Raw genomic sequence first — 54,502 nt, forward strand, 5'->3', positions numbered from 1 at the left:
TTCCAGTTCAATTCATGTTACTGCTAGGATGATCCAAATTCAGAATATGACCATGAGTGGCAACAGGATGGATTGGTCATTTCCTAAGAATGGGAACATCAATCTAACTATCTACTTTGGCCTTCAAAGTGAAGTCAACTCTGCCATTTTGGAACCAATGTCAAACTTCCTATCAAGCAAGATCATGTCAACAATGTCAAGGAGCTGGTTCTACCTTATATTCTTTTGGGGCCTCATTCTATCTTTGAGTTACAAAGCTGGTACTTGCTTCTGTACCCATTGAGACTTCATACAAGCGAATGCTGGCGATGACACAAATCATCCTGTTGTAATTCCAAGGATAGAGCATGGTGGGTAATAACCTCTTATATAGTGTGATACTGAAGTGTCTTTTGTTTCTGTTATAGTTTCTGAATGAATAGTTAATGTTTCTATATGTATATCACTTCGTTCATGTACCAACTGCAAACTGCTTTCCGTCGGTTAGAAGTAAGGTGGTGTTGCAATGATTTCCATGAGGTTCATGGATAATCCATATGCATCGTGGAAGCACGTTGTGGAAGCCAACCAACTTGCACACCGTTTGAGATTTGATTCCTGAACAGTACAATGTAGAAATTTGTGTGGGAAATATTATTTGAATTTTGTGAGCCTTTAAATTTTTTATTCTAGTTATTCATCGAGGCAAAAAGATCCAAAACAAAGTGGATCGGGTCGAATAATTCGTGGCGGTTTAGACAGATTATCAGGTAAGCAATCCATATTTGACTCAATTAAATTGCGGATTTATGGCGGTTTAGATTGAATTATCCATGATGGATAATCCGTCATTTTCATCCCTAATATAATTTTTTTTAACGGTTGATATACAATTTATTTTATGATAAAATAATTGAAGTTATTTTTAAAATTATAATTTGATAATTGTTAAATATTTAATAAATAATCACAATATTATAATTTTTATTTTTTGGATTATGAATTTAGGAGCTTTTGTTTTGATCACGAGAAAATTGAGGATTTTGGCTGAGTTTGAATATAGGCATAGGATAGATTCTAATAGTTTAAGAGTTGGAAGTGTGGGTTAGGCTTAGATCAATAGAGTTTATGTTAATTGAATTATTGCCTATTAAATATGGGCATATGAAATTATTAATGAATTTAAATATTAGGTGTTAGTGAATAGATAGATATTAATCAGATAAAATGTTAAATTTGCTAACAGATTCATTTAGAAGTGGATAATAAATGTTTAAACCATATTCGATTTATTTAGTGTGTGAATTGTGGTCCATCCCTTCACCAGACCCCCGCATACGCGGGAGCTTTGTGCATCGGGCTACCTTTTTTTTTTTCCCTTTTTTTTTTTTTTTTGGGTCATGTGTCATGGCACGTTTCCAATGTAATGGACCGGATTCCTTTTCAATGTGTATGGCATTTTGATGAGTTTTTCTCGGATTTGGTTTTAATTTATTTAAAAATATTTGAGAAAATTTTGGGGAGAACTTTATTTTTCCATTTGATGCTTCCTAAAAAATGCTAGTCCATCCAATGTTTTTTTTTTAAAAAGACGTTGGATGGTCGAACGTCTTTTAATCTGGGAGAGCTCATCGCCCACTGACATGTGACGGTCAAAAAATGCTACTTGGAGTAGCATTTTTTGCTTTGCTATTTCACGTTTTCCTCCTTCCTCTTTCTCTGCGAATCGCAAAGCAAACCGAGAACAAAAGGAGGATTGCAGAGGGGAGGACGATCTGACGAACTCAGACCTTACAATTCGAATGTTGTGAGAGGAGGTAGAATCCAAACGTTGGGAAGGTATTATATAAAGAAGAGAGATGAGGTGTGGCCCCCACGGCATGGCACGGTGGAAAAACATCAACAAGTAAGAAAGAGTATCGAGAGTTCAATTCCAAGTGGATACACTCACGGAACCAGCGGTACCTGTGAATGGTAAGAGTATACTCTGTAAGCCAGTGGAGACTGTGGATGGTGAGAGTTCGCTCTGTGAGCTAGTGGGGACCGTGAATGGTGAGTTCTCTGTGAGCCAACGGGGACCATGGATGGTAATGGAGATGAGTCTCGGGAGTCGGGTTGGCCGAACGTCCAACTGATGCACAAAAGCTGTGTCCTCATCCGAACTTTACCCAGATCATCGAGACTTGGGGGCGAAGGACGCTGATCCGTAAGTTTGGTACCGCACCTGGAGGTCCGAAGGGCTCGTTGGTGGTTGGAGTTCCTATGTAAATAAAAAAAAAAAAGAGATGAGGTGTGGTTTCCTATATTTAAACATTGTTCTTGTTACAAAATTGTTTTATACGTTGAATTTGGTTGTATTGAACTAAATTTGGTGATTTGAAGGATCTTTTGGGAACCCCCAATTTGAGGTTAGGGTTTTTTTCATGTCTAAAATTGTTCATATTAATTTTATTTGAATAAATGATGAATGCATATGATATTGTGTGTTTGATAGCATTTTGTATCATACAATGACAACTCATGGCAATGTAGCATCTATTAGGTCTTCATTTAAAAATTTACAATTATGTTCAAACTTGGATCAAATATATTCAAAGATGAAATTGTTCATATTAATTTTGTTTGAATAAATGATGAATGCATATGATATTGTGTGTTTGATAGCATGGAATTGTATTATATGATTTGTATTTTTTTTTATCTTTTATTTATGTTAGAACACTAAAAGTTTGCCATGTATGCATTTGCTAAATTTATTTTGTTTCCAAATTTTTCATAAGCATGCATTTTATTATTTCCTAAAGTTCCATTGTAAAATTCCATCATTTACTATAAATTTCTACCGTTCCTTTAAATCAAAATCAAAATTTTCATCAAAATTTCCACAAATTGAGACCATCAAAATTTCCCCCTCCTGCCCCTCTAGCTGACACTTTTAGACCTTCACATCCTCAATCTTATAACATCCTTGCTACCCACAAATGAATAAACCACCTCTGTACGCAATCCACTCCAATAAGAAGTTGTTGCTCTACCTGGGTTCTTCCACCCTTAGCCTCTTCTACAGAAATCTCTCTCACCAACTTGATGGAGACGAGTTAGTGTCAGACCCAACTAACCTGTTGCTTTTATCCCATTCTTTTCTGTAAGAGACGTCTTCCCAACCTTTTATCTTTTAGAATTTGAACTTACTTTAAACAGGAGAATGCTTAGCTTCCCTTACCCCTTAGCCTCCCTTTTATAGGCTTATTTTAAGGGTGTTTAATGCTCACAGTGAGCTGGGGTCCCAGACCAATTACCAAGTAGCTATTTTTCCCCATTATACCCCTCCATCCTTGGACCTAAGTAGTTTTTAGATCTCAAGAATGTTTTTCTTAATTTTTCTCTAATTTTGAGGCCACCCTATATTTGGCTTATGCTTACATTGGGCAGATGCTCACAATAGGCTTATACAATTTTCTGTTTCTCGTAGGTCTTTACGATTTCTTGAGGGCTGGTCTAAATGGTAGGAAACTCAAGCAATGTTTTTGGTGACTGTACTCTTGTACAATTTGGGGGGAGGGTGGGGGGGGGGGGGGAATTATCACAGGAGTAGATAGTGTTGGTTATAGTACTATGTCTGTTCGAGCAATTCGAATTGGCAAAAGGGCAAATTACAAATTGTATGCAAAGATATACAAATAATTGCATATTGATTCAAACCAGTATGCATTATGGGTGACCGCAAGATAACCTATGCGGGGTTAAATGATGCAGTCCTCTTTGAGGTTGTTTTTATAATAGATGACTATGGTCTGTGCATTTCATTGGGCGCACACAGCTCCTACACGAATATTTTCACTGTGGAGTTATTATGTGGAGACCATTTCTCAAATGTCAAATGTGGAAGTTGGTGTCGCCAAGGATGGGCAGACGTTGATGCCTAGGGAACAAGTGGCTGAAGTGGAAGAAGACACCCAACCAACATCTCATTATGAAATGGCTGCGTGTGGTATGGATTTTTTTTTTTTTTTTTTAAGAGGGGTGCAACACAAGGACTTCCCAGGAGGTCACCCATCCTAGTACTACTCTCGCCCAAGCACGCTTAACTTCGGAGTTCTGATGGGATTCGGTGCATTAGTGCTGGTATGATCACACCCCTGCTTGTGGTATAGATAAGCAGTACATGAGTGCAGAGTTTGGTTGGGATGATTTGACTGTTGTGGATTTAAATGAAGGTTCGGGATCGTCGTTTCACCCGCCGACGTATGAAATGCCTGTTTATCACACGGATGAACAGTATCGGAGCGTTGAAGTTCCCGCTGATTTGTACACCATTGCAAACATTGTGTTAGACAAGGGGATGAACATTATGAATGATATTCATTTAGAAGACGAGGAAAACTACGAGCAGGAAACTGTTGAAGGGTTAAATGAGTTCACGGATTACGAAAATGTTGCTATCCAGGATGATGTGAATCCGTCCCCTCGTGAAACGAATGATGACATCTACACTGCATGGTTAAAATTGATGTAGAGGCTGCAGATGTGTCACGCCAAGAGGAGCTCCTTGTACAAGTGACTTGTTGGGATGAGTCGTCCGAGCTGTGTAAGGGGATGATCTTTGGGTCCAAGGATTAATTGATAGCTATAGTGTGGATTCATCACGCTCAAACGCACCATGACTTCTAAGACACAGTTATGGGTTGCTAAGTGTAAGGAGGAGTCTGAGTGCATATGGAGATTGCGTACAATATTTCGGAAGAAACACATTTTATTCGAAATCACTTAATATGGTGGTCCGCACATGTGTTTGAATCAACTGCTATCGCAGGACCATAACCAAATTACATTGTTCCTAATTTGTGGGGAGATAGTGAATATGATTAGGGGAGATGCATCTACATCAATTGATACGTTGAAAGAATTCATAGATCGTCATTTCGACTATTCTATCTCGTATAAAAAGGTGTGGTTGGGCCAACAGAAAGTCATTGCTCAAGTCTTCAGCAATTGGGAGATCTCATATTAAGCCTTGCCGAAGTGGATGGAAGCGATGTGCACGTACAATCTTGGTACTGTAGTAAAGCAGAGGTGGATTTCTATTCCATAATACGAAAATTTTGCAACGTTAGTATTTGTATTTTGGTCATTTGCAGCATCCATTGAAGGTTTTTGTTATTGCCCACCTATTATATGTATAGACGGGACACACATGTATGGGAAGTATAAAGGTAAACTCTTTATTGCTACGTCTCTGGATGCAAACAAACAAATCTTTCCCTTTGCATTCACCCTTGTCTAAGAGGAAAATTTCGACACATGAAATTGGTTTTTGTAAACTCCTTATTGCTACGTCTCTGGATGCAAACAGATAAATCTTTCCCCTTGCATTCGCCCTTGTCCAAAAGGAAAGCTTTGACACATGGAATTGATTTCTATGTTGTCTTTGTTCCATTACCGGTGGGGACGATATTTGCTTGATATCAGATAGACATGCAGGCATCCTGGCTGCCATGCAACGAAATCGTGATTGGCAACCACCGCGTGCCCATCACTGATTTTGCCTTCGGCGTATGGTAAGCAACTTCAATGCTAAAGTCGAAAATGTCAATCTAAAGCGTATGATAGAGCGAGCAGGGAAATTTTGAAAAGTGGATGAAAATGATAATTGCCGAAGGTGGAGAACTAGCAAAGTCACTTTTTTACCAGATCCCTCCTCATATGTGGACTTAGTTCCACGACGGTGAATGAAGGTATGAGAACATGACCACTAACCTTGTCGAGTGTTTCAACGTCGTCTTGAAAGAAGCTCATAGTCTCCTAATAACGGTCCTTGTGCAACTAATATTTTATCGTGTTGCACATTATTTTAGTAGTCGATGGGAGGCTGCTCGTATGGAAATTGCTGGAGGAAATGCATTTACTCCACACATACTATTAGCCATGGAAATAGGGAAACTTAGGGCTACTGGACATCGAGTCACGACGTTTAACAGGTCTGCTGGTACATTAAGCATAACAATGGCGCAATAAGGGTCACATAATGGAAACAATGTTCAAACTTTGAGCATCAATGGACGCCAATGTTCATGTCGGAAGTGGCAAGATTTACACTTTCCCTGCTCCCACTTGTTAGCTACATGTGCTAAGACACGGCTGAATGCTGTTAGGTTTGTTGACCCATGTTACAGCATTGTCGAACACTCTGCGACATACGCAGCCATGAGGATGGATGAAGGGCACATGTACCTCAACCTCACCTGCTTAAACGAGGAGGTCCAGCTACTCCAGTACGAGGAGGACATGCTCTGTGTGTGGATAGTGGTTCATGGAGCCGCTCTGGTGAATCTTTTGTAGAGCCACCCGTTGTACAGAGTGAGGACATGTTTGGCCCGTCCACACCATATGCATATTCGACGGGAGTTGATATTGCTGAGTTGTCTAGTAGTAGACCGTATGCTAGAGATGTTCCTTCATCCTCTCGGCCTTCAAGTTTGAGTACCCCGTATGACTCTCTTACCACCCCATCCACATCATTCTTGTTGGACGACAGTCTAGATGCTAAGGACGTGGATGCACTGGTCATACCACCTCGTTCCCGTCCAACATCATTATATGAGTCATCTCCCCATCCGCTTCATATGGATAATGATGCAGTACCTCAAGGCGGAGATGGTAGACCTATAGGACGATGACGGGGCAGGAGACAACCAGCAAGGAGAGGGCGGATGCAGATGGTGCCCACCCCGACAATGGAGACCACCTGCATGTGGCACTTGAGTTGTCATTGTTGTATATGTACTTTACGACCTATATTGTGTTGTACATAAGTTTGATTCTTATGTTTTCATGTGTATGACCTCATTGCATTATTTCTGTATAATTGGGAATGTTTATTTGTTGTTCCCTAATATGTATATGTAATTGTAAAATACTACTTGCATAGTCTCAAATGTATACAATTGTGTATAAAAGTTGTGAAAATACTGTTATCGATTGCTAATGAAAATTGTTTTCTTTGAACAGGTGCAAGCATGGATGGGTATACTTGATTTTAAGAGGAGACTACTAAAATTTTTACAGTATTTCGATGTAGTGTGAATTTTGACAGTTGTGTATGAAAGTTGTGAAAATACTGTTATTGATTGTCGATGAATTTTTTTTTCTTTGAACAGGTGCAAGCATGGATGGGTATACTCAATTTTAAGAGGAGACTCAACTGAAATTTTTTGTAGTAATTTGATGTAGTGTGAATGTAGACATCTATGTATGAAAGTTGTGAAAATACTGTTATTGATACCGATGAAAATTGTTTTGAACAGGTGCAAGCAAGGATGGGTATACTCGATTTTAAGAGGATACTCTGTCGAAATTTTTACAGTAATTCAATGCAGTGTGAGTGTATATAGTTATGTATGAAAGTTGTGAAAATACTGTTATCGATTGGCGATGAAATTTATTTTCTTTAAACAAGTGCAAGCATGGATGGGTATATTCGATTTTAAGGGGAGACTCTGTCGAAATTTTTACAGTAATTCGATGTAGTGTGAATGTATACAGTTATGTATGAAAGTTGTGAAAATACTTTTATCAATTGCCGATGACTATTATATATAATATTTTCTTTTGTTTCCTTTTAAGCCTTGATGAAGTGATGTGATATTCCTAGACTAAATTTGATGTCATGAACGTGTTGGATTTCATGAAAATAAAATGTTCTTTCAAAGTAGGTATATGATGCTTGGTTTTGATTTTCATGATGATGTATGTGTGAAATACGATGCTAATGAAATGATATATGGAAACACTAATCTTAAACTAAACTATATACAAGTGACAATTCTATGCAAATGCAAATATCAGACTTGATGTAAATGATTTACTTAATGCAGATGAGGTTAAGCTTAACTATTATTCTTGATCTAGACCTCATGTAATGGATGAACTAGGTGTAAAGTGGAAATGCAATTTCTTTTTTTTATAAAAGGGCTTTTCAAGGACTTCATAAGAAAATCATGCTCATTGAAGTTTGTTGTCCCAAATTGAACTGTGAAGGCACTTTAGCCTCGGATTTTGGAATTGGATGATTTATTTTATTTTCTTGACATTTAGGGCTCTGATTTGCAAAATGAATGCCTACTTCTTCTTCTTTTTTCTTTTTGATTACATAGGAACTTCAGCCACCAACGAGCCCTTCGGACCTCTTGGTGCAGCACCAAACCTGCAGATCAGCGTCCTCCGCCCCCAAGTCTCGCTGATCAAGGTAAAGTCCGGATGCGGACACAACTTTTGTGTATTAGTTGAACATTCGGCTAACCTGACTCTCGGAACACATCTTCATTACCATCCTACTTGATGCAATGTATGTATGCTAACGTTTGAGGATCGAACGAAAATTGTAAGTAATATGAGTTTCCTAGATCAAAAGACAAAGGAGGTGACCTAGTAGCATAATCCAAACATGAGGTGCTTCTCCTATGAGTCTCTTTTCATAAAGAAGACAATTGACTGATTTTTCATTTGGCTTTTTCAAAGTTTTCTTTTATGAATCGATGAGCATTATGGACTTTCAAAGAAGTTGAAATATGTATTATGCAAAACTGAACACTATGCTGCAATTGACTTGACCTCTGAAATCTTGACTTTACTCGGTCCATTGATGAACAACCTAGTCCAAACTACCCCAAGGTACATGGTTGTGTTGAGCGTGTTTAAGTCACATGTCTCTCTAATGACATTGCTTCAATTTTCTACCCTAGTATAAGAGTTGAGCTACAACAGTTTAAATCTATCATCTCATGATGACTTGATATTGGGAACTCAAAACTCCTTTTGCCCTAATGTATATCTTCTTAGTTTATTGTTATAAAAGGATCTATGTAGTTAGACCATTGCATCAAAACCTTCATTTTGTTATTTTGGCAAGACTTGTGCTCATGCAATAAAGACATCTTCTTACTTCTTCAATAAACCCAACGAACCAAAGAGAACATGATTGTCTTCAATATTTCAAATGAACACTTCCCATCATAACTAATTGAACACTTCGAAATAACTAATTCTTGTTGACTCTTGGCTGCCTAACTCTTTATTGAAATCACAAAAAAATTGTAACTAGTATTAAATATTCATTTTTGAAGATTATTTATAAGTAAATAGTTTGGCAGCTCGCCTTTTTCTCTAAGACACCACCACCACCAACAATAATAAAAAACAATCATGTTTTAAATCTTAGTAAGTGGTGTCTGGGGTCGGTTACATGAATTTTTTTCTACTACTGCAACAAGTAGTTTATTTTTGTTGATTTAAGATTGTTAAGTTGTTACATTTTTCATTGTGTGTATGCAATTTGGATTTTTTTTTTTAATAAATGTTGGTGGACTTTTCTCTATCATTATTTTCTTCCCTATTTTGGTAGTTTGAAATGGCAAAATTATTTGTGCAAAGTTTTTTCACTAGATTATATCCTACATAAGTTCATGACAATGTTTCCTGAATGTTATCCACTATAAACTAAAATTGCACTTTTAGAATGTAAAAATATAATGGAATTAACAAGTCATGACTCCTTTTTTCAAGTTTTAGAACACACTCGATGATAAAAAGATTTAGAAGTTAAAAGTTAAAGCTGTTTAAATACTCCAAATATTTTAACATTGAAATTTTTTCAAATTCCAAATAATCCCTAATACCTAAAAAAAAAATTCAATTATTGAATGTTGCATGGGCCATGCAAAAATTGCTAGTCCAAACAACATTTTTTACTTAAAAGACGCTGCCCCAAGTAGCGTCTTTTGTTTAAAAAATGCTAGATGGTCTAACATTTTTTAGGATGCATCAAATGGGGAAATAAAGTTCCCCCCAAACTTTTCTTAAATATTTTTAAGGTTAACAAGACAGCAAATTGCCTGCAAAATACAAATACAATATTCAAATTTGTATTCTTAATCAAGTAAACAATTAAGTTGGCAATTGTCCAAACAATGGGAACAAGGAATTTGCATCTCCAAAAGAAAGAATGAGGTTACAGTATATTCAAATTTATATTCTTAACCAAGCAAAACAATTAAGTTGACAAGCAACAAAGCAAGCTACACCGCAAAATGCTATATAACCTCAAATCTGGAATGCCTTAAAATTTGACACATCCATTTCCATATGCAAAATTATATATTCAGTGATACTCTGCGAACTTATTCCCACAAAACAGTAGTAATTAGTATTTGGGCAAAGTAGCATATTTCTGACATGATTTTTCCAGCGTCCCCGTCAGGCTGCTCATTGGAAGTTGGCAGAAGAATTTTTGAAAGAGGAGCTGTCCTGTTACATTTCTCCGGGAAGCATCGTGTCCCCAGGCAGATCACAGACGGCTACACCCTAAAAAAGAGTGCAGTATATTTAGATAGATAAATGGTATTATCAACAGTAAGGAAGCAATGATGTGCTATAATACTTGCCTCCCCTGTAAGGTGGGCAACACATCTCTTCTCTGCTAACAATTCGGCTTCAGTCTGCAAAATAGTAGTGTGAGCCGCATTGAATGAGAATTCAGTGTGTGTGTGAATGCAGGCTGTCCTTGGGGAATGTTGAGGAAGGAATAGGTTTCTATTCCCTTCCTCCTTTTTCATTCAGTTCCATATTGTGGCCAGAAACTCGTTTAGGCTACAAAAAGAAAGCCTACCTTGGTCAGTCGCTTGAGAAGGAAATCATCAAATATGACATCCTTGGCAAGCTCATAATCACCATCTCCCTGAAGAGCATACACATTTTGAGAAGCAATATTATATTAATTTCAGCAGAACAAACACTACCAAAAGGAAAATAATTGACAGGGAACAACTTACTTTTGATCTACATGGCATGCTAAAAACAATACCCTCTGCTATGCCATAAGGATTTCCATTGGTATAAACCTACAATGCATTAAAAAAAGGTAAGATTCAAGACTAGAGATTGTGATGGCCAATCTCTGTGCAACTGCTGCCACCTAAATAAATGCAACGTGATAAGCTGATGATATATTATGGAGCATGACACCTCTTCCTTATAGGAAAAGTAAACAAGAATACACCTCACACACCACAATGAGGCTATTACGTTAGTATTGAGAAATCTCCAGTGTATTCTTAGTACATTGCTTCCTCTTCATGGAAGACTGCATTTCAAATCTTTCTTCCATTTACTGATATGTAGAAAATTAATGGATCTTCAGCAACATTATCGTCTAAGATCTAATCTTGCATTTGCATAAGACTTAATGAAAAAAAGTCAATTACATTGAATAACCCAAAATCAATCATTTCCCTTGAGCAAATTGTAGGATTTATGCATACATGTGTCAAGCAACAGAACTTACTCCAGTCGAAAACCAATCACCCTTGGGCGTGGGAGTTATTAAAGACCTCATAGCATCCACAACTGATACAGAAGTTGATGCAGCTGAAGATCTTCCCCATTTCTTAATTAGATCTCCACCTCTCTGCATATTAATTTTTCCCAATTATTGTCCAAAAAGTTAGGGCCCACCGTAGTTTAAAAACATTCCATATAAACAGATGCCCAAACATGTCTGATGGGAGTGTGCGTGTGTGAAGATGTGATTAGATTAGATCTTACCTTCTGGATCTTCTCTGTGAACTCCTCCTCTAACCACTTGGTGTCCTTGATGACGTCTTTGACAGGTAAGCCATCAATTCTTGCATTCAAGAAGTCTGGAACCTGGTGGAATTTACATGCAGAAACCCTTTAAACGAGAAGCAAAGAAATACTTTACATTCACTCTTACTAGAGTATCTGCCTAATGACCTGAGTCGTTGAGTGGTTTCCCCAGATAGTCATATTTGAAACCTTATCATAGAAGACTCCTGCCTTGAGGGCCAGCTGCCAAAAATCAAGCCAATGTGTGCATTAGCTGTTGCACTAGCACTAGCCCTTTTGGTTATGATAACAATAATTTCATATCATTGGCACAGGTAATGTCATAAGCAATTTTTACCTGGCATTTTGCTCTATTCTCATCTAACCTTGTCAAAGCATGAAAATTTTTTGCTGGTATATTTGGAGCATTTTTTAGACATATTAATGCACTGCATGGAAGAGTGAATAGAATCACAAACCACTGGCACAATTGGGAAATACATAACATATGCATCAAGTTAAAGAAAAAATTATATTCATTACTTGGTGTTACAGGGGTTGCCCACTACTATTACTTTGACATTGCGGGATGCCACAGCATTAAGAGCTTTTCCCTGTGAAGTTTTAAAACCAAACTCACTGTAAGAAAAGTGCCATTGCTGCCAATTGTTGCTGTTAACATAAGTTATAAATAGTAAAATGCAAATTCAATATAGCACCTGCTCTGCAAATATCTGCCCGTTAATGTCTAACAGATCAGCTCGCTCCATCCCAGGCCCTCGAGGCTTTGCTCCAATTAGAAGAGCCCATTCTGCATCCTGGAATACCTCGTAAGGATTGATGCCAATGCTCACTTCCCTCAACAATGGAAACAAGGAATCCTCGAGTTCCATAGCAACTCCTGCATGCATTGATGTCATTTTAAGATGCCTCGGCATGTCAATCATCACTCTGGAGGACTATGGGTTCTCTCATCAAACATCAAGAACCAATTAGTTCACTTAAAAATCTAGAATAGCAAGGTTGAAACTTTATTTCCAACCTCCATATATTTTTCTGGATATTGGAATATATTTTATGATCTATTCTAGCATAAAATTCTATTCATTTGAATTTGCCAACTTAATCTAACTGCTCTTGGAGTTGATGTCATGCAACATGTATATGACCTAGATTCACTAATTTCAACCATGGATTTTCTCAAGAATACATCATTATTTATTTATTGATGTTCATGTGAGTGGAAAATCTACTGAAAAAATGGTTGTGGATGTGCCTGCCTATATGAGGTTTGTGTGTGTGGCGTGTGTGGGAAATAATTATGATGGCGATAGAAAAATGGACAATCCTTATGAACATTTTACTGTACATAGTGATGCTAGTAAAGGCTTTAATCTAACATCTCCTGGGGTTGATGTATGCAACATGTAAATGACCTAGATTCACTAATTCAACTTTAGATGTTCAGTTATACCTTTTCCATTGAAAAATTTATTGATGTTCTCAAGAATACATCATCATGTGCTTATTGATATCCATGAGTGTGCAAAATCCACTAAATATGGATGTGAACGTGCCTGCATATGAGGTTGTCGTTGTGATATGTATATATGAGATAAAATTAGGGTGGTGATACAGAAATGGACAATCCATTATGAACATTTTACCATACATACAGTGCCAGTAAAGGCTTTCAAATTAGATTTTTTTTTTTTAAAAAAAAAAAAATTATTTCAGCTGGATGAATAACAGATTAAAAAGATCTACTAAATGGAACTATCTACGATAGGTTTTGCCACTGTAAATATCTGAAGTATTTCACTGGGGCAATTCGAGTCTTGTGCCTTCGTTTTCTTTCTTTTCATTTGATCCCTTCTCACTTTGATCCTAAGGCACAAGGAAATGGAGGGTCGGTCGTTAACAAGCAAGCATTCCCGACTGCTGAATACTAAAACAAGGATAGCACCACCTGCTAGGATGATGAATCATAACAGAAACAACTGCTTGTGCCATGTTATTTACAACCACATTCATCAATTTGTTCAATAAATTACCTTCCAATTTGTACTGTAGGACACATTAGGTGCATTTACATTACATTAGGTTCATGGAATAGAATAAGTTTGGAATGAAATAGCCATTATATAACGATATAATAGTCTACAAGGACAAAAAAAAAAAAGGGTAGATGATCATGTAAAACTTGATATTATTCCAACAAATATGGAATAGACAAGAAATGGTTATTCCCAAATCTCGGCATAGGGATGTCTATTCCAATGCTATTCTATGTTGGTTGGAATACCACCAACTCCCCTATATCCCTGTACAATAGCTATTCAATTCCCTCCCTATTCCATTCCATGAACTAAATGTAACATTAGCATTCAAGTGTATGTCAGTATAATCTACAATGCAAGCACAGTGGTCTTTCTTTTCCTTTCCTTCTCAGCATTATTTTCTAAATACAACATTCTTGGCATGCCTATGTAGGACTGTTGTTTGCATAACAATCCATGTTTCAAAATTCAGAAACTGTTTGCAGTTTGGGTAGGTCAGTGTGTTAATGGTGCCGCAGGAACGAGAACCATGCTACGTGTTGAATGGCACAAGAAAAAGTAAATCTGGTAAATAATACACTCCTAGAATTGGGAGCCATGCCTTCAAGAGCTTGGAATGACCTTTCAGATCCCAATAACTTCAATGCAATAGGCTGATCTGGCCCAAAAACTTCACCAGATGCAAGCTGGCATAAGACAACAGATCAATCAGGCTCATATTCTCAAAAATCTAGTGAGATAATAGACAAGGACCTGTACAATTGCGTATTGGTAGTAAGCTCAAACAAATGTACGCAACAGTAACAATGCTACTTTATTTGCAAAAGCAGTTTCTTACAAGAGGCTAAAAGAAGGGCATAGTCATACATTTTGACAAATATATTATTAATCTTGTTCAGACTACTATGCTGTCTTCCATGTCTCATGGGAAAATTATTCTGTTTCATTTCCTTAGAACTTGAAACTGCAGCTCTATGAAATAATTGAATTGAATGAATCTCCATGAAACATTCAACCATGCCATCAGTAAATAAAACCGTTTATGACAGTCAATTTTGGCAATTGACTAACTTTTATTAAAATGTATTAAAATTAAACAATCATCATTGCCTCCTTCCATTCTAGAAAATGCTTCCATGTGTAAGAAGGACGTGATTACTCCCCTGACGCATGCCTGTGTTGTTGAAGAGGATATTCTTAAGGGTAAAAGACACTTACATTCCCCAAGGTTTTAGAAATCCCAAGGACTTCCCCTGAGGTTTCAAAAATTACATAGACCTCCTCTGAGGTTTGCCAGAAAGACACTGAAGTCCCTTTATATTTGGCAAAAAGGTAAGTTTTTTTAGGGGTATAAGTGTTCCAAAAATAAAATATCAGGGAAAGTCTGTAGGATCTTTGAAATCTTAGGGGAGGTCTGTGGGAATTTTTAAACCCCGAGGAGCTCCAAGTCTTTTTGTCAAACCTCAAGGGAGGCCATGTCTTTTGCCCAATTCTTAGAATCAGTTTTAGTGCAGTAGGCTGACTAGTAGAACTGAAACCTACTGTGTTTGACAACTTTGCTATCCCTATAGGCAATAGAATTGCTTTGCAGTTCATTAGGAAATCAACAGTAAATTGAGAGAGGGGTTTCTTTGAACTTCTTTTTTCAGAGGGTTGGATCCATAAAACCATACAGATAAGAAGCAAGAGATTGAACCATGGGCTACAACAATTCCTTACTTTGAATAGAAGATGATTAGATATCATTCCAGCAGCACCTGACACTGCAATATTAATTAATTTCTTCCAGGATTTTGTCTCCTCTTCCTGTGAACACATTAAAGCAAAAATTCTTTAGGCAAAGACAGGTTAAAAATCAGCCAAATGACCTAAACAACAACAATCGAACAAGACATTCTGAACTGCAAAAAAAAAAAATAGACACACGGAGAACAACGCTAATACCCCCCCCCCCCCACTTTCTCTGATCACGGACAACAATAAATTAGCCTGTTAATTCAGGCACCACATTTACCCAAACCAATATCGCTCTAAGGTAAAGTGTGCCTGAAAGCCCTAAGGCTGCCCTAGGACATTATTTGCGCTAAGTGGGAATTTGGGATTTAAATTAAACCAAGAAATTTCCAAGGCACTTATCCTGGCTGTCCCCACGACTGGGCTAGCCCCCTCAGGTAGTATGAGTCAGTGACAGGTTATCGCTGCCTTTTGCTATTACCGACGAATATTGATAATGACAAGGGAAAAATGTTTACACTAGTTAGTGTGAAACAAATCATTCTTAATTTGAAAACATGTTTCACATGCCATCCACAAACCACTCACACATTTCATAAAATGTGACCCAAAACCTAGGATAATTGTTAGAAGATATGGAAAATCATTCCTAGGGAGTAGGGCCTCACCTAGTAGCTTAAAATTTTAATGAATCTTCGACATGATTTCACAGCCTTGTAGAGCAACAGGTTTAGAACTCAATCCTACCCCTTCTAATTAAAAATTAAATTTTCATAATAAGGTATTGTAGGATTGTCCTTTCTCCACTCTTCAAGCCCAGTGGACTTCCATGCGTTGAGGCATGTTAGAAGCCATTGAAAGCTATTCCTAGTCTCACCTAAAACCTTAAACCTTTAAATAAATTGGTCATTATCACATATTAACTCCTTACCTAAATTTCTGAAATTTCTAGTCTCACAAGTTTTACTCGCTATTTTCTTCGAATTACAAGTTAGTCAAACCAAAAATAATCCAATGAAAAAAAAAAAAAATCTTGAACTGATCAATGCTAACATTAATCAATAAAAAACCAACATAAATCAAAATCTTCTAATTGTTAGTACCGGAGGAGCCCATGGGTGGGCTTGATACACCTGGGTGAACACCAACTTGACCCAAAAAACTTAAGTCTATTGGGTCTTGGACCCAACCATATATATAAGCACCCATCATCCACTCAAATTTTCCAATGTGAGACAAACTCACAAGTGGAATTCTCAACAATCTCCCCCTCTTCCAAATCGGCGGCCCCACGTACCCAACATCCCGGGGAGAATGTTGAATCATGTCTCGGATACCAGTGTTGGGCGGTCAAGGAACTTCTCAACCCCATGAGCTAGGGTGAAACTTTCCCTCACACTTAATAACAGACCACCAGCCCCTTCCACAACCGATGTGGGATAACCACAACACTAATAAGCGATTGAATTACATTATTTCTTAATTGTTAAATGTTAATGCAAAGATGCTTCAAATTCTAATGAACAATTAAGGGAATAAAAATTTTAATCATTGTTTGTTGCAGCTTAAACCTGTTAGATGTGGACAAGGAATGGTTTTAATATCTCTCAAACACATTCTGCACATGAAAGCCCATTGGGTTGAAGAGTGCATAAAGCACAATCCCACCATATCTTCTCCTATAATTATAATTTTAATAGAAGAATGAAGACAGTTTTAACTCTAATATTTTGTTTGGTTGGCGGAATAACTATTCCTATAATAAGATGAAATGCAATACAAATTTGATAATAAATATTTTCACTGCTAATAGTTATTCTTTGTCAATTCCTTATTATTCCATTGAACATGTAATAAAGAATCGGCATTCTCGTGTGAAATTTGGGAATAGAGTCATAAAAATTTGTCTATTTTACGTACTTTCTAATAATAATATGTATTTTTTGTAAAATTAATCAAATCCTTTTATTGCATCTTAAGAATAGGCATTCTGTAAACCTAAATCTTTTAGTTGTACATGCTCTGATTATAGCATATCAAAGAACCCATTCACCTAAAAAACTTAAACTTTTTCAGCAAGGGCAGGAATATGTGCGAGTGAGTGTGTGGAGTTGAAATCAAGAAAATTCAGAGATTCATCAAGAAGATCAATCAATTCTACAAGATCGTACTGCTTTGAGATCGTAAGTGACGCAGAACACGCCGAAGCAATCGGCCTTGGCCTTGGGATCTTCGGTGGGCAAAGTCGCCGGAGCTTGAACTTGACTGTGAATTAAACAAAAAATTCAAAAACCCAGAACATTGGATTTAAGAAAGAGCAAGGAGAAGAGTAGAAAGTGAGGAGTAGAGGATTTGAAGCTTACTTGGACACAACAGAGCAGCAAATTCTTGCGCTTCGCGCTCGAGGGAGGGGCCGAAAGGCATGGGGGCGGCGGTAGCTGAGACAAGTGGATAGAAATGAGAGCTGAGAACAATGAAGACCCGTTTGGGCGTGCGAAGCCCCAAGCTCTGCAACAGACATGGTAGCTATGGCAGAAAGGGGAAAAAAAAAAAAAAGACAAGTAGAGAGACAGAGGAGTGTAGTTTGGAGGGAGAAGCGAAGGGGAGGAAGGAAAGTTTGAGGAAGAGGAGGATAGTTTGAAATATTAGTATGAGGTCATGCTCATGACACTTGTCAACATACTAAGATAGTGTGATTCAAAGCACACATCCATGTGCGACTGGGATTCCACAAGCCGGATTTGCATTTGGGAACCTTTATCCTCCTTCGATTTGGCCAACTTAGATCAATCTAGAGGCATATGGTCAAAGTGGCAAGGACCTGTTCCATCAGGCCCCTTGCAACAGTAACTCTAACCTTTGATTTAGTGCATCTTCATCACTAGCAAAGCTAATCATTTTTTCATTTTCTTGGTTTTGAAAAGAAAGCTAGTATTTTTAATTTTCGCCCAACATTTGACATGTTTCTTAAATTTAGTTGATTAGGTATACTTTATTTAATTTGAAAAAACATAGTGCTAGTCTAAGCAACCTACATAATCAACTTTAAAATGTCCACCCACCTCAAGATTCGAGGCGATCTCTTTAATATCTTACAAATATTTTATCACTACTTTCTAAGGCTGCCTATAACTAATGCGGGACCTCTATCATGCATTTTTAATCATCATCATCCTTCTAAGGATATTAGATCTTTTAAAAATATTTTAAGAGAAAGAAGCTGATTAAAATAGTTGTAGTGTCAAATCTCATGATTTTTTGGAATTTAAACAATATATTTTTGTCTGCAAGAAAGCGAAGGTAATACAATTCGGAGAACTTAAGGGCTTCTTTACCAGTGGATTTTTTTTTTTTTTTCAAAAATTACAAAAAAAAAAAAAAAAATCCTACTTTTTTATTTTTTAAGTTTTCAAACATTTGCGCAAGAAAGTTAGAAAGTGATTTTTTGTTGTTTTTAAGCTTTTTCTATACAAATGTTAAAAAATTTTAAAATAAAATAACAATTATGAAATTTTTTAAAAATAAAAATATTTTATATAACTAGATAGGCCCTAAAACTGTTTTATAGGGATGCGTGTGTTTTGGTGGTTAAAATTTATAGGATAGGAATAGACAGATAATTTTGATTATCATTTATAAAGGCAAGACAATTGCAAGCTAATCATTCAAATAATCTAAACATTCTAATTGCAATATTTGATTTGCCTTCCCCATTTCTTTTACGTGTGAAAGAAAAAAAAAATTAAAATGGAAAAAGAAAAAACCATCAAAAATGGGAAAAAATCCAAAACTTTCTGTCTTCAATTCTAGATTTTTTTTTCTTTTTCTATTTAATTTTTATAAAAATAGAAGCTCGCTAGTGCTAGGCTCGAGAGTGTTTTGTTCCTTGAGCGGTATGTTTTCGGCTTTCACCAACTATGTTGGTCACATTTTCTCTTCCCCTACCATCCCTAGTTATTATTCATGCATTCTTCATTGTTCATGTCAACCCCCTTTCTCAATTTTGGGGGTTAATTTCTTGGGGTTTGTCAAATCTATTGTGCAAGGATTTAACATATAAACAATTAAGAAATTTTCAAATGAATAAATGGTACTGAAGTGCTATAACTGCGTCCGTCTCCAGCCGTCACAAAGTTCTTCATGCTGTTTCCTGAATCAATTTTGCTAAAACATACATGGCATAAATCTGACTTGATCACTCCTTTATGATTGCCATGAAGCCATTGGATAAGTAATGCATCAACTTGAAAAAGTACAAAAAAAAAAAAAAAAGTGGTCTTTTACACGTGCAGATCATGTGAAATAAAAATGAGGGCATGCACATGGCCTTGGTCAGCAGATGCCTCGGAAAATACATACTCAGGCAGCAAAATAATGAATCAGCATGGCTGCAGCTATGAAGCACGGGCACAGCAGGAGTGTCCAACACTACATGGCACCAAGTGCAACATCTCAATAGCACAATTAAATCCCAGCAAGAAACAAAAAAATCATAGTATAAAAGATATGAAAATCAACAAACAATTACCCGCACACCTGTCTGTAATGGTACCACAATAAAAAGCCTGGCAACTCAACTTGTACAGAGATAATTCTTGTACCTCATTTTCTTTTACATCCTTGAAAAAGTTTTTCGATGGTCAAAATTCAACAATTACAAAACGTACGTCACCCCCCCCCCCCCCCCCCCCCCCCCCCCCACCCCAGTAAGTGCAAACACTACAAACATAACAAAGGCCCTTGCCTCGGCTGCTACATCTTCTTGAACTCACAGTAGCATCCCCGTTAAAAGCAAGATAGCTATGGCTGCCCACAACACTTTAATTTTGAGGAACTAACTTTGCCAGTTTCATGGGTCACTTGTTCCCCCAGATATCCACCGCCAAACGCCACCAGAACTTTGCCTCTGGACAGCTGCTAGCTCCAGATTCTTTTCAAGTGCAGATTTCTGACTCCGAAGTGTTTGAACCTCATTCTCTATGGATGGCAATGATTCCAGCAATTTCTGTACTTCTGCGATTTGTGCCTGGATGTCACCATAATCATAACATTCAGCTGTTTCATACCAGGAAAAATGGTTTAACTGTAACTTTAACATATTGATGAACAAAAAAAAAGAAGGCCGCATCTTGCAGCAAGGCAAAGAGACTTGGGCTGTAAAGAGTGAGTCTATGAATGCATGGTTTGAATCTAAATAATGACAAGCTCATGAAAAAGCAATGATGGGTTTGAACACATCCAGATCACCATAATCGCTGGGACCAGCACTAAATAGTGGCCTTTCTATCGATGAACAAAAATGGGTTGATAGACATTTGGCAGCCAACACACTAGGTATAGAATTTTAACCAAATCCCAACTGAAAGGAAGACAAGATTAAAGCAAAATCAAAATAATAATAAAATAAAAATAGCAATAGGGAAACCTCCAGTTTAGAGCATCTTGATCTCTCAGCTACAAGTTGCCCTTGGACTGAATGAAGTTCCTGAAGGATATTGGTAAAATGGATGACAACTTTAGTACAGGCAAGCAGACAAAAACCTCTAAAACTAATTGATCAGAATGAGCTCTAGCCAAAAAAAAAAAAGAAAAAAAAAATCTTGAGGACCATACCTTCGACAACTCAGAAAATGTAACGTTGGTCTCATCAATCTTTCCCTTGAGCACGGAATTTTCTGCCCTGGCTTCAGCAACTGCTGATTCCAATTCCTTGTTTTCTTTGTTCACCAAACAGATTTCAGCTGACAAATCCTGTCGAGATTGAGCACTGTTGTTTTCAATTCCACTAACATTGGAATCTTCCTTTGAGATGAAATCCAACTGAGCATGCTTGGTTAAAGCATATGCAGCAGTAACAGATGCTGCAGCAGCGGAATCTTCCTTCGAGATGAAATCCAACTGAGCATGTTTGGTTAAAGCATATGCAGCAGTAACAGATGCTGCAGCAGCCGCTGCTGCTGGAGATTGAAAGATCCTGGGACGTGACGAGTCTCTCAGTTTGGGTCTCATAACAAATACCTAGAATTTAAGGGCAGGGCATGGGCCATTGGAGAGAATAAATAAAATGATAAACAAACCAAGCATCATAAAAAGGATGATAATCTGTACAATAAAAATAAACATCAGGTACTGCAAAGCATGAGAATCCAACATCCAATACAACAACATTTCAATGATACACAAATAAAACAAGTTATATAAAGATGATCTTACCTGTAGCTTATCAGGAATATAAAGAATCTGACAGTAGGAAGCATTTAAAAAAAAGTGTTGCATGATGATTTGAGCAACTAAGAAAAAAATATATATTATGCTCCTTTTTTGCAATAATTTCCCACTTCTTATCCCTCCATGCCAAGTTATCAAAAGTCTGACTTATGTAACATTTTCCTCAAGTGATAAAAGGAAGAAACAACAATAAATTATAATTTGTAGTTTTTAAAGATAGGAGTACCACTTATACAAAGAAAATCATAAGGATAGGTCTAGTCCAGCTCACTCCAGTCCTCAAGACAGCATTACATCAACAAAGAAACAGATGACCAGACTCCAGACAATTTGGCCAGAACAGTCGTGCCTTTGAAAACAGTGTTATTTGGCATGAGAATATTTCTGAGTGACTCAAAAGATGCAGTGAGAAATTTATTGCAAGGCTTTTCATAGCTGCATTAACTAACTTTGTTCATCAATATTTACATAAACTGGCATTTTTCAAGTAACAATTTTGCCCGGTTTATTGTTTTGTAAACCTTCACAAATAAATATTTCCACTGCAGAATCCATACTGAAGGAGCAACTCAAAATTTGCTCTCCATCTCCCCCTTTTCACTGCTAACAAAATTAGCCACTACAATGGCAATGCAAGAGCACCACCTTACTAACGTCAGAAAGCCATGCAACCAAGAGAAACTATTCAGCTGTCTTGACCACAGGATTTTCATGGGTTCGGTTGGAATGAATTTATAGGAGATGGGGTACAAGCTTCCCCTTTTGGGTAATCAAAGGAAAAAGAGAGAACACACACACACACACACAAAAACCACAATTTTGAAGCTACTCTCCAGCAGGCTACAAGCTCCATTGACATTTGTCAATAACGAATGCAAATTTGATATTGTTATAAAAAAAAAAAAATTTTAACAGATTTCCAAATTCATCTCATTAGAGGTGACAAAAATAAGAATGACTCCATGGTAAATTCAGTCAATGCAGCCTGGAGGTGTAGCTAGTGGTTTAACAACCTTATAAAAACCAAGGATGTTTAAAACGCGATTAGTTTGGACAACGTACACAGCCAAGTGTCATCAGTAGATGCCATCCATATCAGCTCTCTTATACAGATTTCCAAGAATATGCTTCCTCAGTCTCCTGCAGTCTCTCAGCTCCTCATCGTGTACTATCAATTTAGATGTTTCAAGTTAAGCAGGAAATATTGTCCTTCTGTATTGATAGTTTGACACTATTAGCTCCAATAGGGGCAAAACCACAGTATAGTGTTGATTCTTATTCTTTTGCTCGAAAACAGACAACAACCCTTCCTCAGACATATTATTTTTCTTACAAATAAGAATTTATCCTTTATTGCTCAACATTAAGAGAACTAGGATAAGTGTCACAGATCTGGAGATCCTAGGGGCCAAAAGAACCACCCTTGCCAAGATCAGCCCAAAGCGTCAAGGAGTCATGCCCATGCAGTAGCAAGACTACACCAAGTCCGACTGTACTCATCCTCATTTGAGGAAACACTCAAATGTCTAACCCAGTAGTCAAGTCTCACGGCTCAACAGCCCTTGAACCAACTAAGGTGTCACAGAGGAACCCAAATTCGAATGGCAAGGGAAATAAACTTATATTCCACTAGTCTTGAGGGTAACTCTCATCCCCATAGCACAAAAGGGGTCTTGGATGACACCGTTCAACCGAATAGCAGACAGCCAAGAAGGGCAAACACCCAAACCTCCGAGCTAAGGGCATCACACGATCTCATTTTCAAATTGATCGTCCATGGCCATAGGGCTCCCAATTCCACACACACAAAGGGTCCTTGGGCACCCCTCAAGGATGTCATAGTTCACCCCTGAGTGCTCCTCAGGATGCTTACTTAGTAGTCAATAAGATATCGGGGGAGGTAGGCCACTCACCTGGTGTTCTTCTAAAATCATATCTTCAAAGTATTACCATTCACATACGAGTAATTACAAAGGATCTAATGATCATACATCTTAGGTTCAAGAACATCACCATCGTTACTATCTAGACCAACCACAACGTCATCATGACATACCGAAACCATCCTTGTGACAACCGCATAGTCGCATCTAGGTTAACTGAACTTCCCTCCAAATTGAAATCATATACCAAAACCATGTGTCAGGGTTGCAAAGCTCTAAGACCCTACCATCTTACCCCACTCCAACTTATCAACATATTCGTTAATGAACATACACAAACTAATTTTTGGTAACACTTGCAGGAACCCAACGTAGGAGGCTTCTAGTCAACCACAACCTAAAACTCTTCATGGTAGTCAAACTTGTCTCAAATCCCCCTGTAGACTTGATCCCAATCTAATCCGAAGACGCTCATGGAACACATCTCTGAACATAGGGTCTTCAACCCAAACTCATATCCAAAACCGAATGTAGATTCCTCTGACAACCACACTCATATCTTATATACAACCCATGGCTACTCGCATCCAAGAACATAGCTAAACCGTAAATTTACCGCCTACCAGTCTTCCAATAATTCTAAAGATGGCAACACCCTTCTTAGAACTCAAGCTCACAAATCCTCGAGATGGATACGTATTTACAACCTTATCTCTCAAACCCAAACTCTTAGTGCAAAAGAGCATTCACCCACTAATTCAAGAAGGTAAACCACTTCCTGAAGCCGAAGTTGTTCTAAAACCAATTGAAACTTATCTCGATTCAGTCCAAGGACTAACCACCACAAGAATCCATTCCAATCAAGATTGTCCTCATAATCCAATTCTAATGCTTTGTGTTATACCATCTCTTGAGGATTAAAACAACCTCAAGGTTCCATACTATTGAGTAATTGGGTAAAATGGAAGAACTAAACTCAATGATAGGTCTCTCCCTCTATTTATAATATATGTAAGTACAATAGGAATGACCATAATACCCTTACTAACTCACATTTATTATTAACAAAACTCTTAACACATTATAATAATAATGCTAAAAGACTAAATAACCATTCCCACTCCCCCTCAAGCTAGAGCATTTATATCATATGAAGCTTGTTACAAATGAATTTCACACGAGCACCTCCTAAGGCTTTAGTGAATAATCAGCAAGTTGAAACTCAGACTTCACATGAGTGATTGTAATGAGCTTTTGTACAAGTTTCTCTCGAATAAGTGGCAATCAACTTCAATGTGCTTTGTCCGCTCATGGAAGATAGAGTTGGAGGCAATAAGAATAGTAGCTCGATTATCACACATCAACTCCATAAGCTGAGAATGTGGAAAACCTAGTTCTTTCAACTTTTTCTTAAGCCAAACAAGGTCACATGTAGTGTGCACCATAACCCTATAGTCTGACTCATCATTCAACCTGGCAACCACAATTTGTTTCTTACTTTTCCAAGACACCAAATTACTACCGACAAAGATACAATACCTAATTGTGGATCTTTGATCGGATGATGATCCACCCCAATCTGCATCTGTATACCCTTGAATATGAGCGTGACCCTGATCTTGATATAAGAGACCTCTCCCTAGTGCACATTTTGAGATATCTCAAAATGTGAATTAGTGCATCCTAGTGACTTGTTTTTGAGGAATCGAGAAACTAACTCACAACACTTGTTGCGAAGGATATATCTAGTCAAGTGACTGTGAGATAATTCAACTTTCCAACAAGTCTCCGGTACCAACCTGGGTTAGGCAACAAATCACCCATATCTAGCACCTTACTATTGGGATCCATGGGTGTGTCAACAGGTTTGGATCCCAATAGCCTCGTCTCATCTAAAAGATCAAGAACATACTTCCTCTGTGACAAGATAGTTTCGGTACGAGATCTCGATACTTCTATACCCAATAAGTACTTCAATGGTCCCCCAGTCTTTGGTCTGAAACTTACTTTGTAGAAAAATATTTAGGTCCTAGATGTCACAATCATCATCACCAATGATCACAATGTCATCCACATATACAATAAGCAAAATACCGTCCAATGGAGTACGACAATAAAATACAGAGTGATCTACTGCATATCGATGAAGGCCAAACTCAAGTACAACAACATTTTTTTTTTATATAAGTAATAAGTTTATTGATATAAAAAATGAACACCAAATACACAAGGAGTGCACATGGGGTAAACAAATCAAAAACAAAAATTACAAGAATCTAGTAAATCAGTACTACAACACTAGAACAACCAAACCATGCTCTTGGAGATAGTTTTAATCCATACAATGACTTCTTGAGCTGACATACTAAGCCTGACTCCCCCTGAGCAACAAACCCAAGGGGTTGCTCCATATATAGCTCCTCATGAAGATCACCATGCAGGAAAGCATTCTTCACATCTAACTGATGTAGAGGCCAATGACAAGTGGTGGCTAAAGAAATGAACAAATGTACTAAGGCAAGTTTAGGAACCCGGGAGAATGTGTCTGAATAATCCAAACCATACACTTGAGTATACCCCTTAGCAACAAGGCAAACCTTTAGACAATCCACAGAACCATCAGGATTGACTTTCACATTGTACACCCAGCGACAACCAACCACAGACTTATTAGGAGGAAGAGGTACCAAATCCCAAGTATCATCATCATGTAGTGCAAACATCTCTTCAACCATTGTCGTCTTCCACCCAGAATGGGATAGGGCTTCAAAAATAGATCTTGGAAGAGCAACAGAAGACGAAGTACTAACAAAAATCATAACAAACAAAATTAGAGATTGGATGTTGGGTACAAGTGTGTTTACCTTTTCGAACAACTATTGGAGGATCAACATCACGAGAAATAAGTTCATCCAACGAGGGAACTAGAGGCACAATACTAGAAGCTAGAGGAGGCACTTCCCCCTTGAGTTGTGTGCATACCTGCAAATTGGGATGATTCAAGCAACGAGAGGAACTCAAACTAGATGAAGATGCAGGAGGATTGGGCATAGATACTAGGTTTGGATCTGGAAGGCAAGGTAGAGGAAGGGACTCATCAAGATCAACAAAACTCAATGAATCAGAGTAGTATGGTGTAGACTCAAAAAATGTGATATCAACAAAGACAAAGAATCGATGTAAACTAGGACTATAATATTGATATCCCTTTTGAGTATTGGAATAGCCTAGAAAAATACATTTGATAGCAACGAGGATCCAACTTATCCATTCCTGAAGATAACTTATGGACAAAGGACACACAACCCAATATATGAGGAGGAAGGAACAAAGGAGCCTTAAGAAAGATCACTGAATATGAAATTTTACCACCAAGGACATAGGATGGCATTTTATTGATGAGGGAGCAAGATATGAGCACAACATCACTCCAAAAGACTTTGGGGACATTCATTTGATACAATAGAGTATAAGTGACTTCAAGAATATGTCTGTTTTTCCACTCTATAACTCCATTTTTGTTGTGGAGTGTGGGCACAAAAGGACTGATGGATCATACTAGAGTTAGTAATATAAGGACTGAATTGGGTACTAAAGTACTCCTTAGCATTATCACTACGAAGTGTCTTGACTAGCATGTCAAATTGAGTCTTTATTTGGGAACAGAAAGCACAAAAGATATCAAAAACTCGAAACGATCTTTCATTAAATATAACCAAGTCATCCTAGAGTAGTCATCAACAAATGTAACAAAGTACTGAAACCCCAACTTTGATGTCGCACAACTAGGACCCCAAATATCAGAATGGACAAGCATGAAAGGACTAACCACCAATTTGTCGACCCGGGGAGCAAAAGGAACATGATGATGCTTGCCCAATAGACAGGACTCACACTCAAGATTAGACAAAAAACTCAATGTAGGAACTAGCTGTTTCAACTTGTCCAAGGACGGATGACCAAGACGACAATGGATTTGAAGTGGTGTAGCTGCAATTGGGCAGGCAATAGGTGGAGAAGGCAACTCAAAGTAGTAAAGTCTACGAGCCTCACGTCCTGTGCCAATTGTCTTTCTCGTCAGGTCCTAGATGACCACAAAATTAGGAAGGAATGTGATAGAACAATTTAGTGACTTTGTCAGCTTACTAACTGACATAAAATTGAAAAGAGATTTAGGAATATATGAAGCAGAAGAAAGAGAGATAGAAGGATTGGGATTTACTATTCCTATCCCCTTAATAGAAATAGTCAACTCATCAGCAAGGGTAACTTGAGGGAGATTTTTAGGATATTGGAGATCAGAAAAGAAGTTAGTTGCACCAATTATATGGTCAGTGACCGTAGAATCTATAATCCAAGGACTAGTAGGAAGGATACCAAATGACATGCAAACTGTAGGATTACCTTTCTAGGCAAAGAAGTAGTGTGATACGATGCTTGTTGAGACAATTGATACTGTAGAAACCTGGAATACTCCTCTTCTAATATAGTCATAGTACGCAGTTCACTCAAACAAGTGACTAACGAAGGAAATATACTTTTGCAATGTGCAAACGCCATCCCAACATTCACATACTCAGACCAATGATCATTAGATTACTTGCTGGAACAATTGGAACAACCACAAACAAGGTGACCCCGATGAACAAGCCACAAATAAATCAGTACAAGGTTGCCATAGCACCAAGAAACTCACACACAGCCCCAAGAAAACAACACTCAGCACTGGAACAATTAGAGGGGTGAACCCCCAACGAACAAATCACCAACCTCACATGCAGCCCCAAGAAAGCAACACTGCCACAGCCTCACAAAGAAAAAAAAAACTCTAAACTGCCACTGCCCCAAGAAGGTCACCAATGACCACTACTAACACCAATAACAACTAATGAATTATCATGAGTGCATTGCCACAACAAAGATTGGATCTTGCAGCACAAACACATGCCCAATAGCTTGATATTTCAGTATATGGAAGGAAATAGAATAGTGAATCAAAAACACAAAATCCCACTGTTTCAGACCCAATAAACTCATTAACAATTGATAAAATGCTTCACTAAAGCATCAAAAAACCATTCCTTGGGTGCCGCACTGCCACGGACGAGGTGAACAACTCACCGACGTATATAGCACTGCCACAGCCTTACAACTGAATATATGAAGGCTGCCACAACTCCAAAAAAAGTCACAAAGAAGCCTTCACAAGCCTTGAACAAACATTAACGGAATACCGCAAGTGCATGGTCGAAAGAGGTTGAATTTTTTAGCAAAAAACTGACCTAACAGCTTGATAATATAGTCTAGAGAAGGAATCAGAGCATGGCAGAGGAAAAAAAGAAACAGGTGGCCCGAATTCACTCACGCGCCGGCGCGTCACAAGCCGAGCTTGTTTAGGGCATTATGCTTGCCTGTGACTGCTTGTCACGTGCTTTTGGGATGGGTCTAATCATGTAAATACTAGCGTAGGGTTATTTTTCAGAGATAGTTTTTCACTAGGCTAAAAAGGGGAGTTTGACTCCTCGGTCATATTGATGTTTCCTAGTGTCAGAGTGAGAATAGCATTGAAAGCTCTTTAGGGGAGGGTGAATATTCATCAACTTGTAAAACTCACTAACTATTGTCAACATGTTTAGCCTACTTGCCTCCCTCTCTAGACACACATTGTTAACAGAGGTGTTAATAATGAATTACGTTAATTCAACGTTTACTGCTGAAGTGTCATTGCTTTTATAAGTTGCTTATTGCTTCCACTTATATTTGTTTGAATGACAACGTAAGTGTTCTATTGGTGGATTGTGGTAAACGCTAGGTTGGCTAGTTAAACAAGAGGGCTTTAGCTAGCGCCACAAAGTCCTTTCACAAATTTATGAAATATTCGGATCGTGACACTTGGTATTAGAGCTCGGTTAGTTGCTACATGAATTCATTTGCCCTCGTCGTGGGATTGGTAAAGCTTTGGTAAGTGAACATGCTGATCGATTCCCAAAAAATTAATGTGCTAGAAGCACAAACTGAGTCGTTAGCCAACAAAGTGGGTCCAATTGAGGGAACGTGTTGAATAATTGGACGAATCGCAAAGAGATCAACAAAGTTCGATAATGGAGTTGTTGAACGCTGCACGACCTAGTAAGTTAACACTGCGAAGAAAGGGTAATGGTTTACGCCAAGTGCCCAAGAGGAGTAGGCAGGGTGTCACGCCAAGCACCAAAAGGTAGGGCATGGTGAACGATGCATGCTCTTGTAAGTTAATCTTAAGGAGAAAGGGTGCTGGTTTACATCAAGCGCTTAAGAGGTTAGGCAAGGTGCCATACCAAGCACTCAAGAGGGATAGGCAGGGTGTCAGGCCAAACGCCAAAGGGTAGGCAGGGTGAACACCGCACGCTCTGGTAGGTTAATCATACAGAAAAATGGAATAGAATTCCTGAGGGAGACTGAGGCAATGTCAATGCCTTTTGCTAGTTCCTTATGTCTGATGGGAGCTCACCCTCACATGGTGCAAGTCATTGCAAGGAAAGGAGACGATGAGAAGTTCCTTTCAGCCATGCAACTCAAAAAGGGATTGAGAAGGGGTGAACAGATGTATCTCACCAAGGTGGTGGTAAAGGAAGAAGTAGGCCGAGAGCTGGTGGTGCCTACGACCATCCAAATTGTGTTGGATGGATAGAAAGAGAAGTGCTCTTTCGCTTAGAAGAGCATTAAATTTCTTGGTCATGTGATTGAACAAGGTCATATCAGGATGGATATGGAGAAGGTAAGAGCTATTCAAGAATGGAAGATTACAACAACAATTAAGGAGTTGCATTCCATTCTTGGCCTTGTTAACTATTGCAGGAAGTTCGTAAAGGGGTACTCAAGGAGAACTGCTCTTTTGACAAAACTACTGAAGAAGGGTCAGGGGTGGAACTGGACAGAGAAGTGTCAGGGAGCCTTTGATGACTTGAAAGATGCCATGATGAGAGATCCAATACTTGCTCTTTTGGACGTCATGAAACCCTTTGAGGTACAAAGAGATGCATCGGACTACGCCCTTGCAAGGGCCTTGGTATAGGAGGGACATCCTGTTGTGTACGAGTCGTAAGCTTAGTGAAGCGGAACGGAAGTACACAACTTAGGAGAAGGAGATGCCAGCGGTGATACGTTGTCTCCAAGTGTGGCGAAAATACTTACTTGAGTAAAGGCTTGTGGTGAAAACGGATAACTTAGGCGTTAGCCGCTTCTTCACATAGCCGAAGTTGACACCCAAGCAAGGCCAGTGGCAAGAATTATTGATAGAATTTGATTTCTCATTTGAGCACAAGGCGGGGAGCTTGAACCGAGTTGTTGATGCACTGAGTAGGAAGGCCAAGCTGGCAGCCTTTTAGATGGTAACACACTTAACAGTGAATACCATTGCCACGACGATGTGAGAGCGCATCAAAGAGAATTTAGCCAAAGATCCATTTGGGCAGAACCTCATGAAGCTGACAGAAGAGGGGAAAGCACATCAGTTCTAGATGGAAGACGGATTGTTGATGACCCATGGTAGACGGCTCTTTGTGCCACGAGCTAAAGATCGGAGGAAGTCACTGCTGAGAGAGTGTCATGATACCATGTGGGTCGAACATCCAGCATGGCAGCGCATTTTGGCATTATTGCAACAAAGGTATCATTGGCCGCACATGTGTAACAATGTGGTTGATTATACCCAGACTTGTTTCACCTGCCAACAAGATAAGGTGGAGCAAAAGAAGAATGCAGGGCTGTTGAAGCCCCTACCAGTACCATCCAGACTGTGGGAAAGTGTCTCACTAGACTTCATCACCAACCTGTTCAGAGTGCGGGATGCAGGGTCTATATTTGTTATAAACAGGTTTTCGAAGTACTGTACATTTATACCCGCACCGAAGTATTGTTTAGAAGAGGAGACCGAACAACTATTCTTTAAGAATATTGTGAAGTATTGGGGTGTTCCCCAAGTTATTGTCAGTGACCGAGACTCAAGATTCACTGGCAATATCTGAACAAAACTTTTCAGAATTCTTGGTTCATAGATTGACATCTCTTCGAGCTATCATCCACTGATAGACGGATAGACAAAGTGATACAATGGGCTACTCGAGTACTTGCACCATTTCGTCAACGCCAACCAGAAGAATTAGTTGCAACTACTTGATGTGGCTTATTTTTGTTTCAATATCCAAAAAAGTTGAACAACCAAAAAGAGTCCTTTTGAACTTGTTACGGGCCAACAATCGCTATTACCTCACATAGTGGACGAACCGTAAAGAGGAAAGAGTCCCAGAGCATACATCTTTACCAAAGAATGAATACAAAATGCAGAGATTGCCCAAACTTACCTAGAGAAAGCTTCTAAGCAGATGAAGAAGTGGACAGATCATGGGAGAAAACCGCAGCACTTCAATGTAGGCAACTTGGCGTTTGTTAAGCTCATTCCTGAACAGATCAAGTCACCACGGTGACGAGATAGGAGACTACTTTATAAATATGATGGAAGAGTCCCCATCTTGGCCAAAGTCGAGAAGGCCTCTTACAGATTTCACCTTCAGACTTGGATGAAAGTGCATCCAGTGTTTCACGTCAGCTATCTCAAGCCATTCAAGCCAACACCGAAGATCCAAGCAAAAGTCAGTAAACCAGAGTAGAATTGAGGACAATGCAACCTGACAAACAAGAAGTTGAAGATATCCTTGCAAACAGAGAGTTCACACCCTCAAGGAAAAAGCAGCAGGAAATCTTAGTGAAGTGGAAAGGTCTTGGCGACGAAGAAATCAGCTAGGCTTTTGTGGAAGATATGCTACCGTTCGTGGACAAAGTTGAAGTGTACAAGGACATCAACTGCATAAGTGGGGGAGCGTCACAGGCCAAGCTTGTTGAAGGCATTATGCTTGCCTGTGACTGCTTGTCTCATGCATTTGGAATGGGTTTCCATCATGTAAATACTAGTATAGGGTCATTTTTCAGAGATAATTTTTCCTTAGGCTAAAAAGGGGAGTATGACTCCTTGGTCCTATTGATGTTTCCTAGTGCCAGAGTGAGAATAACATAGAAAGCTCTTTAGGGGAGGGTGAGTGTTCATCAACTTGTAAAACTCACTAGCTATTGTCAATGTGTTTAACCTACTTGCCTCCCTCTCTAGACACAGGTGTTAATAATGAATTACGTTGCTTTCATAAGTTGCTTATTGCTTCCGCTTATATTTGTTTGAATGACAACGAAAGTGTTCTATTGGTGAATTGTGGTAAACGCTAGGCTGGCTAGTTGTGGTCCTTTCACAAAGGTATGAAAAATTCGACCAATGACACATGGGGTCAGCCCTATTGGCATTTGGCTAATGCGTGGGGGCTCCTCCGGCAATGGGATTTTGTGGGATGAGTAGTCCGGGCTCCTATGTATAGGTGTATGGTTGGTTTTGTGAAATAATATGGGATGGAGGTGAATCTAGGAAGGACAGCCATGGGAATGGTGTTTTCCAACAACGACTAAGGAGAGTGGGGTTTAGTTAAAAATCATGCTCTGATACCATGTTGAGTAATTGGGTAAAATGGAAGACCTAAACTCAATGATAGGTCTCTCCCTCTATTTATAATATATGTAAGTACAATAGGAATGACCATAATACCCTTACTAACTCACACTTATTACTAACAAAACCCTAACACATAATAATAATAATAATAATGCTAAAACACTAAATAACCATTAACACATACCAACCTTACAATTCAAAGGGTAGATCCATCTCTAAGGTCCTCCAAGTCTGACCAACAATCCGCTTTGTAGTTAACCAACCAAATAACAACCAAAGCTCAAGAGATCGCCCCTAAGCGCTCCTCAAGGTGCTAACTTAGTACCCAATAGAATACTGTGGGAGTTAGGTCGTTCACCTGGTGTTCCCCCAAAATCATGTCTTGAAGTATTCCCATTCACATACAAGTAACTACCAAAGATCTAATGATCACACGTCTTAGGTTGGAAAACACCACTATCAATACTGTTCGGACCAACCACAACATCACATTGACGTACCGAAACCATCCCCATGACAATCGCATAGTCGCATTCAAGTTAACTAACCTTCCCTCTAAATCGAATCATATACCAAAACCATGTGTAAGGGTCGCAAAACTCTAAGACCTTGATAGTAAGCAAAATAATACTATCACAAAAACCTTGATTCTCAAAGCCACTTTATTTCCTTCTAAATGTGTATATAAGAATTCAAGGTAGACGATCAGGAATGCTTGTGGAAGGGTTTACACCATATTGAAGAAACCCCAGCACACATAGGCACATAAATCATTAGCTCAGAATTTAGAAGTAATACCAAGTTTAAAGATCTGATTTTTCCTTGATTTAGCACGGCTGACTTCTCAAACATTTCAGTTGTTTAGAGATTCTTTTGAGACTAATTAGTATACATAATGCTGTCATTTCTTCAAATCCACAAGAACATATGCTATGTGCTTTTCTATGTGATTTCGCAAAGGACATAAACTAATCCTATGAAGCTAAAAATGACTTTTTTCCCTTTTTCGATAAGAATGAAGCTAGAAATGAATTGTCCACCATCTTTACAATTTTTTAGCAAAAATATATAATCTTTAATTGAGAATAGTGCATGTGTGCTAAAGAGCGATCTTCGCTTTCCGCCATGGGATTATAATAAATCCAATTTCCTGTCTAATACAAAAAAAAAAGATTAGCATGGGAAAACCATCTTAAGGTAACCTTTGACATCTTATTTGGATTAACGTTCACAATCCAACTACAACCCTTCTCACCACTTTCCTTGTGCAAAGAGATGGAATGTTTTTAATCACACCAAAGTAAACAAAACAGAAACTACATTTCTTTCTCGGTGAATGGTATCTAAATAGAATTAAATTTTTTTTCTAATTCTGCTTAATTAGCTAAGCAGAAATAAATTTAATCACTTGGAAAATGTTTGATTCCAAGAGCTCATACTGTATTGCAAGGCTCGCTAGCTTCACAGCATTGTATACGTCCGTTGGTGAGATGACTAGGTGACTCAAAATTTCCTTTAATTAATCCCACATTGGCTTGGAGAACATGTTTTGAGGTTTAAAGTGATTTCACTCTTCACAGGGTATCTAATGTACTCAAATTTGTTTTCTTTTTTTTTTATGTTTTTTAAACAAATTTTGTAGCAACAGTTTGTTGAAGATTTTTTTTTTTTTTTAAAAAAAATTGTTTAGGAAGCACCAATACCAACTCAAGATTTGGATACAACACAATACTAACATGGCAGTATGACAATTTTGAAAAAAATTAATACAAAATATATACTTAGGTATATTTTTCCTTTCACATAAAAAATATTGTGGTAATTTTTAATTTCAAATGAAATATAAGCACCATTCATGCAAAATTATCAATTACACATTTTACAAATTACACTTATAAAATCGTCAACTACATTCATATCATACAATAATCAACTACATTACATCATTGACAATTGTTCCAACAACAACAACACCAAACTAAAATTTTTAAAATAAAATAAGGGCAGCCCGGTGCACAAAGCTCCCACGTATGCAGGGTCCAGGGAAGGGGTGGACCACAATAGTAAAATAAAATAAATAAAATGAAAAAAACAGCTTAGGGACATAGCTGACGGTGGCAATGGGCATTGCTAAGAAGTTAAAAGAAAAACACAGAATCACAGATTAACTGAAACTGGCAAACTGGCGATAGCATTAGAGAGAGGAGGAATTCTGCAGGGTGGAAGGACCAGAAGTGCTCTTTAAAGCTGGCGCAGTGGTGCTAGGGGTCCAAAGTCCAACCACTCCAATGTCAAAGAATCTCTTAACTCTTGATCTCTCAACTTCTCAATTTTTTTTTTCCCTTCATATTTTGTTGTCAGAATTAAAGGAGGCAACAAAATGTGGTGTTTAGGTATAAGAAGTGTCCCAGTGGTGTCCTTGCTGTGTGGGGAAGTGTCTCAACCATGTCCAAAAATAAAAATAAATTAATTATTTCTTACACATGTCAGACACATCAAGCTTCTGAAAGTGTCGATGTTTCCCAGGTTTTGGTTGTGCAAATTTCAATTTGTGAGTAGGGATGCTCAAAATACCCATCTAATCCAACCTAACCCAACCCAAGAAATGCCTTCAAAGAACACGTAAGTCGGTTGGCGGGTTCAATTTATATAAAACTTAAATATATGGATCCAGTAAAGGAAAAAGCGTGCAACCCACCCACCTGACCTGTACCAGACGTTAATAATAATAATAATAATAATAAAGAGACGCAAATATACCGGTTAGCTAGTTGATACTAATTTTTTAATGAGAAATCCAACTTATATTTAGCTTGAATGACACTTTCATACTAGTGTTTTCAAGGTTCGTATCTTATTTTATTTTTGCAAAACTTCAACCTCGTACTCATTTTCTTGTGTTATTTTTTTTGTTTTTTTCTTCTTCAGAAAACTAGACTTTAAACCTGGCATAACTCACCGAATAACCATACAAAACTGTTTCCTTAATGATTCGACTTAGGATTGGATTTCCATCAAACCAATGAGGTTGCGTCCATTCGAATTTTGGGCCCAAGCTAACCCTGGAATGCTTGGAATGCACCCATTCGCAAGAGACAGATGGTTTAGTTGCTGAAAATTTTATCTTTATTCTTCAATTTGGCTGTTAATTCTTTTTTGAATTTGTTCAGTATCTGATTTAAATTCGAAATTCTAACTGTTAGCACCCACACAGCTATAAACTTTCATTAATTGTGATTCACTGTGCTCAAATAAAATTTCTCCTAGATTCTGTATAAGTGTATATTACAATTGACAACCAATAAACCAATGCCTGTAAGAAAAGAATTAAACAGCCTGCTAAACAAAAATCATGTGCAAGATAATGAGATAAACATTGTAGCATCCACTGATTTCGCTCCATCACCATTTCTACATGCTTTCAGGTTAAGATCACGGTTCATCCTGTCTTAAACATACCCTACGGCCATCCTAATTGAACATAAATGACTTAGTAAAAATTCCTTTCCATTCCACATTCATGTCCAACATATAAAGGGAGAATGAAATATAGCCACAAACTAGACAAAAAGAAAAATAAAAAACAAACAACAAAAAAAAAAAAAACAATAACAATGAGACAAAAGACAATGCAATAAACAACAGAATAAATCAGTTTCAATAAATTATTCAAATGCAACAGAAATTAAAAACTAGAAGGAAAATATAGAAAGACAGTAAAGAGTACACACTTCGTTATTATATTTCCCATTGTAGCCACCAAAGGCAACCAAATGCTTCTCTCCGTCTATGCATGCTGAGCAAACAGTGAGTCCCTGTTTTTAAAAATATGTTATGTACATATTCATATATCTAGTATGCATCTAGACATTGATGTCTAATGACAGTGCAGTAAATCAGAAAAATAATTAAAATAAAGATCCAGAATAAAGATCACGGTATAAAAAATCAATAGTGACCACTCCAACGCCTACACAGCCAACAAAAATTTTGAGCTCGAAATAATGTAAAAAAGAAATACAAGTTATGCTTTGCAAGAACAAGAATCAAACTTAGTGATTAGCAGCTTTCTGACCATTTGTGCAAAGATGCAGAAGAGTTGTCAAGAGTCCTTAATTTTCTATCTGTCCACAAAGATTCCTGATCTTAAAGCAACTGCCACTGCAGCCAAGCTGTGTTTAAAAGAAAAACTGCCCATATCTAAATTGGTAAAAGCAATTTTCTAAATAAGTCGATCATAGGAGGAAATGGATTACAAGACTACTAAACAGTCAAACCCATGTATCTGCAAGGTCTTAAATTTCTATTGCATGGGAAAGAAATTGATAATTGATGCATAATGAATATGACAGGATGAATAATTCAAAAGGTTGAAATACAATAGATTTTTTTTGGGGGGGAGGGGGGGAGAGAGGGACAGAGAGAGAAGAACAAGAACTAACAAGACAACTTTCCAGCATTCACTGATAATCTGGCTTTAAATTTAAAGTTCTGAATTATCAAAATTCTTCATGGTGGTTTGAAAGCCCATTCTACGATAAGAGTAAAAAATTTTCAGTCCTATAAGCAAAAGCTGAGAGAAATTCAAAAACTCTTACTTGATGCCAGTTATATTACATATTTGTGCTGTTGAAAGCACCTAAAAACAATTTCTCAAACTGAAACAATCTAGAATGTCATCAATGTTGGTATCTCTAGAAAATTACGCAAAAAAAAAAAAAAAAAGGAAAAAAAAATCTCAAAAGAGGCACAAAATGATGACCTCACTTGATAGCGGATCCCTCTCCTTCACACTCGTCAACACTGACCAGACAAGCTTAGACATATTTAATACAATGGTTTCTGGGGTGCCTGCAAACAAGAATCCACTAATATTCCCATGAAAGAAATCACTGTGTGAAGAAAATGCATAAACAGATCATATGGCAAAATAAAATCTACTCAAATTTCTACACACCATGATTATTGTCTCCACCGCCGACAATATACCAGTTTCCATCAATAGTGACACCAGCATGACCTGCCCTGGGGCTCACCAGATCACCCTGAAGTTGTGGTTGAGACCATTCCATCTGCAATCCATTGGTATCTCAACATGCTAGATAGAGTGATGAAATCAAAAAAATAAATAAATAAATAAAAGAACTGCTCCAGTAATCTCACCACTAAGATGATATGGCTTGCTATATTTCATTCCAGTATGATTACAAGAAAATTGTTCATAATTTCATTTGCCATAGCCAACGAGTAAATGACAAAAAAAATTGCAGCACATTAACTAGTCATGACTGCAGAGATAGTTAAACACCTAAACTCCCCCAAATAATAGATAATTGACCTATGAAAAAAAAAAAAAAACTGCTTTTGGGAGAAATACAGTGAGCTTCCTGAATTGGACCCTGCAATGGAATAAATAAAAAAAATTGGCTGGGAGAAATGAACTGGAAAACAGATTTAGGAACTCTAACCAAGAGTCACTGCAGAAAACATCGAAGTTAAAAATAAACAAAAGCAAAGAAGAAGACAGTGCGACAAATGGGATGGATGACAAGCTCCTGGGAAGGCCCCAATAAGAAATTCTTTTTCAAAGAAACTGCATGCAAATGGTGGTAAAGTCTGCAATATCACATCATCACCAAACATCTGACATCAATCACCTTGTCAGAAATCCAAAAGAAATGCCACCATAAATAGAGTGCCAGCAAGATACAAGAAATGCCTCACATGAAAAAAAAGAAAAAAATCAAGAATCAAATAACACCTTGTTTTTGGTCATAATACAGATTTGAAATTAAGAGATGTCAAAACAATGTCAATGAATAAACCAAAGATAAGAACATCAAAAAATCAAGAATCGAGTAACACCATATTTAACAGGATCGGTCATAATATAGATTTGAAATTAATAGATGTCAGAAACAACATCAATGAATAAGCCAAAGATGAGAACATCAAAGAGCAGCTACCTTGTAGAATTAAAATTCTAGTGTTAATTGAAACCATAATCCCAGGAACCTCAGCTCACAAACTCTATCAAAAGCCATAACCATGATTTTTTCAGAATAATCGGCCTTGAAAACAGAAGCAGGACTTTGAATTAAAGTTCCAAACAAATAAGCCGATTAACCAGAATCAAATTCCATGGATGCTCGCATGATGTTCATTAGAATATGCATTTAATTTTTTTTTTAAAAACCTCCAAAAAATAAGCAAATTATCCTGAATCTAATTTAAGTATACAATTAAATCACATTAACAGCAAGCCTTGACCCAATGATAAAGAGTGTTACACATTTACACCCAAACCCTCAAGGCCACATCATCAGGTTGCAGAACAGCATCTCCAAATAAGAATCTAAGGTACTATACATCACGCCCTCCCCATACCTCTGATGTAGAGTACTAACTAGCATTAGGACTGTAAGAGGACGGTCTAGAGAATTTTAAATCACAATCAGTGTACATCAAGGTTCTACTTTTAGCCCTTATCTTTTTGCTTTAGTGATTGATGAATTCACTATGAATGTCCAAAGGGAGATCCCTTGGTATATGTTGTTTGCAGATGATATTGTCTTGATTTCTGAAAGTAGAGGCGGAGTGGAATCTAGGTTAGAACTTTGGAGAAGCCTTAAGAGTATAAAGGTTTTAGAATAAGTAGAAATAAGACAGAATATATGAAATGTAATTTCAATAATGTAGGGAGGGATATTGGAGATAAGATTGACCTTGATAATCAATAAATTAATAGCACTTGTACATTTCGATACCTTGGATCTATTATGCAAGCGGAAGGAGAAATTTAAGATAATGTAATACATAGTTAAAGCAGGTTGGATAAAATGAAGGAGTGCCTCAGATGTGCTGTGTGAAAATAGAATACCATTAAAATTAAAAGAAAAGTTCTATAAACGGCTATACGACCAGATATGCTCTATGGATCAGAATGTTGGGCAACTAACATTAAAAGATAGACTAAAGAATGAACATATCCGCAATAAACTAGGCATAGTACTGGACAAAGACAAGATAAGGGAGGGGTGGCTTAGATGGTCTGAGCATTTAAAACATATGTTAAGCAGCACACCTTTGAGGAAGAGTGAGTTTATATTTTCTAATATTAAAAAGAGCAGGGGTAGACCTAAATAACCTGAAAAAAGATAGTGACAAAGGAATTAATCGTTCTTAAGCTAGCAAAGGAAAATGCCTTTGATTGGGTGAATTGGCAGAAAAAGCTCCATGTAGCCAACCCCACTTAATGGGACTTAAGGCTTGCTGTTGTTGTTGTTGTTGTTACAGTGGGAACCTTGTGGCATTACATTTTTTTAACAATTATGATCATCATTTAAAATATATTTTAATCTCAAGACTATAGACCCTTAAATTTTAATTAATAATCAATAATTCACTCTTTCTTATTTCAATGGAAAGCAACTCACCCCTCACCATACAAACAAAAAATAAATGAGCATTCAACCTATACCCCAAATTTATTGCAATTTCAAAAAAATTTCCCAAAACAGTACACACTTACCATCTGCAAGTCCAGTACATGAAGATCGTTGAAAAATATTGAATGAGAACAACCGCCAAAAATTAGAAGGTACCGTTCTGCATGCACTGCAGTTGTATGATCAAACCTGGGAGCTGGAGGTGTCTGCCTATCAAAACACAATAATGTGAGGCAGAAATTTTCCAACAAAAAAACATAAACAGTTGCCCGTAATAATAATATAGATATTTACGTTGTCTCCACCAAATCCCAAATCATTGTCTCCAGATCAAGGACATGGACATCATTCAATAGTCGCCTGCTCCTATCTTCTCCACCAAACATGATCAGTTTAGACCCAACTAGAGTTACAGAATGTCCCCCACGAGCTATCTGGAAAGAACCCAACAAGTATATGAAAGTAAAGCAAAAGACAGTAATAGTAATAATCCCTGAAAATATGAAAGTAAAGATGAGTATACTGAGGTAATCAGTTTTCCTCCTACAAGATTGGATACCAACTAAAAAATTTGCGGAAAAAAGGAAATAAATAAATTGGAGCAGCACTAAATCCAAAACTCTATCTATCCAACAAGCATGGTACCGGAATTTTTCCTGAGGTCTCCATAACACCGCAGTTGTGTGTTTCTAGATCAATGAACCAAACTGCAAAAAATACATTTACATGCAGTAAGGTTCAAAAGAAGATCAGAAAAAGTACCAAAAATGCTTCACAGAACCAAACCTTTTACATTATTAGAAGGTTCTTTTGAATGCCCACCAACAAGTAATAGCTTATTTCCCCAAATAATCTGCCAAAAAATATACATAACAATTTATTAAGTGGCCACTGGAAACATGTCAAGCCAATTTACCAATAAGAAATTTTCAAAAGAATGTACATTAATACAGTACCATATCATGACCTGAGATAGCTGAAATATCTTCCTGTAAAACACCATCTATGCTTTCCTCAGAATTTAGTTTTATGTTCAGTTTTAGAGTAGACCATGCCATGCTTCTAAGATCAAAGACCTACAAAAGTAGTCCAACACTGTAGGAATGGAAGGAAAGGACTTCAACATGCAAAATTGAATGGAGATGTCCAATACCTGAATGTCAGCCAGGTGCCGACCATTACGACTCCCACCAACAATGTATAATTTTTCATCCACCACAGCTGCAGCATGCTGCAGTACAAGAATAAAGTGAAACAGTTAGCTACTAAATAAATAGTAGAGAAAAGTGGAGAATACTAGTGAGGAAATGGTTTTGCTAGTTCATACACCAAAGTTAATTTCTAGAAAGAACATAACCTTACACCAAAGTTAATTTCTAGAAAGAACATAACCTTGTACCGCGCTGATGGTTGTGGACCAGAAACAGGTAGTGCCACCCAATGGTCGTATGCTAATTCAGAATACCAGTTATATACTTCTTTCTTAATTTCTTCTGTCCCCATAACAGCTGTCAATGAGTCACTAAAGTTGGTCAATTTTAAAGGTGTGGCAATTATCTCTAATAAGAGAATAACGTAATGCACAAAAATAACTAATCAGAAGAAGGAAAACAAAGCAAAATAAATTCTACAGTTGAAATTATTAGATTCGGGTTTCAATTGACTTTCCAACAAATTTCATCTCTTCAAATGAAAATGATGAAAATCTTTAAGAACAGTGTCCTTGGTTATTGAAGGATTTTTGTTTTTGAAAACAAGGAAAACAATATTCCTTGCTCGACATCTCTTCATGTCAGTTTCATTTTCTTTTCTGTTTACAATATATAACTGCTCCTAAAAGAAATAACAGAGCCCTAAAACACTAGCAGAAGAAAACATAATGCATAACAGAACATGGTCTAGCTACACAGAAAGAAAAGCACACAAAAGGATTGAATTATTGAAATATACTTTATGGCATATGTACACGTGTGTGCAAGAGGCACACTAATTAAGGACCAGTTGAGAGGAAATAATGACGTGGACTTACATGCAGGTAGGATTTAGTTGAAGTTGAAAGTGCTGCACAAACAAGAAAGCAGCCAAAAAAATATGGATCAACGATGCTTGAGAAGTCACAATAGCATGTAACCTGACAAAAGATGCGGGTCCTAAAAATAAGGTAAAGCTAAAATAACAGCCAAAGACAAAGATTAATACGTGTACTACATAATTTAACCCAGAAAGTTCAAAAAGGATTTTTGGTGGAATTTTGAGGGGAAATACCCGCCCACCAGGGGGGCTGTCATTCTTTTTAGGAACCTAAGCATATCTAATAACAGCAGTAAGCATATTGTGACTTATTCTAAAAGCCATGTCAGAAATAATCTATATTATTTAGAGAGAGCAAGGCCTTTTGTCTGTCTGTTTAATCTTTCGTTGAACTTCTCTCAAAAAAAATATCATAAAATACTCCTCCTGTTAATAGAGTCTGTTTAAGTATAAAAGGATAAACACTACCAAAATGTATTAATACCTTCAGATTTTCACTCGTAATTAACTACGACTCAAAATTATCACATTATCATTCTTATATAACTACTCACTCTAGTTTTTTCTTCTTTTTTTTTTTTCCCAGTTATATGAACCTAGGACATCCAATTCCCAACCCCACCTTTCTACCACCAGGTCTAGACTCTCCTAGTGTAACTCCCTCCATTTATGACAGTTATGATGCTTGTAATTAGGTTGTCATTAATCTCTCTCTCTCTCACACACACACGCACAAATAGAATATTTGAAAAGAATAAATGAGTGGGATCTCAAAACAATGAGACCGCACTTCATCCTAGCTTCTAATCATTCCTACAAAAGTTTAAGATTCATTTCCCTACAGATCAAAGCGAAATCTTTAAACGGTGAACACATTTTATGGTTTCAATTTGGATAATTTTATGTTTTAAGTTTTGTTTTTATTTTTCCATTTGAAATCAAGGTTAAATATTTCAATATTTAACAATTTTTCTCATTGTTTAAATTTTGATTTTTTCTAAATTGATGTTTTGAAATCAAGGCTATTAGACGTTTTAAAAAATCTTAATACGTTGTGTGCACCTTGCAGCTGTTTTACGATGAAAGAAGCAGACTATCAAGAGGGTTTCTCGCAAAATGGGCTCTCATGAGCTTTCAACAACTCCATAGTCCATACTCCATACTTTTTGGCATTGATTTCAAAACATCAAATCACAATGTGGGCAACCAATCCCAGTTTCCCTAGTCGCTTAACGACTTCGCATATGTGGAGAAATCTTGAGAATTTTAAGGTCAAATTGGTTATTAACTACTCTGTTATACTCTCTTAACAGCCTTACTCAAACATAAAGGCCATGACTCGATTCAATTACTCCCTTCAACTTAATTTTCCATTCAAATATCACGAATAATAAGAAACCTTGGGAGATTCAAGGGACTGCAAAATCCTGTTCAGCTTTAAATAAAATAAAATAAAGTAACCTCACAAACATTTCTTCAATTTCTTCAAAAGTATGCGTAGACTAGTCTCCGTCATCATCGAAAATTCAAACCCAACCCCCATTTTTGTAATTGCCATTCAAAACAGAAGTAAATCAAACCCGTTACATAACTTTCATCTGTATAACTCTTGACATAAAGAGATTTCAGAATCGGTATATTAATACTCAGACAGAACACTGAATGCCATATGCCTAATAACAACGTTAAAAAATTAAGAATTGAAACAGAATCGAAGAGACAAAGCTCGCGTGCCTAAATTGCGGCAAATTTTCAGAAAATTACCGCCGTTGAAGCAGGTCAGATCCGTGCAGTTGGATGAGATTCAAACCTGAGCGACAACGCAGCAAAACGGAATGGTGGTGATTCCCCGATCTATGAATTATCGAACTCCCCTGGTCCCCTCTCTCACTCCCTCTTTCTCGCTCGTCCGTCGGCGATGAGGCTCTTCGTACGGACAACAGTGAAATGCTCGGCGCTGGACCCGAGTTAATGCGGGCTGAGTTCGTCTAGCTTCCAATTAATTGACGCCACGTTAGCAGAGACAATTGACCCAAATTTGAGGTCTCTAGCGTGTGAAATATGCCGGTTTACCACATCCCAGTCGGACGGTCAAAACGGAATTTTTTTTAATTTTTAAAAATAAAAGATTAAAAAAATAGGAGAAAATGAATAAAATAGAGAATAAATATTCTTTCATCTTAATTTCTCTCTACTTTTTTTTTAGAAAAAATTGTTCATTGAAAATCAAAATCAAAATTATAATATATTGTTAGATTGTCCCCTTGCATTTGATTCAACATAAAATTAGAAACCAAATCAAAATTATATTTTATTATAGTGTGGGGTATGTACAAAATAAGAATCGAAGCGAGTCAAATTTATTATAGTTATAAAATATAAAATTTTATATAATTAATTAAATATCTAATAATAATATTATAAATCTATGATTATTATGATATAATTACATTTAATTATATAATAAATTTTAAAATGATGTACCATTATCATGGTTTGACTGTATTTTAGATAACATATTTTATTATTATATTATTAGATGTATTAAATTATAATATTAATATTTTATTTTGTCTATTGATATACCCAAAATCAATAGTTATATTACTAAAATGTTAAGGTTATAAAATCTTCATTAACACCCATAAATATCTTTAAATTATTTATAGCATCTCATTAACATAACGGTGCACCCATCAATATGAAATTAAAGGAGAGCATGCCTCCACCACTATAAAATGGTACTTTGAGATGATGTAAGCATCTCATTTTCATTCATTCTCTCTTACTATTGTAATCTAAACTTTCATCGATTCCTAACTTGAGCATCGGAGTGATCTCTTGGAATACACTCCGGGTCCTTTATGCTATTCTTATTTGATTCCTTTCACATGGTCGCAATTGAAGGTCAATCCTCGTAAAACATTCAATTTTGGTAGCAACACTTATATTTTAGAATATTATGATTTATGATATTAAATATTAAACTATTAAATTTAAATAATAATATTAAATATTATATAATAATATAATAAAACAATAACCACGACATTATATACAATGATATTACACATTTTCTTTAATATTAAATTATTAGTAAACTTTCTTATTTATTTTTAATTTATTTTGATAATTAGTATTTTATTTCATTTTTTAAATGTGAATAATAATAAAATTAATTAATAATCACGCCACAAATATAGTTTTTATTATTTAGGGCAAAAAAATTTGACCATGCCTGATGTAACGACCTACTATTTAAATGGGTTTTTTTTTTTTTTTATATTATGATATTTAACATGCTCTCATACTAAATTAGATTGAACTCAATCATTAACTTAAGCAACAAAAAGCGGAAATCAACTAAACATATACATATATAATTATATACAATACAATACCAGAGTGGTAACATGTTTCCCAAAATTATACACATATCACTGTTCCCCCAACATCCTCAACCGGTGAGGGGTATACAAAAAATACTCCCAAAATATACTCACTTTCTCTGACAGGGCAGTATTGTGACCCCTCTATCTGCGAGTCTGGTCTACTCGTTCAACTGGCTCACCTAAAAAATAATTCAACACTGGGATGAGTCAAAGTTCAATAAGATGAAATATACTATTACTAGTGTGTAGCAATTGAGTTATAATACTAAGAAAATCTATTACTGTATAGTCATGTATCACTGAATCTATAAAGCATAATACTAGAAATATAAACTTCATCTTTTACCTATTGCTTAACATTTTTGTACTTTAGGTTTCTATTCAAAATACTGCTAGTGTTTGTGTGTGTATATATATATATATATATATATTTTTTTTGTTTCTGTAAAGCTGTATAAACATAATAATAATTGTAAACTTTCCTGTGGATAACCGTGTGTCATGATTTAACCCCTCATAATAGGGTTGTACAGCCCATAGGCGGGATTTACCCTGGTTGGCCAACTAGGAATAAATCGATATACTCCATAGTCTTATCAGCCCTCCTATGCGATCGACCTTTATATCACGTATTATCCAAATAGGTGGTTGCACTTTATAAACTGTATGTAGTTACGATACCGTGCTCTGTAAACTGTATGGTCCAACAGGGTTTGATACTATATAATACATCTCTATATACAACTATCTGTTTTACCATGATTTTGTAATAATTGTATAAACCACGACGCTGTAGAAAATTGTATCTATATCAACGGTGTTTCTGTAATAAATTGTAAAACTATATGTCATGATACTGTAAACTGTATTTGTATCAACTATATAATCATGGTATTATGTAATTATTATAAAACATAGTCACTGTCTGTATATTCTGTAAAACATAACACAGGAAAATACTGTAAAACATATTTTTGTACCTTATCTATATTCTCAAGCCACACAGTACTTTTTAAAACATATTTAACCTACTTGATAAACTGTGTAAATTTCTACTATGAACAATAATCAGATAAAAATATATTTACTATACTGAAAATCATGCTAACTTTGCTTAACATAACATATTTCCCTTACCTAACTACTGGAAAGCTTCTATGGTATACTGGCCTAACACCCACAGACCTATATCATTTCATATAACTGTCAGAAGACCAAAAATTGACTAAAAGGTCTTACCCTGAATTTGGGATGAAATCCAACTTCGTCTCACCAACGATCCGCTTCGGCAGACTTGTAAAGAACTTTACCAGGAGCGTCGTGATGGCTTCGGATTGTCGATCCGGCTACTGGCGGGGCCGAAATCGAAGAGAGAAGGGAGAGAGTCCGTATGAGAGAGAGAGGAGAGAGAGAGAGAGAGAGAAAGAGAGAGAAGCTTGAAAATGTGATAAAAAATCCAATTTTTCACTACTTATAGGGTCAGATTTGTCGACGAATCATTTAATAAATTCGTCGACGAACCCTACCCTTCGTCGACGAAATTCAGAGTAGCCCAAATCTGTCTCTCGGTATTTTTTTGTCGACGAAACGAGACCTTGTCGACGAGATCCTAAAGACATTCGTCGACGAATCCCTGTATTCGTTGACAAATCTTGAAAATTCTTGAAATTGTATTCTCCAAAATGCAATATCGTCAACGAAGTCTACTACCTCTTTCTGTTACTGATCCCATTTTTCTCTCTCTTCATTATTTAAATACCATTATTTTCCGGGTCGTTACACCTTAGCCTTGATAGAAAAACATTGACTTCTCTTAAAATTTCAAAATTTAAAGAATCTTTTTTGAGATTTTAAAACTTTCACATATCTCTCTTTAATATTTGTAAAAAATATACTAATATGTACTTATATTTTGTAAAATGACAAGACTTTTAAGGGGTGTAAGTATTTCAAAAATCAAATATTAAATAAGGTTCTAAAACTTTTGAAATCTCAAATGAAATTCATGAGATTTTGAAACCTTTTGAGAGGTTTGTGTTTTTTTATTGGGCTTTTGAAAATAGTTAGTATCTTTTGCCCTATTAAAGCAAGACACAAACATAAAAGATTATTTCAAACCATGCATTCTCATTTAGACAGACATGAAGATTTTTTTTATTATTATTATTATTATTATTATCAACTTTGATTTTCAAATTTCAGGCAAGCATCAAACTTTCATCATTTTTACTTTGCTGGTTCGGACTTTCTAAAAAGCATTTGACAATCTGCATCAATTTTTCAAGATTCCTAACTATATTCAAGAATCTCTAGCGTAGATATCATTCAAATAATGTAAAGCCACTCCGCTCTAAAAATTTATGTAAATTACAACACATTTTAATAGTATATAATCAAAACCAAAAGCTTAAACAAATCTAACATCACCTTATCAGTGATGCAATGATATTAATCTCATCCTAGGTAAGCATCCCCTTATTTAAAAAGACCTAACAATAAGGGTATACTTAGTTTCAATTATTAGACGAAATTAATTAGAAAAAGTAAGGGGTTGTCTGGTATCACTGACAACAATTAGAAATAAAAATTAAAAACTAGAAACCAATAACTTGTTTGATTAACATTTATAAAACTAATATAAATTAAAAACTTAGTTAAAATTACTTATTTTCATATTTAAATCAAATAATTAATTATAAAATATAATTAGAATAATTAAATTACAAATAATACAATTACAAAATATTATAATAAAATAATATTTAGTATAATTATTTTACTTAGTTGTTATACTTTCAAATTACTTTACAATAAAAACTTTGTTAGATATGATAATTGAAAAATAGTAAAAATATTTTGTAATTAGCTTTATTATTTTTTTAAAAAATTTATGTATTGTTTTCTTTTAATTATATTTAAATTCATGTGATAATTTAATTTTAATTTTAAAGTGTATAAAATAAATATTTTAATCCAAAAAAACAATTTATGGATATTAAAATTTATGACAACGAGTTGCAAAAATAATAGAAAACCATCAAATTTGGTTTTTAATTTTTTGGCAAACGACTGAAAACCGGTAGTAGAAATAAACACATTTTTATAATTTTTTTCTTTATTGTGGAGAAACAAAAATAGGAAATATGTCCAAGAAAACAGACTCATATTCAAGTTTTTTACTCGTATTCAAGTTTTTTAACAATAAAGAAAAAAAAAGCAAAAAAGGAAACCTAGTCCAAACAATATTTTTTTTGTAATTTGTTTTTTTTTTTTTTTTTTGTTACACTACTTAGAAACAATATATCAAGAGTCAAATGCCAAACAATTAAAAATCCGAACTATATGGTTCAGTACCTAGCAACAAGGAAAAGAAAAGGAACTACATTTTAATAACTAAATGCCAAATTCAAAAAATTTATTGAAGGACTTGATTTTAATTGTAGCAACTTGCTATTTAACTTGGGTTTTTTTTTTTATATATATACTATGAAATTTATAATGTTCTGATACCACACTAGATTAAACCCAACCATCTACCTAAGTAGCGAGAAGCAAAAATCAAATAAACAAAACCATATGTAATTATATACAATATCAGAGTGCTAAAATGTTTCTCAAAATATACACACGTGACTATTTTCCAAAATACCCTAAACTAGTTAGGGCTATACAAAAATACTCACTCTACTGTCAGGGTAATACTGAGGCCCCTCTATCTGCGAGTCTGGTCTGCTCGCCTGCCTGGATCACCTGAAAAATGTTAAAATAATGGGATGAGTCAACGCTCAGTAAGACGAAATATGTTATTGGTAGTGTGTGGCAAATGAGTTACACTACTATGAAAATTTGTTGCTATATAATTATGTATAATTGAATCTGTAATTACAATACAAGTAATATAAACCACCATCATTTCCAGGTTGCTTAACATATCTATACTTTAGGTTTCTACTCAAAATACTTTTAATGTACATGAATATATTCCCTGTCTTTGTAAATCTGTATATACATAATAATAACTAAAAACTTCCCTGTGGATAATTGTATGTCATGATTTAACCCCTCATGACAGGGTGGTGCAGCCCGTAGGTGAGATCTACCCTAGTTGGCCTACCAAGGTAAACCACTATACTCCCTCAATCAGATCGGCCACTCTTCAACCCATATCTGGTGAGGAGCCTGTCCATTTCTGGACACGATCGACCTACTACCACGTATTATCTGAATAAGTGGTTGCACTTTGAATTGAATATATGTAGCTACGGTACTGTGCTCTGTTGTATGGTCCTACAGGGTCTGATACTGTATAATATATTTCTATATACAACTATCTAATTTACCATGATTCTGAAATAACTGTATTAATCATAACATTGAAATAAACTGTAACTGTATCAACTGTATTTCTGAACTGAACTATAATCTGTAAGTCATGGTACTGAAAATTGTATAATCATGGTATTGGAAACTATATAATCATGGTACTGAAAACTGTATAATCATGGTACTGAAAACTGTATAATCATGGCATTTTGTAATTATTATAAAACATATCCACTGACTGTATATTTTTTCAAACATACCCTGAAAATACTGTAAAACATACTTATGTACTATATTTATATTCTCAAGCCACACAGTAATTTAATACATAATATTCATAATTAATAAACTGTATAAAGTCCTGTTGTGAATAATAACCTGGTAAAAATATACATTTCATACTAAAAATCATTTTAGAACTACCTAACATAGCATATTTCCTTTAGCTGATTTCTGTTAAAATCTTCCTACTATAACGGGTCATACACTCGCAAGATTCTCCACTCAACACCTTGAAAACAACATTTGCCATAACATAATATCAATATTTCTTTGCCTACATCATTTCCTACAACTGCTACTAAACCAAATTTTGCTTAAAAGACCTTACCATGAATTTGGGATGAATTCCAATTTCGTCCCACCGACGATCCGCTCCAGCAGACTTGAAGAGAACTCCACCAGGAGCGTCGTGGTGGCCTCAGATCATCGATCTAGCGACTGACGGAGGCAAAATCGAAGAGAGAAGGAGGAGAGGTTGTAGGAGAGAGAGAGAGAGAGAGAGAGAGAGAGAGAGAGAGAGGATGGTTTTCGCTGAAGATTCTGCGATTAAACTCAACTTAGGGCTATTTATACTGCGGGCTTCGTTGATGAGCCACGCCATCTCGTCAATGAGTCCTGTAGAAAGTTCGTCAATGAACCTGCACCCTCGTCGACGAATTTCAGACTTCCAAAAATTCTCTCTCAGTATCTTCTCGTCAACAAAATTTCCCTTCGTCGACGAGACCCTCTTGTACCCTTGTCGACGAGGCCATGAGAAAATCTCTTGGGTTATTATATTCAAAATGCAATGTCGTCAACGAACGCGAAGCGTTTGTTGACGAAGTCGACTGCCTCCTTCTATTACTGTTTCCATTTTTCCTTCATTTTTATTATTTAAATACCATTATTCTTTGGGTCATTACATTATCCCCTTCTTATAAAATTTCGTCCTTGAAATTTACTATTCATATATCTCATCATCCATTAAAGGCAAAATGGTCTACTTATTTTATTACTTGCCCTCACTTATGGTAGAGGAATACCATGGTTACATGGGTAGTTTTGGGAGATTACAACTATAAAAGAAAATTCCCCCAAAACCAAAATACTACCTATCCTATACACTACATTACAATTCCACTATGTTACCCAAAATAAAATTACTATTACCTTAACTATACATAACTGTTGTATTCACTGAACAAGTGGGGATATTTCTATCTGATCTCATCTTCGAGCTCCCACGAGGCTTCTTCTATCGCGTGATTCCTTCACAGGACTTTTACTAGTGGTATCTTTTTACTGCGCAATTCCTATTCTTTTCTATCTAAGATTTGTACTTGAGTTTCCTCATATGCTAGATTATCACTGAGTACCAATTCTGCATAGCTGATGATATGGGAAGGATTTGAGACGAATTTCCTTAACATAAAAACTTGAAACACGTCGTGAATTCTGAATAGAGATGGTGGTAAAGCCAGCCAATAGGCAACTGACCCAATCTTCTTGAGTATCTCAAATGGGCCAATGAACCTAGGGCTCAACTTACCCTTCTTCCCAAATCTCATGATTCCCTTCAGCGGTGATATCTTCAAAAATACCTGATCACCTACTCCAAATTCCAGTTCCCGGCGTCGAGTATCTGCGTAGCTTTTCTGCCGACTCTACGCTGTATTGATTCGATCTCGAATGAGTTGGACTTTATCGTACGTCTATTGAACTATCTCTGGCCCCAAAACTCGCCTTTCACCCAGCTCACTTCAGTATAAAGGGGAACGACACTTTCTACCATAAAGTGCCTCATAAGGAGCCATGTCAATGCTAACCTGGTAGCTGTTACTGTAAGCAAATTCCACCAATGGCATATACTGAGTCCAGCTACCCCCAAAATCCAAAACACACGCTCGCATCATATCCTTGAGTATCTGGATAGTTCTCTCTGTCTGACTATCAGTCTGATGATGGAAAGCGGTGCTGAATGGTAGTTGAGTCCCTAGTGCCTCCTGTAAGCTTCTCCAAAACTGTAATGTAAAATGTGGATCACAGTTTGAGACTATCGATACCGGCACTCCATGGGGGTGAACAATCTCCTGTATGTAAATCTCTGCTAATTTGTTCATAGGGTAGCTAATCTTAATAGGCAGAAAGTGCGTTGTCTTCGTCAACCTATCAACAATTACCCAGATGGCATTCTGACCATGCGGCACTAGCGGCAACCCAGTAAAAAAATCCATGGATACGTGATCCCACTTCTATTCGGGAATGAAAAGTGGCTGCAATTTACCAGCCGGTCTCTAGTGCTCAGCCTTAACCTGCTGACACGTCAAACACTGCTGCATAAATTTTTCTATTTCCCTCTTCATGTCACTCCACCAGAAATAATCTCGTAGATCTGTATACATTTTCGTACTGCCAAGATGAATAGTGTATAGAGATCTATGTGCCTCGTCTAGAATCGTTCTTTTGATGCTGACATCCGCAGGCACACATAGTCTAGTGTGAAATCTGTGGGGGCCATCATCGGCAATACTGAATTCCTCTCCCTGACTATCCTGTGTTCTAGCAAGCATCTCCACTAACTCTGGATCATCTCTCTGAGCAGCTTTAATTCTCTTATACAATGTAGGTTGTATCACTAAACTGGCAATAAGCACCTAAGGATCATTCTTCACTAATTCCACACCGAGTCTTTCCAAGTCCATTTGAATTGGGTGCTGAATTGCTACTGCTAACTGCGTTATATCCTCTGACTTACGGCTCAAAGCATCAGCCACCACATTTGCTTTACCTGGGTGGTAAATGATGGTGCAATCGTAATCCTTAATAAATTTCAACCATCTCCTCTGCCGCATGTTCAACTCTTTTTGTGTGAAGAAATACTTTAGGCTTTTATGGTCAGAGAATATTTCACATTTCTCATCATATAAGTAATGTCTCCAGATCTTTAGTGCATGTACAACCGCAACTAATTCCAGATCGTGATTAGGGTAGTTAATCTCATACTCTTTCAACTGCCTGGACGTATATGCCACCACCTTACCGTGCTGCATCAGTATACAACAACCGAGTCCTTTCAAAGACACGTCACTATAAATCACATACCCATCACCTCTTAATGGAATCATCAGTACTGGTACAGTGACGAGCCGCTGCTTTAATTCCTGGAAGCTCTGCTCACATTCTTCATCCCACACAAACCTGACATTCTTCCTGGTCAAACGCGTGAGAGGTCCTGATAAAGCTGAAAATCCCTCAACAAAACGATGGTAATAACCTGTCAGTCCTAAGAAACTCCTAACTTCCTACACATTCCTCGGCTTGGCCCAAGTCACCACCGCATCGATCTTGCTGGGATCCACTGATATACCATCTCCTGAGATCACGTGGCCTAAAAATGCAACCTTCTCGAGCCAGAACTCACACTTGCTGAACTTGGCATAGAGTGTCTCTTCCCTAAGTGTCTGCAGTACTGGCCTCAAATGCACCTCATGATCCTAAAAACTCCTCGAATAGACCAGTATATCATCAATAAAAATCACCACAAACTGGTCCAGATACTGGTGAAAGACTTTATTCATCAAATCCATAAACACAGCTGGGGCATTCGTCAGCCCAAACGACATAACGAGAAATTCATAGTGCCCGTACCTGGTCCTAAAGGCTGTCTTAGCAACGTCCTCTTTACCCTCCCCTGATGATAACCTGATCTGAGGTCGATCTTGGAATATACTTGTGTACCCTGGAGCTGGTCAAACAAATCGTCTATATGGGGTAAAGGATATTTATTCTTAATAGTAACCTTGTTTATTTCTCTATAATCAATACACACCCTCATAGACCAGTCTTTCTTCGTTACAAACAATACTAGAGCTCCCCATGGCAATACACTGGGTCGTATAAATCCCCTATTCAACAGGTTTTATAACTGATTCTTCAATTTCCCTAATTCAGCGAGAGCCATCCGATAAGGAACCTTAGAAATCGGTGTCGTCCCTGGAGGTAAATCTATAGAAAA

General features: G+C 36.8%; 3 protein-coding genes and 1 non-coding gene across 10 annotated transcripts in view; 1 reads left to right on the top strand and 3 right to left on the bottom strand.

Annotated features, from left to right (window-relative positions):
• LOC131165451 (NAC domain-containing protein 53-like) overlaps nt 1-659 on the top strand; it is a 22,412-nt gene extending 21,753 nt beyond the window's left edge. Inside the window, exon 6 of the mRNA XM_058123290.1 lies at nt 1-659. This exon is cut by the window's left edge and continues 124 nt beyond it. Coding sequence (XP_057979273.1) covers nt 1-283 — 283 coding nt within the window. The 3' untranslated portion in view covers nt 284-659.
• Nucleotides 660-3,999: 3,340 nt separating this feature from the next.
• LOC131167136 (5S ribosomal RNA) lies at nt 4,000-4,118 on the bottom strand. Its single transcript, XR_009139997.1, has one exon. It is a non-coding gene; the product is annotated as a 5S ribosomal RNA (ribosomal RNA).
• A 5,815-nt stretch (nt 4,119-9,933) lies between these two features.
• LOC131165452 (malate dehydrogenase [NADP], chloroplastic) lies at nt 9,934-18,119 on the bottom strand. 2 transcript variants are annotated; one of them, XM_058123292.1, is made up of 14 exons: nt 17,756-18,119; nt 17,564-17,657; nt 15,378-15,464; nt 14,260-14,344; nt 12,318-12,499; nt 12,142-12,212; nt 11,957-12,047; nt 11,767-11,841; nt 11,578-11,679; nt 11,318-11,440; nt 10,806-10,874; nt 10,643-10,711; nt 10,419-10,472; nt 9,934-10,338 (listed from the first exon to the last, which is right to left on the bottom strand). In XM_058123292.1, the coding sequence occupies exons 1-14, from the start codon at nt 17,911-17,913 to the stop codon at nt 10,285-10,287; spliced, it is 1,314 nt and encodes a 437-aa protein (XP_057979275.1). In that variant the 5' UTR covers nt 17,914-18,119; the 3' UTR covers nt 9,934-10,284. The 2 variants fall into 2 exon arrangements, with proteins under 2 accessions (XP_057979275.1, XP_057979274.1); XM_058123291.1 differs by having other exon boundaries at nt 9,974-10,472.
• Nucleotides 18,120-19,929: 1,810 nt separating this feature from the next.
• LOC131165453 (acyl-CoA-binding domain-containing protein 4) lies at nt 19,930-44,512 on the bottom strand. Of its 6 annotated transcripts, none has more exons than XM_058123297.1 (15): nt 44,276-44,512; nt 42,510-42,541; nt 41,873-41,988; nt 41,634-41,711; nt 41,437-41,556; nt 41,267-41,333; nt 41,126-41,187; nt 40,775-40,914; nt 40,564-40,690; nt 37,990-38,104; nt 37,795-37,883; nt 36,764-36,847; nt 21,006-21,410; nt 20,818-20,877; nt 19,931-20,418 (listed from the first exon to the last, which is right to left on the bottom strand). In XM_058123297.1, exons 3-15 carry the CDS (start codon nt 41,981-41,983, stop codon nt 20,242-20,244), a joined length of 1,635 nt encoding a protein of 544 aa, XP_057979280.1. In that variant the 5' UTR covers nt 41,984-41,988; nt 42,510-42,541; nt 44,276-44,512; the 3' UTR covers nt 19,931-20,241. The 6 variants fall into 6 exon arrangements, with proteins under 6 accessions (XP_057979279.1, XP_057979280.1, XP_057979278.1 ...); XM_058123295.1 differs by having other exon boundaries at nt 42,510-42,611; nt 44,322-44,498; XM_058123293.1 differs by having other exon boundaries at nt 42,510-42,611; nt 44,276-44,498.
• Between the last annotated feature and the right edge of the window lie 9,990 nt (nt 44,513-54,502).

Source organism: Malania oleifera, chromosome 10, assembly GCF_029873635.1.
Source record: "Malania oleifera isolate guangnan ecotype guangnan chromosome 10, ASM2987363v1, whole genome shotgun sequence".
Classification (NCBI taxonomy): domain Eukaryota; kingdom Viridiplantae; phylum Streptophyta; class Magnoliopsida; order Santalales; family Ximeniaceae; genus Malania; species Malania oleifera.

What these genes read in the sequence shown, in the direction of transcription:
- LOC131165452 (XM_058123291.1), bottom strand. Translation starts at nt 17,913, where the DNA reads ATGTCTGTTGCAGAGCTTGGGGCTTCGCACGCCCAAACGGGTCTTCAT. An exon ending in TCACTTACGATCTCAAAGCA is followed by an intron (nt 15,465 to 17,563) that starts GTACGATCTTGT and finishes ATGTGTTCACAG; the next exon opens with GAAGAGGAGACAAAATCCTG. An exon ending in CTAATCATCTTCTATTCAAA is followed by an intron (nt 14,345 to 15,377) that starts GTAAGGAATTGT and finishes GTCTTATGCCAG; the next exon opens with CTTGCATCTGGTGAAGTTTT.
- LOC131165453 (XM_058123296.1), bottom strand. Translation starts at nt 41,983, where the DNA reads ATGGGGACAGAAGAAATTAAGAAAGAAGTATATAACTGGTATTCTGAA. An exon ending in CGGTGGAGACAATAATCATG is followed by an intron (nt 37,884 to 37,989) that starts GTGTGTAGAAAT and finishes TCTTGTTTGCAG; the next exon opens with GCACCCCAGAAACCATTGTA. An exon ending in ATGGGAAATATAATAACGAA is followed by an intron (nt 21,411 to 36,763) that starts GTGTGTACTCTT and finishes CTTAAATTCTAG; the next exon opens with GTATTTGTTATGAGACCCAA.